This window comes from Enhydra lutris, unplaced genomic scaffold, assembly GCF_002288905.1.
Source record: "Enhydra lutris kenyoni isolate GAN:26980312 unplaced genomic scaffold, ASM228890v2 scaffoldscaffold256, whole genome shotgun sequence".
NCBI classification, from domain to species: domain Eukaryota; kingdom Metazoa; phylum Chordata; class Mammalia; order Carnivora; family Mustelidae; genus Enhydra; species Enhydra lutris.
The window spans coordinates 3141-55776 of NW_019154340.1; the positions used below are offsets into that span (position 1 = coordinate 3141).

The 52636-nt window shown below is 42.9% G+C and overlaps 1 protein-coding gene across 4 annotated transcripts; it reads left to right on the forward strand.

Moving 5' to 3' along the window:
• Nucleotides 1-15499: 15499 nt before the first annotated feature.
• On the forward strand, nucleotides 15500-37073 carry LOC111140215 (putative protein ZNF720). Of its 4 annotated transcripts, none has more exons than XM_022492549.1 (5): nucleotides 15500-15590; nucleotides 27659-27748; nucleotides 33907-33985; nucleotides 36363-36489; nucleotides 36964-37073. In XM_022492549.1, the coding sequence occupies exons 3-5, from the start codon at nucleotides 33971-33973 to the stop codon at nucleotides 37071-37073; spliced, it is 252 nt and encodes an 83-aa protein (XP_022348257.1). In that variant the 5' UTR covers nucleotides 15500-15590; nucleotides 27659-27748; nucleotides 33907-33970. The 4 variants fall into 4 exon arrangements, with proteins under 4 accessions (XP_022348257.1, XP_022348256.1, XP_022348258.1 ...); XM_022492550.1 differs by lacking the exon at nucleotides 15500-15590 and adding an exon at nucleotides 26750-27261; XM_022492548.1 differs by lacking the exon at nucleotides 27659-27748.
• The last annotated feature ends 15563 nt before the right edge of the window (nucleotides 37074-52636 follow it).

A 52636-nucleotide genomic window follows, 5' to 3' on the forward strand; every position in this document is an offset into this window, starting at 1 on the left:
CCTTTTTATTCTTCTATTTTTATGTTTTTTAAGAGAGACAGTACACATGTGAGTGGGGGGAGAGGCAGGAGGCGAGGGAGAGAAAGAATCTTAAGTTGACTCCATGCCCAGCTCAGAGCCCAATTGCAGGGCTTGATCTCACAATCCTGAGATCTTGACCTGAGCCAAAATCAACCAGGCACCCCTATGTTTTTATTCTTTGAAATAATTCAGTTCAGTGAGAAAATAGCAGTCTGTGCTACCTCATTACAATAGTCTAGGTTTCTCTATTTGCGTAAACATTTACATTTACCAGAGAACTTTATATTTTCATGTGCTTTTAGTTAGTATTTAGGATCTTTGTATTTTAACCAGGAAGACTTGCTTTAGTGTTGGTTGTAGGACAGGTCTAATGGTACACTTTTAGCGGATTTGACTAGGGTATATCTTCATTTCTCCATTTTTGAAGGACATTTATGCCAGATACAATGTTTTTGGTTGATAGTTTTTTGATCTTTCAGTACTGAAGGTATTATCCCTTCCATTTCTTTTTGTAAGTTCTGCCGAAAAGCCATTAATTTCTTCGAGGAGCTCTGTTACACCGGAGGAATTAGTTTTGTCATGCTGTTTCAGAGCTCTCTGTTCACTTGTGATTTTTGATAAATTAATTATAATGTGTCAGTGTCTTCATGTCTTGACATCTAGCCTACTTAGAATTCAGTGAGCTGCTTGAACATGTCTCTTTTTCCCCACAATTGTGGAAGTATAAGCCGGTTGTTCTTCATGTAAGCACTCTGGCCTTTTCGACTATCCTCTCCTTGGTTGGGGGGTTCCCTTAATGTATATATTGGTCTACTTACTGGTGTCCATAAGTCCCTTAGACCCTGTCCTTTACCGCAAATTTTTTGCTCTCCTCAGTGGATAATTGAAAACGAGGGAACTTTAAGTTGTCCAAGTCTTTCTTCTACTTAATCAAGTCAGGTGCTGACCCCTTCGGTGTTCTTCAAAATTTAGTTTGTACTTCCCAGCTCCTAATTTCTGTTTAGTGGTTTTTGAAAACTTCCTGTCTCTTTGGCTTTTCATTTCGGTCATGCATCCTTCACTGGCTATCAGTTGGTTTCCTGGTTTCTACTCTTCCTTCAAGAGCACCTTCAGGATAGTTTAAATCCTATGTTGGGTAATTTATCGTTCTTTATTCATTTAGGGCCAGGTTTTGGAGCTTTCTTCTGTTCCTTTAATTGGAACATGTTTTTCTGCTCCTTCGTATGCCTTGTGATCTTTTGCTGATGTTTGGAAATTTAAAAACGAGCCCTGGACCCAGGATTTATGCATTTGCTTTGTAATGGAGAGCACAGTCACAGCCATCTGTGCCCTAACTGTGGGGCCTGTCAAACAATTCTGAGGACGGGCAATGTCTGAGTTTTTGTACTTTCCAGTTAAGTGATTGGTGGTAGTTTCATGTTAATTGCACGTGGTGATCTTCAGCACGGCAGTTTCTGGGTTTTGTACAAGTATTTACCTGTTCTGTGAGTCGTCCCCACGACGCATCAAATGGGTGTGTTCCATTGTTGCCATTCCCTCAGCCTTGCGTGTCTCGCATGAAAGAAACAAGTCCTCCAGGCCTCTGCAAAGAAGCCAGATTACTGCCCACAGAGTTCACTCTCGTCTTTCTGTCCTGAGCAGAGTGGAGAGTGTTCTCACGGTCTTGTCCTGGAGCGCCAGGTAGGGTGAACAGCTAGCGTGGGAAATAAAACGAACCTGCCCTCTCTCTTCCATTCATGCGCGCTTGCCTGGGGGCACTGTGCTCTCCCAGCTGACTTCTGGAGCACTCAGAAAGGCAGTTTGGTTAGTCTGTGTCTTCATGAAAGAGCAAAGTCCTGGTCCTTCCTAGTTCTCCATCTTCCTCATGTCCTCTGATGAATATTAACTTGATACATTAGCATTTTAAGTATACACTTGCAAGCGTACAGTGTGGGATAATTTACTTGGTGTTTTTCAGTTGTGTCTTCTCATGACACCTGGGATTTTTTACAAAAACAGTCAAAGAAAATGTATTCCATAACATGCTACTGGAAAGACGATTGAAACTGGGGCTTTGAGATCACAGTTAATGAAAGACTGAGAAGGTGACAGAAGGAAGTGAGGGGCGGAAACAGTGATATAATGGATATAGCTAACCGGAGATAGTTACCCTTAATCGAATCCTTGCTGCTAGAAGAAACAGAATAGAAAACATTTTGGGGAAAATCCCACTTTAAGACAATTATGTTTGCAGAATACTGTGTTTGAATACAAAACCTCAACTCCTTTTTTCATACATACGTATTCTCTGAAAGCAAAACCGAAAAGTCTGGAAAAACACCTGTTGCATGCTGTAAGTAATGGTTTGAAACATTTCAATTATAGGTATTAATTATTCAAAGATTCTTATGAATTAGAAATTTGAAGATTAAAAGTCTAAATATAATGAATTTCAGAATTCCTTTCCTGAGGGTTCATGATTCTTCTACTAACAAATAGGCTCTCCTGTTCCAGAGTCCCTAATTTTGATACATATTGGAGTGTCTTTATCCAACCATCACTGTTCAATAGTTATAATACATAATTTGGAGCAACATTTTATGTGTGATGAACTTTGGATGGCCTTTTGTGAGGACTTGATCTTCAATAATTACCGAGGTGTTTATAATGGAGAGAGAATTTATGAATGGTAAATCTGGAAATAAACATTAAAAGGGTAAATCCTAATAAACTTTAAAGAACTGTTTCCAGTTATGAGTACAAAAGAAATACATGTTGGGAAGTTTTTTATCAAGCTTTAACCTTCTTATATGTCATTGTATCCTTCCTGAAGACATGATTTACCAATATAATAAATGTGTCAAAGCTTTATTTTTATTTTTTTTAAAGATTTTATTTATTTATTTGACAGAGATCACAAGTAGGCAGAGAGGCAGGCAGAGAGAGAGAAGGAGGGAAGCAGGCTCCCTGCCGAGCAGAGAGCCCGACGCAGGACTAGATCCCAGGACCCTGAGATCATGACCTGAGCTGAAGGCAGTGGCTCAACCCACTGAGCCACCCAGGCACCCTGTGTCAAAGCTTTAAAGCAGTCTTCAAACTCAGACCTCATACTGAGAAGAAACCTTACATATGTAAGGAATATAGCATAGCCTTTACCCAGCATTGAAGCCTTCCTGGACATCAGAGAATACATACTGGGACGAAATCTTACAAATGTAAACAATTTGGTGAAACCTTTAAGCATTGCTTAAAACTCCTTTGACATCAGAATGTACATATGTAGGAGAAACCTGTGCCTTCTTTGTTCCAGAATGAGCTGTACTTATGAATGCAGTGGGATGGCCTAACAAGTATTCCCTTTTCCCAGTAGCATTAAGCCTCAAATGATCTGAGATTATCTTTCCCAAATTTGTATATTATTCCTCCTTTTTGTAACTACTGGGACATTTTGATGGCTATAATGCAGATGACATAGAAGTATTATCAAGAGGGGCGCCTAGGTGGCAGTCAGTTAAGCCGCCAACTCTTCGGTTTCAGCTCAGGTCCTGATCTCAGGTTCATGAGATCGAGCCCTGTGTCAGGCTCTGCACTGAGCGTCGAGTCTGAGATTCTCTCTCCCTCTTCCCCTTCTGCTCGTGCTCTCTCTCAAATAAAAAATAAAATGGATCATTAAAAAAAATAAAAGAAGTGTAATTAAGAACGTAGCTATCTGGGGCGCCTGGGTGGCTCAGTCATTAAGCATCTGCCTTCAGCTTAGGTCATGATCCCGGGGTCCTGGGATCGAGCCCCACATGGGGCTACCTGCTCTGCGGGAGGCCTGCTTTCCCCTCTCCCACTCCCCCTGCTTGTATTCCTTCTCTCGCTTCATCTCTCTCCGTCAAATAAATAAATAAAATCTCAAAAAAAAAAAAAAAAGAATGTAGCTATCTCACTTGGTGTTGCTGCCTTGGGCTCTGTTTGAGTCCTGCAGCGGGCTCAAACTGATACCAGCTCCTCCTGGTAGCAGGTATAATCGATAACAGCCCCCAGAGTTACAAGCCAGTGTAAGTTCTGAAATGACAACCCCAGCAGCCCTTGTAAACAACACTGTCCACCCTCAGGACACACTCCCTTGTGCATTCTGTAGAGCAGACCCTACAGAGATGATCAGACTCCACATACTTCGGTTTGAATTGTGCATTCTTGAGTTGCCCAGGAAGTGCAGGGAGCTCCAACCATGGGCCCTAATAAAGGCATCTGCCCCAGTTCCTGCTGCTTTCTCTCCTTGCACTCCTCCTTGACTCCGGCATGTACTTTTCAAGGCATATTGTGTGCATCCTTTAGGATCTATGAGTGATGAACTTGGCTATTCCATTTTCTTTGGTGTCCTTTTATTGAAACTTGGCTACTCACACAAGGCCCAGGGATTGTATTTTACAAATGCTAATATAACTAAGTCACTAGAAATATATTTTTCTGAATTCTGAATCACCATTTATAAATTTTATTCTGTGTCATTCTTTGTTCGTTTGTTTTTTTTTCCCTCTGTGTCCTGAGCAAAAAAGATTCCCATGGCTTTGGTATGCATGGAATGCAAGTTGTAAATATGCAAAACTTAAGATGTAATTTAGGTGTAAGAGAACTAAGGAAAAAGTGTGTGTGTGTGTGTGTGTGTGTGTGTGTATGTGTGTGTGTACGTGTACGTACGCACCAAAATTTAACTGTTAGCAGACTGCTGTAGACCAGAAACCTTACTGAGAACATAAACAGTTTGATCACATATTTGGAATGTTACTAGTAAAACCACAAGGCGGCAACTCTCTGATCCTTACAGAGGATGAGCAATGACTGGTTGTTGAATGCTGGTAATTTGTATTTTGACCAAGGGGTCATACAGTGATTTTTCAGTGGTTTCTTTAGACTGTGTTTGAACTTACTGTTTAATTAGTGAGACTGAATTGCGCGCGTGTGTGTGTGTTAACACTGATGTGTTGTGAATGAAATGTTATCCTTGCATTCACTTTCACGTACTCCACACTAAACAAGGTTATAGGTAAAAAGACTGTGACTACAAAGTAAAGTATTGTTGAACCTTGAACACCATGTCATTGAACTGTGTGTGTGCACTTAAATATATGTACTTTTATAATACACTACTGTAAATGTATTTTCCCTTTTTTTTTTTTTTTAAGATTTTATTTATTTGAGAGAGGGAGGGAGAGCACAAATTGGGGGAAGGGCCGAGGGAGAGGGACAGGGAGAAGCGGACTCCCGCTCAGTGCAAAGCTCCATACCGGGCTTGCTCCCAGGACTCTGAGATGGTGACCTGAGCTGAAGTCAGATGCCTAATGAACTGAGCCATCTAGGCTCCCCTCCTTGTGATTTTCTTATTAACACATTCTTTTCCCTGCCTCCAGAGACATCAGATCCTGTCTTCCTGAGTTCATAAATTCCTGTGTAGTACTGCTGTTGGAGATTCCTATATTTTTCAAGCCAAAAACCACTGGGGTAGGAGAGGGGCTTGCTGCAAGGTACAAACATTGTGGCCATACCCTTTAGATGGCACATGGTAGAGTAGATGTTGGAAACACAGAAGCCTTGTGGACACTGGAAGGGTCAGGAAGGTGTGTGCCAGTGTCCACAAGCACTAGAATCTTAGGTATCTAACCCAACGCGGGACGACAATCCAGTGAAGCCGATGCACAGCCGCAGGAAACTCGTTCTGTTTGAGCCCCGTGACGAGTGTTATTCCTTGAGGTGTGTGTGAGGGGCACTGATTACTTGGGGGGCAGCTCACCAGTCAGAAGCAGTGAGCATTTCGGCCCCAACAGTCCACCTGCTTTTTAAGGTAAATGTTCATTCACGGCCCATGCTGCGTTTCTGCCCATCCTGTGGGGAGCAGGGAAGAGGACTCCTGTCAGTTGTGGAAACTGATACCACAAAGCTGGGTAGCAGGTCATGCGCACCTTGAACCCTGATCCAAGTGAAGAATAATCCTGCATTTGGGGTGGTTGTTACTTTGTGGTCCGCCGTACCCTGAAAAGGCAGATGTGTGCTTCTAGAAAAGACAACGTATGTCGTGTACTCCGTGCATGTTGAGTAGGTAATGCTCATGTCTGATGAAAGGGCTCGTCCACACTATGGTGTGTCTGGTTGGTCCGTTTCTTCCCTCTGCTATTGTCCACCAGCAGACGTTGTGCTAATACTTCTCTCATGGCCACACGTGCTTGCCCCACCCTCAGTCATCAAACCACGTTCTTACTTGATGAAATATTTGAGAAAATTCCAATTCATTCTAAATTGGATTATTTTGATGAAAGAATGGGATGAGAAGTGTATTTGTGGGTGATCCCAGGAAGCTGGAGGAGGGCACTGCAGGAAGGGACATGTGGAAGATGAGGTAGCCAAGACAGACTGTGTTACAGCCCTATTTATTTATGAATACCGGAAATGTCTAGGTTGTGTGTGTTACGTAAGTAACATCACCACAAACAGAGAATATCTCAGAGTGACCATGTATGCATAATTCAGGAATGATCATTGACTTAGGTAACACAGAGGCTGTCAGATTTATCTTCCATCAGAACCACCTGGAGCACTTGTAAAATCTCAGATTTCTAGGCCACTTTCCATGTAACCATTTCATTGTTTCTGGGCTCGCTGTAAACACCCCACCGTCCAATTTCCTGTTTGTACAGTTCTCAGGTGATGTCAGTGGAGCCTGTTTTGGGAAGCTGCTTTGAGGATGAACATCTCTGGGCGTCCTTATGGTGGTCATCTTCAATGAAATGATTAGCTCATGAGGAATGCAGTCAGAGACACAGATGGGCATGAATTGTTTTAGGGGGACTCTGGTCTAGGTTCTCCAGATGTGAAAGTAAGTCGCGGGTAGGCTGGATTTCTGTGTTTAAACCATGGAAGTTGGACCTGCGCACCTGGTCTTCAGGGGACAGTTAAATACCCATTCAGGGTATATGCGTGTGTCCAGGGCTGGAACTTACACTCTCAAGTCTCAGGCCATGGACGCTGTTCTGTGCAAAGATTTCTGGATGAAGCATTGATTGTCAGAGGAGATAATCCAAGAACAGGTCTTCTGGAAGGGCACCTGATTGCCTCTTGATGCTATAGGTTCAAATGTTGACTATCAATATTTAGATGATCATTAATCCTTTTTTAAGAAAATTAAACTATTTTCATCGGTTATAAAGAAAAAAAACCTATTGTTTTCTATGAAGGGAAAACCCCAGTTCTCCTCTAATGTGTTTCTCTGCTCTGTGTCCCTCTTACTTACGTCTGACACGTCCGGTCACAATGCAGTGTGGAGGTGCTTTCCCCACAACAAATAGCAGGTCTCCAGCACCGTGTACATGTCTTACAGCTGTACTTGGACACTCTTTACCCAAAGATTTCTCCAGGTCCCACAGGTAAGCTTGAGGGTTAGAGGTCAGCTCCACGGGACTGACCTCCCGCCTTACACGCATCCTCTCAGACACTTTCACAAGCTTAGCCAATACCCGTATTTGTGAATGACTGAATGTATCTTAGAGACTCCAATAATGTCTTCTTTGGGTTCAGTTAGTTGCTAGAGGGGCTTGCAAACTTCAAGGAAGCACGTCTGCCGGCTTATTAAAGGCTGTTAGAGGGGCACCTGGGTGCTGTAGTCCGTTAAGCCGCCGACTCTTGGTTTCAGCTCAGATCATGATCTCAGGGTCCTGAGAATGGTCCTCGTGGGGGTCTCTGCATTCAGCACAGAGTCTGCCTGAGTTTCTCTCCTCTCTCTGCTCCTCCCCTCCATGCACTCACTCTCTTTCAACTAAATAAATAAATCTTAAAAAATAAATAAAGGCTATGATAAAGGATACAGATGAAGAAGTACATAGTGTGAGGTCTGGGAGGGTCCCATGATCAGGAGCTTTTGTCCCCATGGAGTTAGGGTGTGTCACCTCCCTGTGTGAATGTGTTCACCAGTGTAATCACTCCCAACTCCATACTATTGAGATTTTATGGAGCCTTCTTCATGTATGCATAACTAGTCATAATTCCATTTGCAGCACTTCCCCCTCTGGATTAAGGGGGAGTGGGGAGGTGAAGCTGAGTCTTCCCGGATTCTCATTATGGCTTGGTATTTCTCATGGCCCTTCCCCCACCAGGAGCCCACCCAGAGTCCCTTCCACAGAACAAAAAATGCACCTACCGCTGTTGCCACTTAGTAATTTACAAGAGTTTTCAGAGCTTTGTGCCAAGTATTTATGTATTCTATCATGTAACATCGGTAAGAAAGGAATAGCATTAGTCCTTATTCATAAAATCATGAGGTTAAATAAAGCATTAGTAACTGGGCCATACACCGTAAACACTATAGAATTACTTTAGATGTCGGTGAATTTTGTGGATTTCATTTTTCATGGAAAATAAGGCCCAGAACTCTTGTTTCCACGCTGCTTTCCGTGTTTTTGATAGTAAATATTTGAGGCACCTGGGTGGCTCAGTGGGTTAAGCATCTGCCTTCGGCTCTGGTCGTTGTCTCAGGGTCCTGGAATCGAGTCCTGCATCGGGCTCCCTGCTCAGCAAGAAGCCTGCTTCTCCCTCTTCCACTTCCCCTGCTGGTGTTCCCTCTCTCGCGGTCTCTCTCTCAGTCAAATAAATAGAATAAAATCTTAAAAAAAAAAAAAAGAAAGTAAATATTTGAACCCTGAAAATGGCAGCTGAGAATCTGATAGTGGGAATGATCTTCCTGGTCCAGATTTTCCCTGGAAACCTGAGGGAGTTCTACGTCTTACGTCACCCTTCTTTCCCTTTACTGCAGTGGAAACAGGACAGGTTTGAGAGGCTTTTCCTCAGTCATCTGAATGTAGCCACGACCATTCTTTCCTTTTGGTGCTGTCCCGGACACCTTGGCAGCTTTCAGTTTGAAATATTTTGTCCGTGATGTTGGACCCAGACACATTTCTAGTTTCACAGGCGTCTGGGGGTGTGTCCTGGCAACTCTGGGTCCTTGTCTTCAGGCCGAAACTCCAGGTGAGCAAAATATTAAGGAACAAAAGTCTCACATTGTATTAGCCCTTCCAGTATCCTCTGCTGGAACTCCCAGGAGCTGGCAAATGCCACAGTTACTATGTCTGTGTGTTACAAGAAGATAGATACGTAAGATACAGCACAAAGACTATAGATACTGGCACCTGTTCAAGATTTTGTGATAAACCCATAGACATAATCTGGGCAGCATTCAGATGTACCTCAGATGTTGTGTGTAGGATTCATTACGGCTTTTGCTCTGTTCATGCACAAGGCTAGGGGCCAACACCTTCACAGGAACAATATCACACCTAGATCCTCTCTGAGAGGACAGCTGCGACCCCAAGCATGCTTGTCCTGGAAAGCACCTTTGTAACTTTTTACACCCTCTCTGCCATCATAGTAATTTTTCTCTTTTTCATTAGATTCCCTGGTGGCAAGTGAGCAACTTGACCTTGATCAGGACATGTTTCCCACCTGCCAGCCCCTTTATTCTCTTGGGTGATGACCACTGTGTGTCCAGGTCCTTCTCTGTATCCTGGAGGAGTCACAGAACTTCCTCATCTCATGAGAAAATGTAGTCTGTTTTCCTCCATGTCAGTCATTTATATATTCATGCCTCACAGGGTGTCATGTACAATTACGAGCCAGTCACATTGTAGGTAAAATTTGTGAATAACAGAGAATCTGTTTCAGTAATAATCAATTATAGCTGCATAATGAATCCTTTTGTAATTGTGTAATTATCCATAGAATCGTGTTGCACTAATTGCTCCAGTAGTAAGGTCAGAGTCTAATCACGAATGAAGCAGTTTCTCCTGAAACAAAGCAGAGATACTCAAAATACATTTGAATGTGTATCTTTCAATGGAAGATACCATGTGTTCCTAACGCACACCTGGGCACAGGGTTCTGAAGACAGTTCCACAAAGAAGGTTAACATGTTTGATTGTCCTTCAACAAACCGACGCTCCTCATGATGAACACCAGATCTCTAAGTTGTCAAAAGCACAAGCTTAGAACTTGCCACACTAGGTCCTGCATTACTGCAACCTCAGCAGGGAAGAAGATCCTTTTTAACAGTGAAAGGTTAAGACCCACAACAAATCTAGAATCATGACCACAAGTACAGTTGCCTGTAAGCTATGTAAACAGAGTTGAGGCTTCTTACTCCAGGGAGCCCTGCTCGGGGACAGGATCCATCACACCTGCATGAGAGGACACTGCCCACCGGGACTGGTCTGGGCCCTATGTGATGGCCCAGACTCAGCCTAAGGTTTCCCCTACCTAGATCCGCGTGGAGGCATCAGCTCAGTCTCACTGGGGACATACCCTCCAGTATCAGGGACTCTTTGGAACATATAGGGATGTCCTATGTAGACTGTAGAATTTGAAGATGTTTCCATCTCAGAGAAAGAGGAATGAGTCATCCAGGGTCCTCTCCTCCCTCCATAGAAGAACTCTCCACTGTGGTTCCCGGATGGGAGTCGGTTCTGTGGTTAAAGAGCACTGAGCAGGTGTAGAGATGCAAACAGAGAGAAACTGATTGTTTGGTGGCAGTCAGTCATTAAAAAAACCGATGAAGGGTCATGACCCATAACATCCAGAAATTTTCAGAGCACATGGGCGCATGGTTGAATTCAGGATTGTGGAGTCGATGTGAGGAAGCAGCGGTACTTTGCTTCAGGTGGGGTGTGAGTTCTGGTGTCACCTTTGATGGGCCATCCGTGGGCTGGACACTTTAGTAGCAGTAGCATTTATTTTGCATTCTTGTTAAGAATAAAAAGTTTTCTAATATAGTTGCCCCGAAAATGCTAAGTGTTTATGTTAAGTTGCTTTTTGTTTTATTTTCTGAAGTAGGAATGAGACTAAATAGATTCAAACCATATGAACTCTGGGTGTGGAGTTCTTTGGGAGGGCTTGGGAATGGCAGGCCTTGACGTACCCCAGAGGCAGGGAGATCACAGTCTCCCTCCCTAGCCCAAACCAGATCCGCTCCCTGCTGAGGCTGCGAGGTCTGGCCTGGCTTCAGATCTCCTTCCTTCCCAGGACAGCTTAAAGGAAATCAGATTGTGGGGCCTCTTCCTTTGATCTCTCCAGGGCTGGTGCTCACAATTCACAAAACCCAGACTCTGATAAATGGGGCCAAAGGACTATGTATTTTGGTGCCTTCATTTCTGTTTATTATTATTATTATTTTTTTTTAAGATATTTATTTATTTATTTGACAGACAGAGATCACAAGTAGGCAGAGAGGCAGGCAGAGAGAGAGGAGGAAGCAGGCTCCCCACTTAGCAGAGAGCCTGATGCAGGGCTTGATCCCAGGACCCTGGGATCATGACCTGAACTGAAGTCAGAGGCTTTAACCCACTGAGCCACCCAGGCGCCCTCTGTTTTTTATTATTTAATCGTGTGCTTCGCTGGCCTTTCACCTAGAACCTTGTTTTCCATTCCTGCAGATTCAGTAATTGCTCAAGTAACAAAACATAAATCTGTGTGTACATTATGACATGATTAAAACAATCTAGCTCATTAACATTATCTTCTCATAGTGCTAGGGTTTTTTGATTTCTGATTCTTTAATTTTTTTTTAAAGATTTTTATTTATTTATTTATTTATTTATTTGACAGAGAGAGAGATCACGAGTAGGCAGAGAGGCAGGCAGAGAGAGAGGGAGAAGCAGGCTCCCTGCTGAGCAGAGAGCCCGATGTGGGGCTTGATCCCAGGACGCTGGGATCATGACCTGAGCTGAAGGCAGAGGCTCCAACCCACTGAGCCACCCAGGCGCCCCTGTGTAACTGAAATTTTGTACCATTTGGCCAACATCTCCCACTTCACCCTCAGTCATGTCCTGCAATCACACTTGTACTCTGCTTTTAGGAGTTCAACTTTATTAGATTCCAGATATAATCGAGACAAAGCAGTATTTCCCGCTTTGTGTGGCTTGTTCCACTCACAATAATGTCCTCCAGGCTCACCTGCTTTGTCTAAAATGGAAAGATGTCTTTCTTCCTTTTTTAAGACTGAAAGTTGCATACATATATCTTATGTATTATTTATGATACATAATATAGTATGATATATGTATTTTATATCTTACATATATAATGCATATATTTCCTATTTTCTTTAACCACTCCTAGAAAACAGAAAAACTACAAGGAGATGACACTTTCTATTTCTAGAATGACGAAATTTGAGGAGAAAATAAAATTGTTAACACCAATGTGGAGGAATTAAAATGATCATACACCGTTGATGAGTGTGGATAAAGTACAGGAAAACTGGCATTTACTTATAAAGTCGAACATTTTCTATCCTAAAATGTGAATACAAGAATGAAAACTCCCTGAACTACTGATCTATCCTTCTTTTCTGTATTTTTCCATTCATCCATATTTCATTCTTAACATATAAAAACTTTTTTTTCCCCCGTGGTTACAGTATTCTTTATTCTGGTACATGATAAGGTAGGGCTCCCTGAGTCCCACCCCCCTGCCCCACCCCCCGCTTCAGGGGGTCTGCAATGGTAACTGGAGGTCGGGAGATTCTCAGTGTGTTGGGGGATGACTTGGGGGCAAGGACTGCCTGGCTGCCTCTCTCTTCCTCTCGCTCTTGTTCAGGATGGTGGTCCAGGGGCTCTTAGTCCTTGGAGGCCATGTGGACCATGAGGTTTGGCTGCAGTCACTGTAGCCAAGTTCATTGTCATACCGGGAAATGAGTTTCACAAACTGATCTTTGGGAGCAATGCCAGCCCCAGAATCAAAGGTAGAAGAGTGGGTATCCCTGTGATTGTTGCAGGAGAAGACTTGGTGCTCAGTGTAGCTGAGGATGCCCTTGACAGGGCCACCTGATGCCTGCTTCACACCTTCTTGATGTCATCCTATTTCGTAACTTTCTCCAGGTGGCAGGTCAGATGACACATTGGGATGGGGACACTGAACCCATGCCCGTGTGCTTCCTATTCACCGCAGGGATGTCCTTGCAATTCTGGTAGAACCAGGGATAATGTACTGAGCAACCCCTCAGCCATCAAGCCACAACTTCCCGGAGAGGTGGTCCATGGTCGTCTGGATAGCTGTGGTGGCATGACCTGTGGTCCTGAGTCCCTCCGTGATGCCAAAGTTGTCATGGATGACCTTTGCCAGAGGGGCCAAACTGTGGTGCAGGAGGCATTGCTGACAATCTTGAGGGAGTTGTCATATTCCTCATGGTTCATGCCTATCACAAACATGGGGGCATCAGCAGAAGGGGCAGAGATGATGACCCACTTGGGCCCACCGTTCAAGTAAACCCCGGCCATCTCCATGGTGCTGAAGACCCCGATGGATGCAGCGACATACTGAGCACCAGCATCACCCTGTTCGATGTTGGTGGGAGCTCACGCCTGGGAGATGGAAATGGGGTTTCCATTGATGACAAGTTTCCTGTTCTCAGCCTTGACTATGCCGTGAAATTTGCCGTGGGTGGAGTCATACGGAATATGTAGGCCATGTAGTTCGGATCAATAAATGGGTTACTAATGGCAATAATATCCACTTTGCCAGAGTTAAAAGCAGCCCTGGTGAGCAGGTGCTCAGTTGGCCAGATCCATTTACCCTGACCTTCACCGTTGTGGCTTGGGGACAAGGTAACAGTCTGTTCAGTCTGCAGTTGGAAGGGGCAGGTCAGGGCAGCCCATGCTCCCTGTGCTGTGGCAGGATTTGTGGCTGTCTGTGGGAGGCGAGGACATCTGAAACCAAGGAAGGAGAAGCACACATGCAAATGTCCAAGTGAAAGCTCTTTTTTTCCTGAATCTTCTGTGACAAAGGAGAGGGTGGCTTTTTGTGCATTTCGAATTCTTGGCCTTGAGCTGCTGATAGTGGGTGAAGAGGCTGTGCCGAGGCCTTTCTTTACATATCACCTGAGAAAGACACGTAGCCCAGAAGGGAGAGGAAGAAATGGCTGCTTCTCAGGTAAATCTTGTCCTGATGAGCTCAGGAGCGGTGTCTTTCTTACTGAAAGACAGTCTGTTTAGAACTGGCAAGCATTCACTTCTCTAGTTCTGGTGGTCCTGCGGAGCCAGTAGGTTTTTGGACGACTATGTATCCATTTAAGGATAGTCAAAGTCAGCCCTTCAGGATAGTCCTTTCCTGGGGCTGTCTCTCCATTCTCTCCAACTGGGCTTTCTGTGCTACATGAATCCCCTCCGTGAATTCATGACCTGCAACTATTGAAAATATTCCCTCTGCGACGGATCAACATGGGGCTCTGTTGATACCCATGATCCTCACTGGAGATTTGTCAGGAATCCCAATGAAGGAGGAAATACTTAATATTTAGATTCTGGGGCGTCTGGGTGGCTCAGTGGTTAAAGCCTCTGCCTTCGGCTCAGGTCATGATCTCAGGGTCCTGGGACCGAGTCCCGCATCGGGCTCGCTGCTCAGCAGGGAGCCTGCCTCCTCCTGTCTCTCTCTGCCTGCCTCTCTGCCTACTTGTGATCTGTCTGTCAAAAAAAATAAAATTAAATTAAAAAATATTTAGATTCTGCCTGGGTGTGGCCTGAGTCTGTGTAAACTGAATGAACGCGAACGGATAATCCAGATGGCTATCAGGCCCAAAATAAGTCAATGTCCTGAAAAAGAAAGCCTCGCTGTCTAGGTTGCTTTAACGAAAGACTTAGTATTTGAAATACATGAAAGATTATAGGATGTGGGAGCTATCTCTGACTTGAAATTTCATAAAACTGCTATATTTTCATGATTAGAATCATAATACAATTCTTTGTTTTGTAAATTTTATCACTACAGTGAGGAGTCCTACGTGCATCCGGCCACTGATCCCAATTTGTCTTGTTTCACATCTGATATTAACTTCGTTCACTTGGTTCAGGGTCTCTCTGCTAAATTCCCCTGGAAAATGTGGGCTGTCACTTCTTTACAGGAGGAGATCTTGGTCTTTGCAAATAAAGGTACTAAATGGTCTTTAGTTTCATGAGTTTCCATTTAATTCTGCACAGTGTCACAGATATGCTCTCCTTTATTACGTTTTTATTTTCAGCAGAATGAAACAAGTACTGTGGAATTACTGTATATTCAAGTGTCTTAAAATTCTGTGGTGTAAGTCAGCAGATTACTTCTTTGAAATAATAAGATTTGTTGGTGTGAGGAAGTATTCACGATGTTTTGATTTCAGCCTTACCATTCCCTGAGGTTATCTGCAAACTTCACTCTAGAGTAGGGATAATTCTAGAAATGAACTGGCATAAAATAGCGTTGCTCACATATTAAAATCAAATATCCAGTCTTTATTTCTGATTCAGCAGTACTTGGAAGTGGTGTTAAGGAGCTGAACATTGAAAATACTTCCTAAGTATTCTAAAGAGGCCATCGGGAAACAGTGTTTGGAGAAGTAAATTTCTACAGGCTTCTGTAATGTGCTCTCTTCCCTACTGAGCATAGTGCTGGATTTGAAATTGTAGATTCTCCAGGAAGAGTCATGCTTCTTTTTCTTGTCAATAGGTCTTGCTGTCTGTAGTCTGGATCTGGTCATCTTCTCTGGAAAAGTAAAGAGCACCAGCACATGAGGAGAAAGGAGACAGTAGCCACACACTCAGGTAGGTGGGAATGAATGAAGCAGATGACACAGGTGGGGGCCAAAGCTCAAAAGAGAAAACTTGAGCTTAAAATGTGGTTTGAGATGCTCTGCTTGAACGGGATGAGTCTGGAAGGTTTAATTCTCTCGTGGTCACAGAGGGATAGCTCCCATCTCACTCGTCACATGCTCCTACATCCTTGAAGGACTCACCTCCTGTTCTGGTGTCTTCCGTGGCATTCACAGGGAAACCCAAAAGTCTCCCCATGGCCACTAAGGGTTTATGTGATCTGATTTCTATTCCATTGTTTGTGGAAGCATGTGAAAATCTGTATGCATAGGTAGTTTCAAAGTGGAGGCCCCAATGTGATTTACTCCTCTCTAATTTTTTGGGTGCATTTGTCTCCTGCAGGCACACAAAGTCTGGTACAAAATCAGGAATGTTGGGGAGACTGACCTTCCCCTATGAAATCTTAAATAGAGTAGCCCCCTGTATGGAGGCTTCCCCATTGACCAGACTCTGTGCTCTGTCCTCAGAAATGTACCTGGGAGCCTCAGTGCTTACATTGGCCTCACAGTAGAACATGTTGCGGCACTTCACTAAGACCTAATTGATGCTAGGCCCTATCAAGGACTAGGTGACAGAATCTTTGTGGTTGGGACACTAGACATGGTAGTTCTAAAACCTACACAGGAGATCCCAACATGAAGGCACAGCTGAGAATGACTTTTCAACCATTGTTTGTCAGAATTGCATGTATCTACAAACCATTTGATGTTCCCATTAAAAATAGATTCTGGGGCCCCATACTCTGATATCATGACTCTCTAGAAGTGGATGAAGCCCATTAGTGTGTGTTTTCCAGTCATTGAGGTTGCTGTCCCCAGACTTCATGTCCACTAGCATTATGTTAGAGAAAGCAGAAGAGCACATCTGAGTCCCTTATTCCAAACTGTTCTCTCTCAACACAAATACTGTCTTTCTCAGTGATGACTACTAACAGTTTCTGGAAAGATGACCTTTTCCGCGCACCCCAGACAAGTTAGGAAGGGACTAGATAAGGTTGTGTTGTCTGTGCAAGGTTGTTTTATATGAATAGTATGTGCTCATTCATGAAAGGAATGTTTATTGAGCAGCTACTACGTGCTCCAGGTATAGGATGTCTGGGTGTGTGACTAGAGGATGCACTGGGCCCACGACACTGTGCTGGGAATCTTAGAATATGCATGTTGATCATTCTAAAGCCCTGGGAATTGGATACTATATGATCACTCTTTCCAGAGGGATTTGGGTGTTGGGCGTGCCTTCTTGGGAGTAGAGACTCTTTCTCTTCTTTTTCGTGATCATTAACCTTAAAAATAATGTTGGGTGTGATGGCACATAGATATGAGAGCAGTCTGGGAGACAAGAAGGAAGGGTGGATTAGAGGCTCTGAATGAAATTTGATACATCAATCATTTGCATTTATGTATTTGGTTCATTTTAATGTGTGGACTATGAGTGAACATCCCAGGAACGGAAGGTGGGATGCTACGTGCTACCTTGGAAGCAGGTTTTTTTTTTTTTTTAAGATTTTATTCATTTATTTGACAGAGAGAGATCACAAGTAGGCAGAGAGGCAGGCGGGGGGTGGGGAGCAGGCTCCCTGCTGAGCAGAGAGCCCAACGTGGGGCTCGATCCCACGACCCTGAGATCATGACCCAAGCGGAAGGCAGAGGCTTAACCCACTGAGCTACCCAGGCACCCCTGGAAGCAGTGTTTTAACCAGAAAGGTGAAACTTCCTCTCCAAATTTTAAGTTTTTGCTGTGCTTTGTCTGAGTCTGAGCCTCAGGAAAGTGTGAATGCCAGTTGGGGCCACCCACATGGGGCTGCCAGGAACTGTGTTCTCTGAGCTGTTCTGAGAAGGGAGGCACGGGGACCGACAGTGGAGCTGTGGAGGGCAATTTTGTGGTCTGAGGTTATTTTCCACGGAATATTAATGGACAGTTCTCTGTTAGTCTCCGTAATCCCCATTTAGGCAGAGGGACTATGCCCGACGAAATTTCTGGGCCCTGAGCTCTGTCCACATAATGTTAAGACCAAATATGCAACGGGAATCTGGGGGCGTCAGAAGGTCCGCTGGTGGGATTGACGGGCGCCACTTGCATTCATGTTGCACAGGTGATCCTGGATGTCCAGTCGCTGATCCCCGTCTCTTCTGGGATCCTCTGCACGGTGGCAGATGACAGACTCAGGACCTTGAGGGGTTCACCTGTTTTCAGTGTGCACAGGCGTCAACAGGGAAGGAGAAACAGGAGAGGGCAGCAGAAACTCTGGGTGTGTAACAGCAACACTGTCCAGACACTCTGGTCCTAGCTTGCCTGAACTTGAACTCGGGTATGTGGGCTCAGTTGAAATGAGATTCAGGAAACCCCTCGGCTGGTTAGGGAGGAGCACACGACTGCACGTTGGGGCCCATAGAGAAGCAGTGTGCCCCCACAAACCCTCTGTGCGCATGTGCAGCCCGTATTGGGCGACTCTACCTGCGCAGGCGCTCTGGGAAGCCATTGCCAAGGGTGAGGGCTGGGGAAGTGAGGGCAGAATCGCATTGGTGTGTTGTGCGCATGTGCAAAAGTGGGCTGTTGGGGAAACCTGTCGCACTGTCTTCTGCTGGCCTGCAACGTGGGTCAGGAGTTTAGGCCACTTGAGAAACTGGTCGAAGTGACTGGTGGTAGGTACTGTGTGATCTTCAGAGATGAGATGATATATGTTCAGATTTCCCAGTTGGTTTGTCTTTTCAAACGGTTACGCTTGCCCCACCTGTAGGAGGTAGCAGTGAGGGTTTTATGGAGAGGTGGTGGGGAGGTGGTATGTGATTGGCTGTACCCCATGCTGTTGCCTTATTTTCGGAAGGCCTACTTGACTCCAATTGTTTGTTCTTAAGTTGATTTTCTCCCTTTCCAGTGCATTGATTGCGAATTAAGTTGTGGTTTGCTTACAGAGGTTTCCGAGACCTTAAAGCCAACTGAATCTGTGGCTTCCCTGTTTAATTGTTTTAAGAGTGGAAACACAGTTGGCAGGATATCATGTGTTTTTGTGTGTTTGTGTCTGGTTTTTATTGTCCATTTGCAAGGGTAGTTCAGCAGTTGTCCCCTCATTGTAAGAACGCACAGTCATGATGGTGTAACAATTTTATGTCCCCAAACCACCCAGTCAGTTACGTGTGCACAAATCAAAGATCCAAATTTCGTGATGTGCGTGGTAGGAGACAGATACATTTGTGTGTCAACAAGGAGGCGTTTCAACAAGCGTGTTACATTTACAACCACAGCGGGATATGTGTAAGAAATGCAGTAAATCCATTTCTACTACTGAGAAGCTACCGCCTTCATGTAGCATTGGTTAGGAAAAGCAGTTTGATTGACAGTAAGTTTGATATGACAATATTTATGCAAACATTAAAGCTAGTGCAAAATATTTTAGTTTGTAGGTGTGTTACACAATTTCAAATGGAACTTCACATACCCTCTGAAATTGCATAAGAACGAGGATACACTTCAAACTGATGAGCTTTTATGACTGAATATCAAGCTGTTACTGGGGGCAATGAATGAGGATTTTTATTTTATTTAATTGTAAAAAAAATTTTTTTTAAAGATTTTATCTATTTGTCAGACAGAGAGGGAATACCAGCAGGGGGAGTGGAAGAGAGAGAAGTGGGCTTCCCGCTGAGCAGGGAGCCCAACGCCGGGCTCAATCCCGGGACCCTGGGATCATGACCTGAGCCAAAGGCAGACACTTCATGACTGAGCCACCAGGGGCCCTTCATGTTAATTATTTTTCCTTTTTTTAAAAAAAAATTACATTATTTCCTTCAGGGGTACAGGTCTGTGAATCATCAGTCTTATACAGTTGACAGCACTCACCATAGCACATACCCTCCCCAATGTCCATCACCCAGTCACGCTATCCCTCCCCCCCCACCCCCAGCAACCCTCAGTTTGTTAAATGTACAAAATATTTAATGTTATGTCTATGTTATGTTATGTCTCCACTGTAACAAATTTCCACACATTTAGGAGCTAAAAAAGGATACTCTGCTGATTATATATTTGAATTTCAGTGGGCTTACCCTGTTTTCTGTTTATAGTCCTGTGAGGTCAAAATCAAGGTTTCACAAGGCCTGGGATTTTCTCTGCAGCCTCTAGGGGAGAATCTACTTCCAGGACCATTCAGGTTCTTGACAGAATCCATCTTTAAAGATATGTACTTATTTATTTATTTGGAACAGAAGCAGGGGTTGGGCAGAGGGAGGAGAGAGAGAATCTCAAACAGATTCTCTGTTGAGCCTGAAGTAGGGCTCCGTCTCAGAACCCTGAGACCGGGACGTAAGCAAAATCAGGAATCAGACACGTAGCCACTGGATCCACCCAAGCGCCCTGGCTGAATCCATCTTTAAAGACAAATTGGCGTTGATTCTAACCGTATGAAGGGATTCATCTGCCTCTTGTACACAAGCCTGAATTTTGTTCTGATCCACTGGATTCAGAAATGCAGTGTAATTGATTGTTGGCGTCCTCTAGCAAGTTCTCAAGCATCTTGCCAAAACTTAGGGGTCTGTTTCTTTAGATCCTGTTCATGATGTTTCCATTGGGCTAGTTTCATCCAGTGTTTGGCCTGGCCCTTGCCATAAGCATGTGGACCCATTGATGTAAATCTGAAAAACCAGCTTGGGAACTTGAGTCGATATGTTAAATTCTTCAGCAAACGTATGGAGATGCTCAGTCACTTTAGGGAACTCTTTATTGCTCAAAGTTCATCTTTATTCCAGGGAACATAAACATTGTGTCCACTTAGATCTTCAGAAGACTTAACTTTAAGGGGGCAGATTTTAATAGGTTCAGGAGAGGAGGTAGCAGAGGGAACTTCAGAGGAAAAAGAAGGTGCAACAAAAGAATAGAATGAGAGTGGAGATGAAGAAGGGAAGATCGATTTGGACATGGGGCCTGAGCACAGGGTGGCTTCCTAGCGACTCTTGATAAAGGTGGGGGAGGGGAGGCATAGGCCTCAAAAGCCCTTTTCTGTGTTTGTAGTTGTTTGCTTACCTTATTCAGTTGAAAAATTACATGTTGGTATGAGGCAATATCATGTTCCTGATAGGGTTTGGAACCCTCAAAATACCAATTAAAATAGAAATCCCATTCAGTTTTGTCAATTTTAGAACCATGTTTGTCGAATTCATCTTTGATAAAAGTAACTTTGGAAAGATCAAAGAATCCTTTTCTGGACATTGAAGTTCTAAATTACTTCTTATTGGGGTGCCTGGGTGGCCCAGTGGGTTAAGCCTCTGCCTTGGGCTCACATCATGATCTCAGGATCCTGGGATCGAGCCCCACATCAGGCTCTCTGCTCAGCGGGGAGCCTGCTTTCCCCTCTCTCTCTGTCTGCCTCTCTGCCTACTTGTGATCTCTCTCTCCCTCTGTCAAATAAATAAATAAATCTATCTTTAAAAAAATAAATAAATTACTTCTTGTTAATTCAGTCCATTTATATATAAAACCCCATGAAGAGAGAAGGTATTTTTTTATACATAAGAAAGACATCTCTTCCTGCAGCACTTGGGTGGCTCAGTTGGTTGGACATTTGCCTTTGGCTCAGGTCATGATCCTGGGGTCCTGGGATCAAGCCCCACATTGGGCTCTCTGCTCAGCAGGAAGCCTGTTTCTCCCTTTCCCTCTGCCTGCTGCTTCCTCTGCTTGTCTTCTCTCTCTCTCTCAAATAAATAAATAAAATATAAGAAAGAAAGAAAGACAGACGGGGCGGGGGATGGAGGGAGGGAAGAAAGGAAGGAAGAAAGGAAGTAGGAAAGAAAGAAAGAAAAGCATCTCTTCCTTACACTGCAACAGAGGAGGAGTATCCTGGGGCAAGATCAAGTCCACGTAAGATCAATTGCATCTCTTTCTTTCTTCCTTTCTTTTTATTTTATTTTATTTTATTTTATTTTAAAGATTTTTTGTTTATTTCACAGAGAGAGAGTAGACAGACACTCCCAAGTGCATCTCTCTGTTGGGTCTGCAGCTGACTTCCAGTGGTACGGCAAGAGAGCTCTTCCTGCCTAAAACCTCTGACTCCATTTTAGTGAGACATCCCATGCCTAATTTTCCACGGTTGGAAAGGAAAATGTGCTTTGTTCACGAGTTTGGCAGATGGGGAACATGGTGGATTCATGTCCAGAGACAATGTACATAGTCACAAATCAAGCAGGAAGGGCTTCAGGGGCAGGCACAGAAGTAGTGAGCGTGACATGCAGGGGAAGCAGTGCTCCAGGGCTTCATCATTGTCAGTCCGGTCTCAAGGAGACTCACTGGACGCAGGGCAGGCCCCTCCCTAGCATGCTGATGCTTGATCTTCCAGGATCATTGGGTTCCTCGTTTCCCCCACCTCAGAGGTCTGTTGATCTCAAGAACCTGCAGTTAGTCAAGGCTTCAGGTAGAGAACAGAGGTGAATGAGTTAGATGGATGTACCAGCAGTGCTTGGAGTAGCTATAGCCTGGGAAGTCTGTATTTGGAAACAACACAGACACATTATTAATGCTGCACGTGCTGCGCTTTTACCTGCACACAGACATAGGATCACTGGGGCTGTGCTGGGACCTCGGGAACATGTAGGTGGGTTAATCCTCATAAAACTTGAGCGGTTGGTGCTAGATGTCCCCTATTTTCCCTGAAAATGTAGATGCTCGGGGCGCCTGGGTGGCTAAGTGGGTTAAGCCTCTGCCTTCAGCTCAGGTCATGTTCCCAGGGTCCTGGGATCGAGCCCTGCATCGGTCTCTGCTCAGCAGGGAGCCTACTTCCTCCTCTCTCTCTCTCTCTCCCTTCCTCTCTGCCTACTTGTGATCTCTATCTGTCAAATAAATAAATAAAATCTTAACAAAACAAAACAAAACAAAAAGAACCCTTAAAAAAAAAAAAAGAATGTAGATGCCGGGCCCTGCTTTTTTGTTTCTTTTTCTTTTTTAACATTAAGCTTGGGGGCACCAGGGTGGTTCAGTCATTAAGCATCTGCCTTTAGCTCAGGTCATGATCCCGGGGTCCTGGGATTGAGCCCCACATCAGGCTCCCTGCTCCGCTGGAAGCCTGCTTCTCCCTCTCCCACTTCCCCTGCCTATGTTCCCTCTCTCGCTGTCTCTCTCTCTCTCTCTCTCTGTCAAATAAATAAATAAATAATCTTTAAAAAAAATTCACAAGACAAAACAAAAAAAAATTAAGTGTATAAAACAGGAGCTAAATGTAAGTTGGAAGAATATATATTACGAAAGCATGAACTGGAATGTATGAGGAAGTTCTCGTTGTTGACTAAGAACAACTTGGCATGAGATAAACAGGAGAAAATCAAATTTAAACCATACGTATGGAGACTCCACAGAGATGTGAAAGTCTCAAAGACTGGCACAGTAAGGTACATATGTCTTTGAGGAGAAAAGCAGAAGAAAGGAAGAAGGGAGAAGTCTAAGAATTCCAAGGGAAGAGATATAATTCTCAGGAAGAAGAAAATAAGTAAATATTTGGTAACATATATTCTCTGGGCCACTCAAAAAAAAAATAGAACATAGAGAACTTGGCTCAAACAGGTCTTCTTAGGTTCCTTTCTGTCTCTCATACCTTGTATATATCATAATGTAGTTAGGTATGTTGATAGCACTCAACCTGCGGCAGCTTCTCTATCTAAATTCTTTTTGGTCATTGAGGTGGGGTGGAAAAGACTTTTCCTGAATCTGCTGGATTTTGATTGCTTTCTCACTCAAGATAAATAATCTTTCTGCCAAAGTGGCCCATCATGGGGTGGCTTGTGCTTGGCCCATACAATCTGTAGGATATTTTGTTGAATTAAATAAGACACACACGGAAAAAAGAAATACTGTATGAAATCACATGGAATTTTAAACAAAATGAAATCATCAATGTGAAGATCACAGGGTTTGTCGCCAGCAACTGGCAGTGAAGGAAATTTTGAAATGTTGGTCACCTGGAAATGTGAAATTAATGGGAACCCTCACTGAAATGGAGTCAGGAGGTTTCAGCAGGGGGCGCTCTCAAGCCCTGTGACTCATAGTCATTGCAGCTCCAATAGGAAGGGAAGGTCTTGACATGATGCAAACTTGACCTTGGACATAGACTATACTGTTCCAGCCAGAGGAAGAGATGCTTTTCTTATCCCTCCCAGGCAATAGCTCAACCACTGAAAAGCCACCAACCTTCATACTACCATTTTACTCTGAAAAACTTTTAGTGTATAACAGAGTTCTCAACTTCCCCTTCTCGCCTCAGTAAAAGCGTCCTTCTTCTTTGTTTCCTAGACTTGCCTATCATTTTGCTGTAGCTTGTATGTCCCTAATTTGATACTGTTATTCCTGAATAAAGCCATCGTTTTGTGGATAAAATAACTGGCCGTTTTGTTTATTTTTATTTATTCTTTTATTTATTTCCTTATTTTTGGAGAGACCAAGAGCACAAGCGAGGTGTGGAGGGGTAGAGAGAGAGCTGTAGAGGGAAACTTTAGCAGGCTCCATGCTCATCGAAGAGCCGTTGGAGGGCTCAGTCTCCTCACCCAGAGATCATGTCGTGAGCCAAAATCAAGTCAAAATCAAGTCAGACAACCAACGGACTGACACTCAGGCACCCCTGGCAGTTTTTGTTTTTAACGTTAAATATAACAACAGTCAGGACACCTGGGCGGCCCAGTTGGTTGGGCAGCCAGTTCTTGATATCTGTCTAGGTCAAGATCTCAGGGTCCTGCAGTTGATGCCCGTGCTGGATGCCATACTCAGTGGAGAGTCGGCTTGGAGATTCTCTCTCTTTCTCTCCCTCTGCCGCTCCCCTTGCTCACTCTCTCTTTCTCTCTCTCTCTGAAATAAATAAATCTTTTTTAAAAAATCCGTAAATATAACAGCACTCACTTAGGATGAAGAATTACTGGTGTTTCGTTGTGCAGCACACTGACTCTAGTGGTGTATTTTACCCTGGAAATTTGCCAGAATGCATCTAAATAAAGCGTTATCAGCATACAAAAAGCTTAACTATATGGAGTTTTGGATATGTTCATGCGCTTCATTATGGTAAAGGTTTTGTAGGTTAATAAGGTTAAGGGTCCACAGAAAAAGGGAGAAGAGACAAAGATTTCTTCACATAAGAGAAGTCACTTTAGGCCCCCAGCCATTTTATGATCTATGCCTGTTTGTGATCTCTGCCAGCACTACTTACCCAAGCACCTCTTTGAAGAATGTTCTGGAATATGTCAGAATTACAGAGAGACATTAGTAGTTCATGGTTTTAAGGCAGCAAAAGTATGTAAATACCAACAGCCACCACCACAAGCCCAGGAGATAGTCTAACCCTATCAGAGACAATTAATCTTGATAAAACTCGCATTGCTGTTTCCAAAGTAAAGATTGTCCTTTTTCTTTTTTCCCAAGTAGATTGTCTTAACAGAGATTCTCTAGTAGCTGTTGTGGGAATTAAACCCCCTTGAGCACACAGATAACAGAATAAAGGAGCCGGAGAGATGATTATGCCCACCGTTACTGGTCCTTTGACTTCAATCAACTGGGACCTGGACTGTGTCAATTTAGGATGACATTTTGGTGGATTTCGCTCTGAAATGGGCTTTTCCAGGCTCCTTGATGAATATACATATGCCATTAGCTTAAAACTCACCCAGTTTTGTTGTTTGGGGAGCTCGTTTTGGGAAATGTCCCTGGTGTTCTCTTTACTTGATACAAGTAAAACCTGTCTTTTTCTTATTTCTTACTTTTGTCTTGGCGGTGTTTTTTGGCTCAACACCAAAGGTGCTGGTGAAGCGAAACCAGTTTCAGATGATCATTTCACCGTGAATATGGATATTCACTGTTGTAACCCTCAGCAACAAAGGGATGTTCATAAATGAAAACAAGGTCCTGAGTGAGCACACAAAAGCAGCATTGACTTGAAGGACAAAGACAGACATTTAGATACTCAGACATACGTATCTCTGCGCCCCTGTATCTGGTGTTGGGTTCTGGCAAAAAGTGAACACGTACCATTGAGACTGGGAATAGGCAGCCAAAGAAAATTTTGATCTCCTTCTATCTGTTCAGTGAAGGGATAGCCCAGAGTGGGGACAGACCTAGAAAGTCTTCAGAAGTGAATCTGTGTGGAGCTATGGAAGGTGAGGGTTCTAGGCTTCTGATCTCTGTGCTGTGACGGATTACCAGTTCTAGCTTCCTGAGTTTGTACAGAGGACAATGGCAGGCTGCCCTAAAATGTGCACCTTTGCCATATTGATTATTTCGAAATAAAAGGTACTTAGGAATCAGCCAATACAAAAAGGACATCCTGACCACCATTTGTGTCCAGAAAGCAGGAAATCAGTCTCCTGTGCAATGGATACCTTTCCTGCACAGAGAGAGAAAGAGGTATTCTTATCTCCATGGGTAGGGAATTGGGAGCTGAAAAGCTTACATGAAGAAACTTGTCACTCTTCACTGCTTCACTACCACTACCTAAATTCCACTCAGAATTCCATACTAAGTGAAGGCCCAAACAGGAGTTTTCTTTATGCTGTCAAATTCTCACAGATGTATTGTCTCTTCTTTTTCCTAATAAATCGTGAAAACTATCTACATTGGTTATTTTTATGGGTCTCACGTTCATTACTGGGTTTTGGGTGCATGTTACTAGATGTTGGGATTGCTTTCTTCTGTAATCTGTCTGTCAGTTATTTACCTAGGTAAATAAAACTAGGTAAAATAATCTTGAATGGTAAAGGAATATTGTTCCTCCCCAATAATTTTTCCCTAAACTCCTAAATAACATATGTGCAGGGTTGAAGATCTTTACTTGCCTACCTCAAAGGAAGCATTCTACTTGCATACATAATAAAATTCTTGTGCATCTGGGTTAAGCATATTCTAAACTTGAGGGATTTTCATAAAACATTATAGTGAAAAGGGTGATGGTCATCGTGTCAGGTGTGGTGACACAGTGCGGGTAAAAATGGCCATTTTTAATGATATTCTTGGGTAACCACTTGTGACACACAGGGCCATCTGAGAGAGCGCTGGTCAGTGAGATGGAGAAGTCCCTGTGGAGGCAGGACTGCCCTGAATGAAAAAGAAATGCCTTCCAGTCAAAATCCTTATGTGCTATCAGATTTTTTTCTTAATCCTTCTTAATCTTGAAACAAAGTTTGGTACCTAGTGGGAGGGCAACCATTTTGGGGCCATGAGAGAGGAAGGAGGAACACAGTGCTGCATATCAGTAATACGGCAAAAATGAGGAAAAAGAGGTTACCCCATGTGATGTCTCAGTTTTATCAGACATGGGCTTCCTACATGTTCATTGTGTACATAAAATATACATCTTATTTTCTATAAGTATTAACCTTCCTTAGAGCTGATCACAAGCACACAGCTACAAAATGATATGGATTATTATATTTCACTTGTAATAATATTAAATGGGCATAACCTGCTACCCAGCTTCTTTGCAGTGGATTCCCCAACATCCCAGTTCCACTCTAGACAGGGTGAGTGTCAGAACAGCACTGGCTAGGAAATACCATGGGGATTTCTGGCCAAAAATTGGGTGGATCACATGAAGCAGAGATGGTCAGTGCCTCTGACTGCTGATCTGTGTCCCCACAGAGCCCAGAGCACATGGCTGCCCTAACCATGGGTAAGTGGAATGATGGAGGTACCTGTCAGCTCTGAGTCTGCGTCCCTGGAAGGTCACCCATCTGCAGTGGGTCAAACCTGTGTTGGGGTTACGCACCTGGGATACTAGTGCTTTGTGAAACCACAGCCCATGGCTTGCTGATCCTCCCTATTACCATGTCCTGAAGGCTTCCTCTCCAACATCTACTCTGCCATGTCCACAATGCTTCCATCATCCAATACCTGTCAGCATCCACTGCCACCAGTCTAGGCCTGATAGTAATCTCTGTCAGCCAGCAGAATCTGCTTATCAGTGACACCCAAGATTTCAGTTAAGTCATGAAGAAAGATGGGAAATCCTTGGTTCCAGGAAATCACCATATATGCCGAGTCCCCATCTCCATACTTTTATTTATCAGATGACACCACGAGCAGCAGCTGACTTGGCCTTTGGAGTGAGCACATGTTGCCTCCGATTCCCTCCCCAAATTTCAGGAAGAGTTCTCCAGGTATGCTTTTAATAGGTCTTATCTCAGAGCCCCCCGGGTGGCTCAGTCAGTGAAGTATCTTCCTTTGGCTCAGATCACGATCCCAGGATCCCAGGATCCTGGGATCTAGCCTACTTCTCCCTTTCCCTCTGTTGCTCTCCCTGCTTGTGCTTTCTCTTTCTCTCTGCGAAATAAATAAATAAAATCTTTTTTAAAATAGTCTTGGCCACCTGGGTGGCTCAGTCCATTCGGCATCTGCCTTCAACTCGGGTCATGATCCTGGGGTCCTAAATTCGAGCCTGCCTTGGGCTCCTTGCTCTGCTGGGAGCCAGCTTTTCCCTCTGCTTCTGCCACTCGCCCTGTTTATGATCTCTCCCTGTCTCTCTCTCAAATAAATAAAATCTTTTTCTTTACTTAAAGTCTTTAATTATTTATTTGATAGAGACAGGGAGAGAGGGAACACAAGCAGGGAAGTGGGAGAGGGAGAAGCAGGCTTCCTGCTGATCAGGGAGCGCAATGGGGTACTTGATCCCAGAACCACACCAGCCGAAGGCAGACGCCTAATGACCGGTACACCCAGGCACCCCTCAAATAAATAAAATCTTAAAAAAAAAAAAAAAAGGTATTGGCGCCTGGATTGTTCAGTGTGTTAAGCCTCTGCCTTCAGCTCAAATCAAGGTCTCAGGGTCCTGGGATCAAGCCCCGAATCCGGCTCTCTGCTCAGCAGGAAGCCTGCTTCCCCCTCTCTCTCTGTCTGCCTCTCTGCCTCCTTGTGATCTCTCTCTATCAAATAAATAAATAAAAATCTTTTTAAAAAATTAAAAAATGTTCTTACCTTTCTTTCTAGGAGTGTAGATCATCATGTTTTACCTATGTTCACATCCCTCTAAGTGCTAACTGTCTGAATTTACACTGTGGCCCATTGTCCTTGTATCCCTCTAATCTGAATTAAGAGGTCAGGGAGGACTCTCCAGCCACAACACATATGAAGAAGTTTTCTCAGATGTATTTGTAGCTGGGAAAGAAACTGAGGAATCAAGAAGAACTGGAGATCATTAAAAAATAAGAAAAATAGGGGCATCTGGGTGGCTCAGTCATTAAGTGGCTGCCTTCAGCTCAGGTCATTATCCCAGGGTCTTGGGATCGAGTCCAGCATTGGGCTGCCTGCTCTTCAGGAAGCCTGCTTCTCCCTCTCCCACTCCCCCTGCTTGTGTTCCCTCTCTTGCTATATCTCTCTCTGTCAAATAAATAAAATCTTAAAAAAAAAAAAGAAAGAAATAGAATTTATCTTTCTGTATTCAGAGAGTTGTGCAACCTGGGAACGAGTATCCTTTCTGCACATGCAGAATTCATTAATTCTTCCTGTACTCTTTCTCTCTCTGTGGCCTTGCCTCATACAGGAATATTTTCCTCCTGCATAAGGGATATCTATCACACATCCAGTATGGCCATGTATATATATTCACCTCGCTTATTTTTTTATTCACCTCATTTAAACATCAAAGGAACCCCTCCATTATGACATGGGGCTCAATCCTTTATTAGGTTCCTTGGGTGGAGTGCTTGAGAGTTCCTGGGTAAGTCCAGATCGAGCCACTGAAGCGTAAACAGGTTTAGGTAAACTCTGGGGAGGGGGGGGTCTTCTCTACAGGGTACACAAGGGGAAGGGCTTGTTCACAAGGGCTTTGGTTGAGGTGTCCTATCAGAAGTTCCATTAATGTGTGACTCTACGGGGCTTTGTTTAGAGAACGTGCTAGTGAGAAGGGCTGGTGTTAGTTCAAGTCCTCTGTAACCCAACTGACCACACCACATGGATGCCAAGTGGCACCATCATGGAGTTCGCCTCAACTGTCATCCATCCCCCTATATAATCTGTAATATATCTATGTTGATGTCCCAGGAGTTCAAAGGGGGAGAAACCAATGCAATAGATAAATTGTTGAAAATAAAACCACACATTATTTAAAGTCTGAGTCTACTCAGAAAATAAATTACTAGTTATCAAATGGGTGCTAGATATTATCTGTTGTCTACATTCTTAATTAAGGTGAGCTAGGTTAATACTGGTGGTGGGATAATGCATCTTTCATTATCAATCAGCGTTAACACATTAAAAACCAATGTTCTATCATTAAAATATCTTAGGATCACACATAGCCTAAGTTATGCATTTCAAATCCACTGTATGGTCCTTGTTGAAGATACAGATTACAAGCATTCAAGAAGCATTCTTGTTCTGATAAAATGACGTAGGAGTCATAATTTCAATAATTTTCCGGTCTGAGTAATTGTTAAGAAACGTTGATGTACAATCAAATGCCCTTTTATGGAAGAGTTAGCTGTCCTCTACAGGTATCTGAGGTTTCTTCATTTCAGTCACATCAACTAATATTCTGTACATCTGTCTGTCGCTATTATAAAGACGTCAGTATTTTAATGGAGTGTCACCACTTTTTCTTTGTTTTGGACTTTTTAAGATTTTAATTCCAGTTAACAAGCTGTTATGTTAGTTTCAGCTGTACAATGTAGTGGTTGAAGAATTCCATACATTATCCAGTGGTTGTCGCAACGAGGGCAGTCCTGCATTTCCAAGAACCTCTTTAACACTTCTCCCCACCCACCTTCCCTCTGGTAACTACTGGTTTGTTCCTTATAGTTAAGAGTCTGTTTCTTGATTTATCTCTCTCTCTGTCTGTCTCCACTGTCACTTAAGAATTGATTAAATTTCTCATGGAGAAGTAGACTATGGTCACCCTAAATGGTCCTCTCATTGCTTTTCTGGCTTTTTATTATAATAATATTCTAACATGTTTTCTCTTTTGCTTTGTTCTCTCCTATTGTTGAGATATATGCGAGCAGTTCCTGACTTTTTTGCCCAGCCAACAGATCATACCGACTACTCAAAGCTAATTCACCACAGTGTCCCTTCTGGACTCTACAATAATGGCCTTCTATAATAGTTACACGTAGGGACAGATAGGGACCAATTTCAATGCATGGGTAGGGACATCTCTACAACCCCTGTCACTTTGAAGAAGTTACGGAATATGAGCCCTTCACCCTTCAACATCCTGAACAATTAAAGAACCAATAATTGGTCAGGAGTGAAGTGATGAGGGAAAGAAACAGACAAATGTCCCCCTTTAACCCAGAAGATTGACCTGCGTAGTTGTGATAACAATCAAATATGTGCTGGTTGGTACATTCTTTTTTTTTTTTTTAAGATTTTATTATTTGACAGAGAACACAGCAAGAGAGGGAACACAAGCAGGGGGACTGGGAGAGGAGGAGAGGGAGAGACAGGCTTCCTGCTGAGCAGGGAGCCCGATGCAGGGCTGGATCCCAGGTCCCTGGGATCATGACCTGAGCTGAAGGCAGACACTTAACTGACTGAATCACCTAGACATCCCAAAAAGTAGTTTTATAAGTAGAAAATTGAAGATAGATTTATGAAGATACTCCCTGCACGTCCCCTCCCCATGAGCACTAAACATATAACCACAAGCTTCACGTGGCCAAAGTGCAACTCTTTCTGCTCAGGAGTCTTTCTCCAGGCTACTTGAATAAACCATAAAACATCTCAAGAATTCTTTCCTTCTGGATGGGGTCGACAATCCCACAACAGCTTTGTTACTGCAAACTCCATTTTTGGCTGCTGGTGGCTCAAAAAGCCAATACTCAAGACACAGTTTTGACTGGGAAGGAATGTGAGCTTTATTCAGGAGGACAGCCACTTGGGAAGAAGGTGGAGTCTTGTCCAAAAACCAGCTCCACAGTTTCAGCCTGGTCCAAAGAGTTGAAAAGGAACTCGAGGCCAGTAATTAGTAAAGAGGAGTGCGGTAATCTGTAACACTTCGTGCTTGCCTCTTCGTAGCCACAGACATTACTGAGATGCTGGAGATTGTGTATTGGTGCCCCAGGAGAGGTTGTGCAAGAGGGTTCCGATCCAAGTCTTTCTAGGAAACAAGGTACAATCTCTAGATATACAAAGAGGTTTGATTTATCAATCATTTGGGCTAAAGGTGCGTGCTAAAATTTAAAGACTACTAAGTTGGGCAAAGGGGCACTGGCTTGGCTTCTGTAATTTAAAAAAAGGTCCTCTAGCTTTATTGTGTTGCTACAAATGGAAGGATTTCCTTCTTTTGTGAGGTTGATTGTATACCAAGAATAAATTAGATGGTGGAACTCTATCAGTAATATAGCTAGTATCAGACTTTAACTTTTTATATTATAAAAAGTTGCCTGCCTGGTGTGGCAAACTGTTGTTTGATAAACATTTGCTCTTTCCTTTTTTTTTGTGACTATGCTTACCCCCTTCTGAAATTTTAAATCCCTACCCCTTCTTAAGTCACAGCTGCATGAGGTGTCAATTCCCTGTCTTCGAGCCTTATGTTTTTAAGGTTCCCATAACTAATTTTTTTTTCTCTTGTGAGTCTGTCTTACACCAATTTAATTATTAGACCAGCCAAAGAATTGAGAACAGATGAGGAAAATGTTTTCCTCTCCTACACATTCAGTCTGTCGTCAAAAACAGACCTGCTCCGTGATTCAGAGCCAATATATAACTTGAAGATAGAGTTGGGGATAAAGAGGAACAGTAGCTTGATAGCTTGGCGGGACAGAGGAGGCTGCTGGAAGTCGAGGCCTTCAGAGCTACAAGCCCACCCAGGGGAGCGGGCTGGGGTTTTGTAGGAATATGCAGGATCCGGCCTGTTTCAGCAGGAGTTGTGTCTGTGTTGCCAGCCTTGTTCATGTTTTCAGAGTGGTACTGGATTCCTGAAAACAGAAAACAAAGCCTAAGAAGGGGAAAGGGAAACTTGGGGAAGAGAGGGAGGAGGATTCTTATTTTTAGCTATCCAGCCTTGCTACGGTTTAATGCAGCCATTTGGTTTTTGTTCAACTTCCTGCGCTCAAGCAGTTTCAGTTTGAGTCACCAGGGCACCTGAAGGAAGATCACTTCATGTTTTAAATTTGAAGCCACTCGTTATTTTCTAGAATTCCAAAAATAAAGAAAAAGTGTAACACCAAATTTCAGTGGAAATATTGAGGAATTGGAATTCTCCTATATTGCCGGTGGGAAAGTAAAAAGTACATTCATTTTGGAAACCTGTTTTACAGTTTCGTATGAAAACAACCATTAACCTACTGAAGGGGAGCATGTTCTCCGCGCAAAATGTATCGCTTTGTTTAAGGGTTATTTTAGGCTGATTAGGGGTGTGTGTGGGGGGGTGTTTTTTTGAGGGAGAGAGAGCAACTGAGCATGCGCACGAGGGCGCGCGGGGGGGGGGGGGTTTGCAGGGAAGGAGGGGCAGAGGCAGAGTGACAGAATCTTAAGCAGGCTCCTTGCTCAGCGGACGCTGACCTCATGACACTGAGATCACGACCTGAGGTAAATTCGAGAGTCACATGCTCAGCCTGCTGAGCCGCCCCTGCGCCCCTCCGCTTGTTATTTCAAAGAAACAGCAGACAAAGGAAAAGCCCTGCAACCCAGTATGTTTACTTTTGTAGGAGATATTTGCTCCACTTAGGGAAAGAGGAAGCTCCATTCGTAAGGGTGTCTCTCTCTGTGTAGCGGAAAGAGGGAGAATGTCTGAATCTCCAGAAACTCCGATCAGTGGAAAAAGCATCGATTTCAGTCTGGTTAGCAACCACAGCCTTGGTTACTGGGCTTTGCCTAGTCACCTCCCCAAATGCTTCCCAATAGGATCACGCGTGGAGTTTCCAGAATGATCCTTGCTGGTGCCCTCCTCCTCAGATTCTGTCAACTGATGAAAACAACAGTGTTGTGTTAATTACGGGCTCCAGGAGATTCTCAGTGAGGCCAGGGTTAAGCACGAGGGCTTTCCGTTATTTTATGAGTGGAGAGCAGGCTTTGGCTCAAGGAGAGGTAAGAGGGTCTCCGCTGCGTGAGTCTGGGAGGCTGAGGTCCGTGCCGCACGCGGTTCCTATGCTGTAGCTGAATGTGTGATAGTCTGTGGGAGGGGAGGCCCCCTGAAAGCCGAGAAGGAAAAGTCAGGGATTGGTCTCCACGTAGGAGGTCATGGTTTCTGAAAGGCTCCTGACACAAAGGACTAGGAAGTTGGGCCTTTTCTGCATTTCAAAGTCCTGCCTTCAGGCCGAGCAGTTTAGAGGTGCAGACGCTCTGTTGGTGGCTTTAAAGGCATTTTCTCCTGATGCAGCTGTGATTTCTCCACGAGTCTCTTCTGACAAAGAAATCTAGAGGACAAGGTGAACGACGAAGAAATGGCCAGTTCTCAGGTAAGCCTTGGCGTCTGAGGTCAGAGGCTATCATCTTTTTCTCCTGAAATTCCTTGCACTTAGAAATTGCAAATGTTGATTCCTCTAGTTCTGATATTTCTGCTTTCTGCTTGTGTTTTATGTTTAAAATCTTATCAAAAACGATACTCAAGGCTAAGTCTTTAGAACAATTCTTCCTTATATCCCAGAGCCTTTCTCTCCCTTCTCTCCAACCTGGCTTCCAATGGGCCATCAACAATTGTCACATTGAATTAAAGTCCTGCAAGTACTGAAAATACTCCCTTTGTGACGGACTCACAAGGGAAGTCTTTGAGTTCAGGATTCCTGTTGCTGATGGGGTCAGGTCCTGGGATATCAGTCAAGGAGAGCAGTTCTCATTTAGGTCCCATCTGGATGCTTTTTCAGCGTTCTGTAGACCAGGAGTCAGAAAATGCATAAATAAACATGATGGATATGAGGCTCAAAATCACTGGGAAAGTTCTTGCATGGGGGGGAGGGGAGAGGGACGGATTCCTGTTCTTTAGATTGTGAAAAAGATACTCTGTTTAAACTATAATAGCTATTACAGGACTTGGAAACTATGTGTGATTGAACTTTGTATAAAGGTACTGTATTCTCATATTTCAATTTATATTCTTGATTTAAGGTTTGATGACCATAAGAACATACCAGGAATAATAAATAGGTCCTTCGGTGTGCTTTAGGCACTGATATCAGTTAGTTTCCTTAGAGCTCATGTTACCTTATTTTTCTTTTTTTTAAGATTTTATTTATTTGTTTGAGAGAGAGAGTGAGAGACAGAGAGCAGGGAGCAGGGAGGAGGGGTAAAGGGAGGAGCGGACTCCCCACTGAGCAAGGAGCTGGATTCCAGGGCTTGATCCCCGGAGTCTGGAGTCACGTCCGGAGTGGAACACATGTCCTTAACTAACAGAGCCACGCAGACGCCCTCAAGCTACCTTCTTTTACTTGGGTTGGTGCTCTCTGACAGATTTCTCCCCTGTAAAGTTCGTATTTTCCCCCTTAATATTCATAAGAATCTTAGATTTACTGAGTGGTATGCAGAAACCCATTTAATGTGGAAACTTCTTCCTTCTGAGTTTCTCTTGCTTCTAGTTTCTGTTGAGAACCGAGGTAGAAGAAATGTAGGTAAACTGAAATTCAACTTGCAGACCGTTGATAAATACTTGAGACCGGCAAGAGTATGACATTGCATCAGGAATTCCCAACTGCCTTAATGTTAATGCTCTGCTAGAGGGTAAAAGCTACCAGCTTGATAATAGCCAGACCTCCAGGATCCTGTAAGTCCTCTTTAACATATGAAAATCCCTGCAGAAACTTCCTTTATTCCTACCCCCAACTTAAAGCTGTTTTATCAATGGCTTCTCACAAGGACCATGTAGATGTTTCTGCCCAGGGGTCCTGTCCCTGTGCTTTAATAAAAGCAGGTTTTTTGCACCAAAAATGCACCCAAAATGTCTCAAGAATACTTTTTTGACCCTTAGCTCGAAGGCTCCTTCAGGTCCGTTTCCACTGGACAAAGAAGACTCTCACCCTCGTGTAGCAGAGATAATGATTTCTGGGACGGGAGGTTCTAAGTCAGACCTCCATTTTGTAGTTTTTTTTTACTCCACACAGAGTTCACAGAGTGACCCTTCTATTTACTTCTTTGTATTTTCAGGGGAAAAAAAAAAAGAATCAATTAACATGTTTGAGTGTCTTAAAATCCTGAAATAGAATAGAGTCACAGATAGAAATTTTATCAGGTAGGCTTATGACACAAAGGAAACTTGATTTGCAGCCAATAAGGAGGTCACAGGGAATAACTTCCAAAGCAGAGACTCCTGGAGCCGGGGTAGGGGGCAGTTTCCTTATATTAGGGTTCAGATGGAAATTCAGAAAGATGGGCTTCATCATCTTGTATAGATCTGGGCATAAGGTCAGACAGGTACCTGAAGACACTGCCATACATACTTTGTATGTTGTGTAAGTGAGTTTGTGCTTCTCCTAGGATTGAGATTTTCATATTATAATGAGGTAAAAGTACCATGGCTTACTCTTTGGTCTGGCTACACAGGTGTGAGTCAGGGATTAGGCTCAGACTGGGCTGGCCGAATCTCATCATTTGAGCGGTCATTACCTTTAGTTGGATGGCTTCTGTTCCTGGACAGGAGACTAGACCATGGGGTCTTTGCCTGGAGTAAAAGATAAGGTAGAAAAAGAGGTTAAGTAAAATGTGGGACAAAGATCAGAGAGTGCAAACAGGTAACTGGGGAGGGTCAGGTCTTGGGTCTAGCTGGTGACATTAACTCCCACTTTAATCTTAGGAAGCATCGTAACTCTGTCAATGGCCACTTGGTGACTGTGGTATTTATTTCAGGGACTGCTGACATTCAGGGATGTGGCCATAGAATTCTCTCAGGAGGAGTGGGGATTCCTGAACCACACTCAGCGGGAACTGTACAGGGATGTGATGTTAGAGAACTACGGACACCTCCTCTTCTTGGGTGAGGAAGACTCCTTCCAGATTTCCAAACCCCACTCTGGGTTTTCTTCCTTCCTGTGAAGACTGTCTCTTGGAAAATTCCTCTTTGAATGACTGGAATTCAGATCAAGGCAGAGAGGGGAATAAATAGGGGTTTGTAGATGGAGAGAAAAATCATCATGTTGTTTCCTGTAACTTTAGCTTCTTCTTCTTTAAGGTAATATCACTTTTGTAGATGAGTGTCAATTGTAAATAGTGAGTGTCAAAAAATGGTACTGCCCACATCTTAAACTGAAATTTTAACTTCTTATTATTGTATTGTTAGTATTTGAAAGTGGAAGTCATGATGTGAAAATTTCAAATTTCTCCTGCATGTTTAATGGCCTTTTGGTCAACCGTGTTTGGGAAATCACTTTCTAGAATTCTGCAGTGTCCTCTAGTGGATTGAAAATTAAAATCTCCAACAATACTCCTATTCATTTTTTCTAATAAACAGGTCTTATTGTGTGGAAGCCAGACCTGGTCATCTTTTTGGAGCAAGAGAAGCAACTCTGGGATGTGAGGAGAAAGGAAACAGTAGCCTTCCATCCAGGTAGGTGGGAATGAATGAGGCAGATGCATGCAGAGGGGAGGTCCAGGTCTGAAGGAGGAAGACAGACCTTAAATTCTGATTCGAGTAGCTCTCCTTGAATGGAGATTAGTTTTAGAAGCACAGTTGAACTTCTCTTCCCTGTCACAGAAGAACATCTGCTCTCCAACATTATCAAGCTCTTAAATTCTCTAAGGATTCTCCTTCAGCTCCAGTGATGGTCCATCACATCCATTGATGGAGACCAGGAGACTTCTCGGGAGAGGGAGGGTCTCCATAATCTAAGAGCTTCTCCATTGTTTTGAGGGCCTTGGGGAAATCTCCCTATTTCATAGGATCTCTTTTCTAAACCTTTTGTAAGTTCTGTTTTTCATCATGGGAGAAGTATGTCAGGGTGGTGGTATGCGCATTGGGTTTGGTACAGAAACCCTGGAAACACTGGAGACAGATATCACATGTTTTCTGGTTTATGCTTTCCAATGTCATGGTGGCTTTAATCTTAATCATATAAAATTGAGAATCAGCAATTTCATCAGATAACAAAACACCTCCCTAAAATGAGAAAAACTAATCCTTTATTTCACTTAAAAGTTCACTTTTCTTTGTATTAAATAATACTAGAAATTTCTACTCTATGTGTTCCATTCCTCAATGGTGAAATAATTAAATGTATCTATTTGTTTCCTGGATTTCCTACCTAAAGAGTGCCATAGGGTAGCGGGAACATTTAGAATTCAGAATTCGTAGCCTGTAATAAAGTCTTAGTTGTTACTTTATTTATAATAATTGACTAACTTTATAATTTTATATGGTATGAAGTTCCTGTCACTTTGCCATGTGTGTTCTCACTTTCTTATTACTTACACATGACATTCATCTTTTTTTTAATATCAGAAGTTGTGATATGACATGAACATTTGCTTATAAAAAGTAAAGTGGATAATCAGTAAAATTCTCATATTTAAAAAAATTTTGCTTATAAATTTAATTTACATGGAAAAATTAACCATTAGGCTTTTCTTCTACTTTCCTCAGAATATATCTGAATTTAATTGCAAATATTTATTTTTTACAAAGTGATAGCTTGCTGGCATATTTTACAGTTGTGATAGTATTTCTTTATTTCAAAATGAAGGGGGTTTTTTGGGATGCTTTATTCTTATTTTTTTCTTTTTTTTTAAAATATATATTTATTTATGAGACAGAGAATGCACGAGCTCAAGTGGGGTGAGGGGCAGAGAGAGAGAGGGAGAGGTAGAAAGAAAGGGAGAGAATGCTAAGCAGACTCTTTGCTGAGGGTCAGCACCCTCAAGGGGCTCCATTCCACAACCCTGAGATCATGACCTGAGCCAAAATCCAGAGTCAGGTGCTAAACCAACTGAACCGTGCAGGTGCCCCAGGGTGCTTGATTCTAAAGAATGGATTATAGCCTTACATTCTGTGTACAGGAGGGATATGTTAATAAGAATACAGTTTCCAATGCCTTTTAAGTGCTTATTCATAAAATTTTCCGTTAGACCTTTTCATGGTAGACTTTAATACACATTCTTTACTATTTTACTGTCAATGAAGACATGCCAATAATTCAAAATGCTTGGTTTTCATGGGTACACAGTCACAGTTTAAAGTTACATAAAAGGTTTCCTTTTAAAAATGCATTCATTTTTTTCTATAGATTTTATCTGTCAGGGAGAAAATACGGAGAAGTGGGGGGTGGGGCAGGGAAAGAGCGAGACAGGCATACTTCCCACTGAGCAAGGATCCCACACTGGGTTCCATCCCAGGACCCTGAGATCATGAGCTGAGCTCAAGTTAAATGCTTAACAGCCCGACCCACCCAGGCACCCCAGAATTCATCTATTTGTATGTGGAATTCTTTGAGTTACGTTTTGGCTTATTCTGGTTTTACAATTCTGTAATAACGGGCTTCCTTTTTTATGGGACCTTTCACAACATTGTTTAGTTACCTGTGTATTTAGTAGGAAGACAGTTTTCAACTCAGTAGATTTCAGGACAGTGTGAACTCCAGTATGAATGAGCTCCTCAGTCTCTCCAGTGTTTGAACAAGTGCTCAGCATTCGTCTGAGCCGCCAGGTAATGCATCCATAGGGAGCTGTCCTTCCTTCGGCCCCTGTGGCCTACATGACAGAAACAAGTCCCTCAGGCAGCAGCCACACAGCCACATCATGGAGCATACTGGGCACTCATTTGTTCTCTCCTGAGGAGAGGTGAGAATTCTCTCACGGTGTTGCCGTGGAGAGTCAGGGAGGGCGAGCCCCGGTTGTGGGCAAGTGTTGCAAACTCTCCTTGTCTCTTCGTTGTGCCTCTTCTTCCTTCCTACTTGCCTGGGGGAGCTGTGTTCTCCTAACTGGCTTCTGGAACATTCTAAAGGGTAATTCGGTCCATTTTTGTGTCCATGGAGGAGCACAGTCCTGTGCTTCCTATTTCTCTATTTTGCTCATGTGCGATGATAAGCATTAAGATTGCACATTAGCATGTTAACGTATATGCATGCGAGTATGGTGAGTGTGATAACTTACTGTGTATCTTTTAGTTGTGTCTTTCCCTAACACCCAAAGGCCTGTTGGCAAAGACGGGGAAAGAAGATTCACTTTTTTTTTTTTTTTTTTAATAATTTTTTTTTTTTTTAATTTATTTATTTGACAGACAGAGATCACAAGCAGGCAGAGAGGCAGGCAGAGAGAGAGGAGGAAGCAGGTTCCTTGCCGAGCAGAGAGCCCGATGCGGGGCTCGATCCCAGGACCCTGAGATCATGACCTGAGCCGAAGGCAGAGGCTTTAACCCACTGAGCCACCCAGGCGCCCCGAAGATTCACTTTTTAAAGTGACATGGGAAGACGTGGAAGCAGCGGTCCTGAGTATTTATATTTAACGAGTAACTCGTCAGGTGGCCGAGGGTAGTAAAGGGCAGGAAGGAAGGACGTTATGATGGGTATAACCCAAGTGGGACAGTTAGCATAAAGAAATCCTTCCCACCAGAAGAGATGAGGTATAGAGCACATTCAAGGAAAAGCCCCACCGTTAAGACATTTATATTTGCAGAACAATATCTTTGAACCTGGTGATAATAATCCATTTTTCAACATACATATTCTCTGGAAGGACATTTGGATATTTTGGGAGGTCACCTAGTCCATGCGGAAAGTGTCATTCAAACCATTTCAAGTTTAAGAGTGGTTTAATCATTCACTGATGCATTTCTGAATGTTAGACATTTAAAAATGAAGGTAAAAATTCTAAATGTGATTGGTTTAAGAAGTCCTTTTCGGGAAGTTCCTTATTCTCCCACCAACACATAATCCCTCCTTGTGGCACACTCTCTAAATCTGATAAACACAGGAGGGTCTTTATCCAAACATCACTGTGGAATACTTACCACGTAATACTTAATTGGAGTAAGTTTTCATGTGTTGTGAACTTAAGAAGGCCTTTAATGAGAACTCTATTTTCCATAATTACCAAGTTGTTTATAAAGGAGGCAAAATGTACCCATGTAATGAGTCTGGGGAAAATGTCAATCAAGGGTCAAATCCTAATAAACCTCAGAGAATTTAGTTTCTAGAGAACTAGTATTAGAGTAATAAATGCGGAGCTTTATGAAAGCTCCAGTCTTCTTGTATATCATTGTATCCTTACTGAAATGAAGACTGAAGAAGGTGTAAGTGTGACAAACCTTTTAACTAGTCTTCAAGACTCACTCAACAGCAGACATTTCATAATGGGAAGAAATAGTACAAATATAAACAATGTGGTAAAGACCTTAACTGCCACTCAAAACTTACCAATATAATGTAAAATACAGTGGGGAGTGGCAAAGTCTTTAAGCAGAGCTACGATTTTGCTGAATATCAAGGAGTGCATAATGTAAGGAATGCAGTAAAGCATTTCATTCATAATCATAATTCAACATAAGATAATGCATCCTGGGGCAATAACTTAAAATTGTCAAGAATGGTGGTCCGGTCTTTACCTGGAACCCTTACTCAATATAAGGTAAAACACACTAGATGGAAACTTTAGTGTAATGACTGATGAATGACCTTTGTTTTTCATATACAGTTCAGAAAGAGTCTTTATAAAGGATAAAAATATTAAAGATGTAAACAATTAGCTACGTATGTACAATAGAAAGGCAAATCTAAATAAAGTCAGAATTAACAACAGAAATCAATAAGTGCCATTTCAGACATGACTCTAAATCAGAGTATTTATTACAGAGGAAAATCCAAATTTAAATGACCTAGATCAGACATGAGGGACACCAACCTCCTCCAGAACTGAAAATCTGTATGTAATTTTTTTTTTTTTTTTGAGATTTTATTTATTTATTTGACAGAAACACTTCGAGAGAGGGAACAGAAGCAGGGGGAGTGGGAGAGGGAGAAGCAGGCTTCCCGCTGAGCAGGGAGCCCAATACAGGGCTCCATCCCAGGACCCTGGGACCATGACCTTAGCCGAAGGCAGATGCTTAACGACTGAGCCACCCAGACACCCCTCTGTGTGTAATTTTTGAATCCCAAAAACTTAAAACCATTCCTTCCTTACCGTGGAAATACCCTATTATTGAAACCTTACCTAGAGCATTAATAGTTAATCATCCCCTTCTTTTTATGTGGTCTGAGTTCTATATTTTTATAGTAAAGTAAGGTACAGAGAAAATATTAAGGATTGTGGTAGTGAAGAGAAAACACATTTACAGTACTACACTATATTTATACAAAAGAAAAAAATCTTTGTATAAGTAGACTCACACTGTTTAAACCTGTATTATTCAGTGTTCAACTGTATTTGTTAATATCCCTGAAAGGATCAAGATGGCATGGCTATTTGGAGAGGGATAATTAGTTTTACTATGTCTCTTTTTTTCTTTTGGCTATATTTGAGCTATTTCCAATAGCAGATACTAATTTTACTCTGAAATTTGTAAATACATAAAATCTTTTAAGGAAACAAACAAGTTTATTAGGTGAAAACTTGGAGACTTCATAAGTCATGGCTTGTTTTAACATATCTTTGAAGGGACCAAACATTGGGACAATGCTGGGTCTTAGCAGATGTTCTAAAGATAGGAAGAAAACAGTCTTCTATTATGAGAGATGTTGCAGCCCAAGGTCGGAGATAAAAAGCATCTAAGTCTGAAGCATTGGCATGAATTCCTCATGTGGCGAAAGGATATCTGTCCAAGCCTGCGCTCTTGACTCTGAATCTAGAAAGATAAATTTTACTTGTTTTCTTTCTAAATCATCTCCAGTCCTCTGTCTCCTTATTTCTGTTCCAGTGATGTAGGCATCACAGCTGTCCTTCCTTCCTGTGTTATGGAGACCCCACTGTCCCTGCTCTCTTCCTGCAACATAAGTCATTCAGGCCCTTGTAGGTTCTTAGGAGTAGCTTGGAATTTTCAAATTCAATGGTAAATGGTTGGTAACAGATCATTTGAAGCCATATTTGAGATTTAAGTACTATGACGTCACCACATCACTAGAAGAGCAAGAAAATGCCATCAGTGGTCTGTAGGCTTAATTTAGACCCTGGCACTGAGAGAGTTGTGAGGACAGATAAAAAATGATGTTGATACAGTTTGAGAGGAAGACAAATCCTACTAAAAGCAAATATGGAGACTCTTGAAATGTGAGGAAATCTGGTAAGGAGCTCCTTGTAGTCACTGCAAAGTCTTAAGAAGTTTCTTGTGGTGAACAAATGTGACAGAGACAGGAACTTGGGAAATGTGGTTTTCTGGAATTGAGGGAAGTCATAATTTCCTGGTTGTCCTGAGGGCCAGTTGCTGCTGGACGGCAGGGAAAGTACTTTCCTAGGCCCAGTTGTGTGGTGGTGGATGGAGAAGGGGTATTGGATGAGTTAAATATTATATATATAGCTCTAAGATGTCACATGACACAGTAGATCATGAAGATGATGAAGGCTGCTGGACCCTAGTAGTCAGAACCAGCAAGGTGTGTGTTGTGGTTCCACAAAGCACTGGTGTCCCAGGTATATAACCCCAACAGAGATCTGATCCAGTGTAGATGGGTGACCTTCCAAGGATGCTGACCCACACCTGGCAAGACCCTCCCTCACTTCCACTCAGCCCCATGATGAGTCTGTCCTGTGCTCTGGACTGTGTGCAAGGCACTGATTTGTTGGGAAGCTGGTCTGCAGTCACTGGCAGTGAGTTTTTCTGCTTCAAACAGTCTACCCAGTTTCTAGACTAGATGTCCCTATGTTGTTTCACAGGACATGCTGTCTTTACACCCATCCTGACCTGAGCAGAGAAAGGATTTTTATCACTCGTAGAAATTGATCAAATAAAGTTGTGTAGTTAACGTTTGTTCAACTCAGGGACAATAATTCATTTTTTATTAGCTGTTACTTGGTGGTCAGCCATATTACGAGAAGACTGCTGGGTATGTATAGAAAAGAAGATGTACTCACGTACACAGTGAGTAGTAGATGCTCAGATCTGATAAAATGGCTTAGACATCCTAGAGTATTCTCTGATTTTCCATTTGTTCTTTCTGGTACCGTCTACCCGCAGACATTGTGTTTATACGTGCTCCCTCATGGCTTTGAGATACCTGTCCCCCGACCAGAATTCCAGCCATGACCCAGGCAGCAAAGGAGGCAGTATAAATCTGATAGGACTTTAAAATTTTGAGGAATTTTTTTTAATTTACTTGAATGAGAGAGAGAGAGCACAAGCAGTAGGAATAGCAGAAGGAGAGGGAGAAGCAGGCTCTCCGATGAGCAGGGAGACCAACCAACCAAGTGGGGCTCCCTCCCAGGACCCTGGGATCATGACCTGAGCCGAAGGCAGACGCTTAACCAACTGAGCAACCCGGGCGCCCTAGGACTTAATAAATTAAAGTCCTTAATAAATTTAAAACCTTTCTGGTTTGCTCAGGGAAGGTCATCCTCACCAGGGCACTACTTCCTCCATCACTGACCAGCACTCTGTCATGGCTGCCACTCTAAGTACAGAGATACAACTGTAGCACAGGTGGACATGTTTGCGAATGGCTCTTGTTCTCAGAACTGTTTCCCAGCATATGACAGAAAGGCAATCACACTTTTCCTTGAAACCATGTGTTAGAGAAATACCTCAAAATTTACAGTATCCTTATCCTTAATGCCCAGGTGTTTTATTCTGCGTGTTAATGGCGTGCTGATGAGGACCTGCTTAAGCCACAATTACTTATGGTTTTAGGGTAAAAGTCATCAAATACAGCATTATAGTGAGAATGCTCTCTTCAATCCCATTTTAATATATAACATGTATTAATGTCTTGATGCTTTTCATAACTTACTTGATAAAATATTTACGTGCGTTCCGAATCACTTTAATTTGGATTGTTTTCATTTAGGAATGTGAACAAAAGTATATTTGGGGTGACCCCAGGAAGCTCAAGGAAGGTATTGAGAGAAGCGACAGGTGGAAGAGGAGGAAGCCGAGATAGACTCTGTTAGCTTCAGATTCATTTATGAATAAAGAAAATGTGTGTTGTGTGTGTTGTGTTTGTGTGACACAACAGTAACATGACCACAGGCTTGGAGGGTTTCTGAGAGGGACTTCGGTGTGGATGACTCAAGATTGACCTGTGACTTAGTACCTGCAGAGGTTGTCAAATTTAGCCCGAGTCAGGTACCGGGAGCACTTGTGAATACTGGATTTCTGTGCCTGTCCCCACACTAACCATGTCAGTGGTTCTGAGGTTCAGCCCCCATATTTCCTTTCCTGTGTGTTCTCAGGTGCCTGTCTAGGTAACATGTTGGGGACCCATGTCTGGGGACACAATTGTAGTTGTGTTCTTCAGGAAGGGTATTGGCCTATTGCAAATGCTGTCGGATAACAGGTATGTAGTCATGGTTTTCCAGGTGTGAATATGGACTCTTGGGTGCTGGACCTTTCCTTTGTTTTTGTCTTGGATACCTGATCTGTGTTTCTGGTTCTTTGTACTCATGTGAAAGCTATTCAGTTTACTTGTGTTTGGTTTGGGCTGGAATTTTCACTCTGAAGTCTCATGGAGGCCTTTGTGTGTGAAGACTTTTCAGTGAATCATTGAGGGACAAAAAGGAAAAAGAATCCAAGCACAGTCACCTTCTGGAAGGGCATCTGACCTGCCTACCTCATGTTGATGGGTGGAGTGTCCATGTTGCAACCCTGACTCTACCAATATTGAGATGATCACAACACCTTCTTTTAACTTAACTATTTTTGTCAAAAAGAGGAGAATAATATTAGCAATAATACACAGAACCAAGAACATTAAATACGTGACAGTTTATAGAGCACTAATAACCATGGGACATACATTGTATGTTCACAGAGGGCAGACATGTGTCCATTGGGAACTGCAGGCTCCTGAGTGTTTTCCAAGCCAATGCTGGCAAGCCCCTGGTCGAGTGGTTCCACGGGTTATGTTCAAACATGTGGCAGGACTGTAGGCCGTTCTCTGCTTCTGGGCAGTACCACGGGCTAGGCTCTGAGTCTAGTTCACTGTCCTAGTCCAGTTCACTGTTCATGCTCCCTGCTCCGGCAGAGAGAGGTTATGCTCAACACTTGGGCAATGCCACTGGCTTGGTGCTCTCCCTAGTAGGTCTATGAGCTAGGCTCTGCGGTTACCCAGGGCCTTTGTTCAGGATTGCTGGTGGGGGGACTAGAGGCTATGCTCAGCAGTGGAAAGTGACTTCCAGTTTGCATACTTGCTCAAATAGAGCCCCCTAGAATGGCCTCCATGCTCTAGTTCACCCTGTTGACTGGAGACCCAAGTCAGGTACAGCTGCTGACGAATCTTCTTAAGCAGGTGGGTTCATCTCTGTTCTGCAAGTGGACAGAGACTGTGTGATCTCTGATTGGGTGTGACTGCAAGGAGGACTACAGTCTGGTATGTCAGTGTTCCAAGATCTGAGCACTCGTTGCTGTAAGCCCTGCCTACCTTGTCCATGTCTCAGTGATTGCCGGTGGTCCACACCACAGATTGCTCCAGGGATCCCCATGAGGTCAGACCTCAGTGGGCCTCCCAGGAAGCAGCTTGCCATTTGGAGAATGCTGGATGCCCACTGCTTTCTCTTTCTTGGTACAGGAATTACAGTTCCAGGTGATGAGCCATGGTAGGGCACTGTGCTGGCCTGGGGGCCGTGGGGGGGCAGGTGCATTGTGGTCAATGTGAAATTAACCCTTAATTAACCTAAATTAACCTCTTAACCCTTCTAATGCTGTGCTTGTTGATCTCTGTGGTCCAGAAGGTGTTTCGGCCCCACCCCTGAGCACTGAGATTTACCCGGTGACATCTTATGTGAAGAGTTGCTACTTGAGCTTATTATGAGAAGAACTGAAGTGGCCACTATTTCAGCATCTTTTTTCTTATTTTTTAAGAGGAGGAGAGAGACATGTGGGAGGGACAGAGGGAGTGAGAGAATCCCAAGCAGGCTCCATTCCCTTCGTGGAGCTGGATGTGGGGGCTCCATCTCGCAACCCTAAGATCATGACTTGCACTGAAATCCGTGGTCAGACTGAGCCACCCAGGCGCGTCTGTTCTCACCATCTTGGTGATGTCAACCCTTTGTGATGATTTTTTAATGTCTCGTGAGCTAAAAATTTTCCCCTATATACCTGTATTTATAGATCTATATTTTATCTATGTGTGTGTAAAAATATGCACACACAAAAATATAGATTGTGTTTGTTATCCTCTAGTCAAAATATTGAAATGCTGTGTATTTAGATACTGAAGAATGACACAGTAAGTAGCAGTGACAAAGCCCATTAGTGTTAAGGATTTTAATATATGATATTTATATTGCCGTGTCAGTTTGGTTGGTTATCACTGCATGGGGTGTTTTTGTTTGTCTCTCTTTTTTTTTTTTCTAGTTCTTTCCTCCTGTTTTCAGTATGGCGTTAGGGAAATTCCAGTGGAATATATTCAAGCAAAGTTTGGTGTTACCAGGAACATTTGGTTTATTTATGTTTAATATCCTAATGGAGATACTGGGGCTTCTATTTACCAAGTTTTTATGCTTATCCTTAAACCCTATGTATTTTTTTCATGATTTGTATGCTGTGTTTTCCTGTGTGTATTTTAAGGAAATAATTATACATTTCATTCTTTTTCTGTAAACTTTGTATACATGGACTATATTGCTTTAGCTAGAAATTAAAGCACACTTAAAAAAAAAAAGGCTTTTTAGGGTGGCTCAGTGGTTTAAGCCTCTGCCTTCAGCTCAGGTAGGGTCCTGGGATCAAGCCCTGCATGGGGGGGGGTGTCTCTGCTCAGCAGGGAGCCTGCTTTCCCCCTCTCTGCCTGCTTCTCTGCCTATTTGTGATCTCTCTCCCTCTGTCAAATAAATAAATAAAATCTTAAAAAGTATAAAAATAAACTTTTAAAGGCTTTTTAAATATAGTCACAGTGTGAAACTACACCCTAATTTCAGCTTCTTAGTATATGTACATTGTGATACGTATCTATTTACTTACCAGGTTTTTGATGGCACTTTTTTTTTTTTAAGTAAATATGAGCAAATCATAAGTGAACAGCTCAGTGGAATTATACAACCTGATCACATCTCTAAAAGCCACTGAGATCAAGGAATAGAATATTATTTGTCCTCCGAAATTCCCTTTGAGCCCTTCAGTAACTTTCCCCAAAGCTCAGCACTCTTTTAACATGTAAGGCAAGAGAGTACTGTCCCCATTTTTGTACTTAGTATGAAAGTAATTGGGCAACAGGAGCTCTTTTGTGTTTGGCTTCCTTTCTTTCCTTCTGTCATTTGAATTATCTGTATTCCTGCATGATGCTGTGCCTCATTCATTGGAGTGGATCGGTCCAGCTCCATTGTGCATATCGAATGACCGCGTCATTCTGCTGTTACTGGACGGGGGATGGTTCTCCGGGCAGGACTGTCACGACTAGCACCAGCACGTGAAACTGATAATTTGCCTTTTAGTGAAACACGTACACATACATGCTGCCTATATTTGCGGGAGTGAATTACTGGTAAATATGTTTAGATTTGTTCACCTTTTAGAGATACTCCGAAACACTTTGCCAAAGTCTTTGTACCAGTTTTCACACACACCAGCAGTGTATGGGATTTCTGGCTTATCCGCAGACTTTCTAAAACGGGTAGCCTGCATCATTTTCACAGTCGGCTCCTGGTTGCTGTGTGATGTTACCAAGTGGTGGTTTTATTTGCTTTGTTGTTGTTCTTGCTTCCCGCTAGCGTGGAACTGGGTTAGCGATAGTTTCCTTTTCGAAGTGCCTAGTTAGTTCTTATCCCTTTTTACTGTTGTGATACTTTTGTGTGTGTGTGTGTGTGTGTGTGTGTGAGATTTATTTATTTTTTTAGACAGTGTGAGAGAGCCAAAATGGAAGGGACAGAAGGAAAAAGACTCAGGAGAACAGTCCACATTGAGCGTGGCGCCTGACACAGGGCTCAGTCTCATGAGTCTGAGATCACGACCTGAGCTGAAGCCAAGAGTCCCACGCTTAAGGGACTGTGCCATTTAGGCACCCCAGATGTTGTGATGTCTTTTTCTTCAGGTTTTGTAGTTTTATATATACGCTGAGAATGAGACCTTTGTCTTCTTTATTACTCTACCTATGTTTTTATCTTTTGAGATTGTGATTCAGAGTTCTTTTTTTTTTTTAAGATTTATTTATTTATTTTAGAGAGAGCATAAGGGATAGTAAGGGGAGGGTCCAAGGGCAAGGGAGAGAATCACAAGCAGACTTCTAGCTGTGCCTAGATCTGGGTATGGGGCTCTATCTCCTGACCCAAACTGAAATCAGGAGTTGGATGCTTAATTGATGGAGCCCCCCCAGTTGCCCTGAGTTCCTAATTTGAATGTGACCCAATTTTTCATTTCATCCTTCATGGTTAGTGATTTTTCTCATTTTTAGAGATCTTCTCTTCTACCGAGGCCACAGAGATAGAATCTTTTGTGTTTTTCAAAAAAAAAAAAAAAAAAAACCATGATCTTTACAGTTTCAGTCAGAAATGTATTAAAAATCAATGTGTTGCATGGTTTGTGTAGTATTAGAAGTTTTATATTCTTTCTCTTTTTTCCCACCCAACTTGAGAACAGATTGAAATGTATTCTGAAAATGTTCTATCGTGCTTTCCTTTCATTTGCTTGCGCAAGTGTTCACGTGGATTAACATCATCACGATATTGGAGCCAGCTTCTCCTGTGATGTACCTCTATGTTTTCCTGCATGTAGTGATGGTTAGCCCTCTCCCGGGACCGTATATGTCAGTTTTCATATCATAAACCTTCCATGGGCCTCTGTGCTCTGATAAATGATCAGATATTTCCCCTAGCAGATTGGCCTCCAGAAGCTTGGCAATAGCAAAAATTTACTTGTTACAGATTGTAGCTGGAATCTTGGCCAACTGATAGCTGCTTTACCATTATCCCCATCCTTACTTCACTGCAGATAGGTTGAGTTCTATGGATTAAATTGCCAAACACAGGAGTACAGTCAGCTCGTTGGTCTTTGTCTCTAAAAACAGATTTTGCATAAAAATATTCCTGCCCCAAGTCCAGATACACACTTACTTGGCATGTGTACAGAGCAGCCAGGGCTGTGTCCATTGGGGTACAGTGTGTCCTCGGGTGTCTTCCAGACCATTAAGATTAGCTGCTTATTAGAAGGAGCTTAAAGTAGAAGCTTCCAGGTATGGTGAGTTTCTCATTTTCCTGTCACTGACAAATGGGCAGCAAATCAGCACACGAGAATATGCATTTTGGACGCTGTCGTGGATATCAGAAGAAAATCACACATTTGGTGCGTACAGCATTGTTATTCCTTGAAATTGTGCTGCAAGCTGATGATCGGGACCAGAGGTTCCTTGATTTTCATCCAGTAGAGGCACACGCAGTGGGTCAAGTGTATTCACAGGGTCATTTCTCCAGACCCCACCTGTGTTCAGGTCCACCCAAAGTATCTTTCCCTTGTGACTACCTCTGTTTTGCTTTACACCATTTCCCTCACCTTTTAGGTCTCTGCTTTAATATTCCCCCAGTAATGGTTGGTGAACACCTCCGCCCCAGTCCTATGCCCTAATTTCTATGTGTTTTCATTTTTCAACCTTTTTACTGTAGTAATCCAGGATCTCAGTGTATCCATTGTGTACTCTGTGTCATTAAGTATGAAATCCTCTCATCCTTGAAGATGGATGCTTTCACACTGTTTAGTGTTTCTTTAACCGTGTCCTTCAGAAAGCTCACTATAGAAGTGGAAGGTCGACCCTCAGGGTATTGGGATTTCTTCACCTGGTTGAATGCAGGGCCCACGGTGACATTGCAGAAGTGAATGATACAACTCACCTGATTCTTCTGCATTGTATCTTACCAGTCATAGCCTTGGAGAACGTTTCTTGATGCAAACTGAGTGGGTGTTATCCCAGACCCTGTGTCAGATTAATGGATGTCTAAGGAGGTCGTATATCTATAGGAAAACTGGGCAAGAGCCATGCCAGGGTCAAACTGACTGGTGGATATTGTTGGGAGATGATTCTCTACGGGTTTAAGTTTCTCCATGTGTCATGGATGGAGGCGTTGAAAATTTTTATTCTAATTGTCATTCCATTGACGCTTGTGTATAAAAAGGCTTTGGAATACAGTGATAGTGTCTTTCTTTTGGGTAGAAGACGGATTTGTTTATCATACAGGAAAATAGATGTCTCTTTCCATGGCAAAAGTTTGGGCAGATACGCTAGACATTTTTCTAAGATATTGGGGTTTCCTCTGCTCAAAATCTCACAGATATGACCAAACCCACTACATGCGCAGCATCTCCCTGTATCAGTTGGGGGTGGGGAGCTGGGTGGTGGAATTAGTGTGATGAAGACATTTCTGGTGTTGGCTGTGTCATGAGCCATAAGATGCTTGGACCTTGATCTAGGAGTCTCCTGCCTTCTGCCAGCACTGGAAAATTGTTAGAGTCCAACTTGTAACATTACAGAATGTGTGTAGTCATGAAATTTTTATAGTTCTCAAGGTTATTGATGGACTTTATTCAAAAGGAAACAAATATCTGTTTCTGGTTTTGTTCATTTGTGTTGTTTAGATTGTACATAAAAATGAAATCATATGGTATTTGTCTTTTTCTGTCTGTTTCATATAGCATAATACCTTTCGCATCTATCTACATTATCACAAATGGCAAGGAACAACCCAAAAAACCAGAAACAGACCTATAAATACAGTGAACAACCTGCCAGTTACCAGAGTGAAATCAAGCTAAAGGATGGGCAGAATGAGTAAAGTGGAGTGGGAAGTATAGAGTTTTAGTTACGGAATTAATAAGTCATGGGGATAAAAGATATAGGGAACAGATTCAGTGCTATTATAATAGTGCTTTGTGGAGATGGACGGCAGCTCACTTGTGCTGAGCATAGTAGAACTTACGGGGTTGTGAAATCACTATGCTGTAAACCTCAACTAATGTGACACTCCATGAAATGCACTTGCATAGAAAACAAAATAGACACAGATACACATGCACACACACACCGTTCAGCCACTTTCTGCAGAACTTGCATGTAAAGAAAGCTAATCTACTCTCCAGAGGAAGCCAACCCTAGTTATACATGGTAAAATAGAGATTTAGGAATGCAAATTTATAAATAACACAAGGAGAAAATGTAAATTGTGGAGAAGGAGAGTGTGTCTAGCAGAGTGGAGAAGTGAATAGGAGGACATGGGAGAGTGTGGAGTCCCCACAGGCTGAGCAACCTGGGAGGTAAATGGAAGAACAGTAATTTTTTTTTTTTTTTTTTAAGATTTTACTTATTTATTTGACAGAGTGAGAGAGCACAAGCAGGGGGAGCAGGAGAGAGAGAGGGAGAAGCAGGCTCCCCTCCGAGTAGGGAGCCTGATGCGGGGCTCAATTCCAGGACCCTGGGATCATGACCTGAGCCGAAGGCAGATGCTCAACCGACTGAGCCATCCAGACGCCCCAAGAACAGTAATTTTTGTGAGAGCTTCTTGAATTGTTTTTCCCACAATGCGCTTGCTCTCACTTCTCACCATTAACATGTATGTAATAATGGCCGAAGGTCTCAGGAAGGCTTTTCTGTATAAGTGGATTCTTTTTTTTCCCCCCCCAAGATTTTATTTATTTATTTATTTGACAGAGATCACAAGTAGGGAGAGAGGCAGGCAGAGAGAAAGGAAGGGAAGCAGGCTCCCCATTGAACAGAGAGCCCGGCGCGGGCCTCGATCCCAGGACCTTGAGATCATGACCTGAGCCGAAGGCAGAGATTTAACCCACTGAGCCGCCCAGGTGCCCTGTATAAGTGAATTCTTTTGGGGATATTAGAATTCTAAGTGCGACTGATTTTTCTGCCTGCGTTGATTTTAGGCAAAGTCAATTTTTAGGAGGAGGCTTGCATGGAAAACAGAAGAGATTCTGTAGCATGAAGCAGTGGCCATTAGTAAAAGTATAGGGAAAACTTGGTATTTTTAAAGACTGTGGGATCTCAGGGGTCCAAGCTAAGAAATCCAGCATTGAACCAGGACCAGATTGTTCCTGCATTACTTGTCGACGTGGGAGCTGTTTC

Bases quoted from the DNA above. Each gene is read 5' to 3' on its own strand.
- LOC111140215 (XM_022492549.1), top strand. The intron at 36,490-36,963 runs GTGAGGAAGACT...TCTAATAAACAG, and splicing joins CGGACACCTCCTCTTCTTGG to GTCTTATTGTGTGGAAGCCA.